General features: G+C 33.9%; 6 protein-coding genes across 10 annotated transcripts in view; 3 read left to right on the top strand and 3 right to left on the bottom strand.

The window, feature by feature from the left end:
• The first annotated feature begins 13457 nt into the window (after positions 1 to 13457).
• Positions 13458 to 21212, top strand: LOC108326134 (casein kinase 1-like protein 6). 2 transcript variants are annotated; one of them, XM_017559423.2, is made up of 15 exons: positions 13458 to 13984; positions 14084 to 14196; positions 14313 to 14353; positions 15026 to 15095; positions 15397 to 15545; positions 15622 to 15717; positions 17574 to 17644; positions 18017 to 18078; positions 18195 to 18258; positions 18361 to 18445; positions 18768 to 18894; positions 18993 to 19066; positions 19138 to 19204; positions 19419 to 19552; positions 20535 to 21212. In XM_017559423.2, exons 2-15 carry the CDS (start codon positions 14121 to 14123, stop codon positions 20787 to 20789), a joined length of 1371 nt encoding a protein of 456 aa, XP_017414912.1. In that variant the 5' UTR covers positions 13458 to 13984; positions 14084 to 14120; the 3' UTR covers positions 20790 to 21212. The 2 variants fall into 2 exon arrangements, with proteins under 2 accessions (XP_017414912.1, XP_017414914.1); XM_017559425.2 differs by having other exon boundaries at positions 13459 to 14196; positions 19141 to 19204.
• A 3016-nt stretch (positions 21213 to 24228) lies between these two features.
• On the top strand, positions 24229 to 38607 carry LOC108326039 (rab GTPase-activating protein 22). Of its 4 annotated transcripts, none has more exons than XM_017559279.2 (12): positions 24231 to 24429; positions 24732 to 24922; positions 25200 to 25295; positions 26898 to 27001; positions 35311 to 35489; positions 36033 to 36155; positions 36246 to 36334; positions 36987 to 37092; positions 37431 to 37528; positions 37684 to 37932; positions 38027 to 38110; positions 38234 to 38607. In XM_017559279.2, exons 2-12 carry the CDS (start codon positions 24797 to 24799, stop codon positions 38243 to 38245), a joined length of 1266 nt encoding a protein of 421 aa, XP_017414768.1. In that variant the 5' UTR covers positions 24231 to 24429; positions 24732 to 24796; the 3' UTR covers positions 38246 to 38607. The 4 variants fall into 4 exon arrangements, with proteins under 4 accessions (XP_052730238.1, XP_052730239.1, XP_017414768.1 ...); XM_017559277.2 differs by having other exon boundaries at positions 38203 to 38607; XM_052874278.1 differs by lacking the exon at positions 36033 to 36155 and having other exon boundaries at positions 24229 to 24429; positions 38203 to 38607.
• A 6920-nt stretch (positions 38608 to 45527) lies between these two features.
• LOC108325557 (piriformospora indica-insensitive protein 2) lies at positions 45528 to 46883 on the top strand. Its single transcript, XM_017558646.2, has one exon. It carries the CDS (start codon positions 45528 to 45530, stop codon positions 46881 to 46883), a length of 1356 nt encoding a protein of 451 aa, XP_017414135.2.
• A 393-nt stretch (positions 46884 to 47276) lies between these two features.
• On the bottom strand, positions 47277 to 48716 carry LOC108324640 (CRIB domain-containing protein RIC7). Its single transcript, XM_017557583.2, has 4 exons — positions 48266 to 48716; positions 48085 to 48185; positions 47908 to 47986; positions 47277 to 47826 (listed from the first exon to the last, which is right to left on the bottom strand). Exons 1-4 carry the CDS (start codon positions 48324 to 48326, stop codon positions 47426 to 47428), a joined length of 642 nt encoding a protein of 213 aa, XP_017413072.1. The 5' UTR covers positions 48327 to 48716; the 3' UTR covers positions 47277 to 47425.
• Positions 48717 to 51599: 2883 nt separating this feature from the next.
• LOC108326572 (succinate--CoA ligase [ADP-forming] subunit beta, mitochondrial) lies at positions 51600 to 56924 on the bottom strand. Its single transcript, XM_017560143.2, has 12 exons — positions 56639 to 56924; positions 56273 to 56383; positions 55950 to 56061; positions 55640 to 55704; positions 54905 to 54982; positions 54706 to 54780; positions 54457 to 54609; positions 54239 to 54373; positions 52944 to 53108; positions 52662 to 52784; positions 52161 to 52232; positions 51600 to 52072 (listed from the first exon to the last, which is right to left on the bottom strand). The coding sequence occupies exons 1-12, from the start codon at positions 56738 to 56740 to the stop codon at positions 51995 to 51997; spliced, it is 1269 nt and encodes a 422-aa protein (XP_017415632.1). The 5' UTR covers positions 56741 to 56924; the 3' UTR covers positions 51600 to 51994.
• A 13765-nt stretch (positions 56925 to 70689) lies between these two features.
• LOC108325355 (uncharacterized) overlaps positions 70690 to 71661 on the bottom strand; it is a 1132-nt gene continuing 160 nt past the window's right edge. Inside the window, exon 1 of the mRNA XM_017558418.2 lies at positions 70690 to 71661. This exon is cut by the window's right edge and continues 160 nt beyond it. Coding sequence (XP_017413907.1) covers positions 70978 to 71433 — 456 coding nt within the window. The 5' untranslated portion in view covers positions 71434 to 71661 and the 3' untranslated portion in view covers positions 70690 to 70977.

Here is a 71661-nt window from a genome sequence, read left to right as displayed (position 1 = left end):
CTTCAAGCCTAACTTAACCCAACAAAACCAACTTATAAGGTGAGATTTGCATCCACTTATATATATATATATATATATATATATATATATATATTATAAATTGGTCTTATTTCTAGTCGATGTGGGACTTCTAACACACACCCCTCACGCCAAGGTATATACATCTCGAGCGCAAGACTAGAGATTAGCGGATGGTTCGATATACGTTGAAGGCCCAACAAATATCTCATTTTCGTTGACGCCTTGAATGATTTCTTTTTATTTTCTTTGAACCTTTTAGTTTATTAATTTATTGTTTTATAAATTTTTTATTGATAGTTTTTAAATGATTTTTTTTATTTATAATTAATGACGTAATTATTTTATTTATTTATTTTATTTATAGTTAATGAATTAATTATTATTAATTTAATTATAATTAATTGAAATTGTTTTTAAATTAATTATTTTATTTATAAATCAACATTTGAGAAACTCAATCTCCTCCACATAATATGAATTTCATCCAAAGGGATCATCCTAGGGTCATAATGTGTTAAATCACAGACACACGGGAGACCAAATGTACGTCTCAATATGCATCCACACTTTTGATGAATCTAATCCTATCTATTGCACTCTTTCCAATTCCTCAACAATGATATCCAATGCATATCAAGATACATGTCCAATAAGTTTTCTATATATGTATCCTTTAAAACAGCCACTCATGAGCAAGAGACTTCTTTCAAATAACGCCTTAATCTTATTGTGTTGTAGGATAACGACGTTATGAATATCATCCCAATAAGAACACAAATCTCCCATACTAGTGTCCAAAATTTTCTTCAAGCTTCAATGAGCAAACTAAATCTTGAAAGAAAAGAAAACCATCAATAATAGCAAAAAATATTTATAAAAAATTATTAATTAAAATAACATTAAAACATACCTATTTGTGGTTGTGTTCCCTAAATGCATTACTTTGTTTGTCCAAGCCTTTACAAAGTAAGTACTGCATGGAATAATCCAAGTATGATTCACATATTTAAAGAATAAAGACCATGAACTAGAGACATAATGAAGACGATTCACATAGTGACCAAACATTGTCTGATCAATACAATTCATCACGTTTTCCATGCCTTCATCAACACATCCTAAGCCTCAATAGAATCAACTAACGTTTTGCAATTAGCTTTAACATTTTTAAGGATGTGGAACCAACATAACATTTGATATGACTCATGGAATACATTTGCAATGACATTCATCAAAGTCAAGTTTCGACTAGAACCACCCTCAAATGTAAAAAATAAACCTTTCAGCCTTTCCAAATCTCAAGTGAAATTATTTTGCTTTTCACTTGACAAGAATGCAAATGCGGCTGAGAAGGTTAATCTTGTAGACGTCATGCCGACAATCTCAAGTAACGTAAGTCTATATTTGTTTGTTTTATACGTCGAATCCATCAAAAATACAATATTAAATGCGTTTAACAATTTCACTGCATCAGGATGTGTCCAAAAGAGGTCATTAACAACATCTGATTCCTCGACACACTTACTCCAATGAATGTACTTATCTCGATCCAACATTATCATTAGTTGTTGTAGTTCAATTCTGGACCCTCTTAATGATCGTTTATACGCATGCCTAAATTTGTTTAATCGTTGTGACATTACTATCTTATTTTGTTTAAGGGTTAATAAAATATTTGTAGGTGTAACTTTACCTTTTGTCATATGAATGAGTAATGATTGTTCACTCGGATTTAACCTGCCAACATAAGAGTGACCAACTAAAGTTTCAGCGAAACCATGATTGTGATGTCCACACGTCACCTTCAACACCCATCCGTCCCCATCAGAACATGGTTTACCATTTAACCTAAAAAGACACTCACATTTTCGAGTACTGTATACACTAGCCTCCGCATCGGGTTTATATTTCCGATATTTTCCACTTCTTTCACATGCAAGTAAGACAAACGTCTTTCTCCCCCATACGCCAGTAGTTATGTCAAATCTAGCTATAACCATGACAAATCCTAAATTATAAGCGATGTCTCTCACCCATTAAATTAAGTGATCGCGAGAACGAAATATTTCATTTATGGTAAAATTATTTGTGGAATCTCCCTCTCTAACTTCTTTTATGAAAGAAAGAAAATCTGATATAAGACTAGAATGAACTTGAGAATCCATATCATGAAGATATTCTTCCATTCTCACAATATTCACCTATAACATAATATTCACTTTCAATAACATAATTCATTATTCATTAAAATAATATAAATAAATTAATAAGTTTATGTATACAATTATTAAATTATTAAACAAATAAAATACAAATTAATATAAAAATATCTACATAATTATTAAACTAATAAACTAACATTTTAAATAATATAATTTACACAAATAAATAACTAACATTATATTAAATTAATCCATTAACATTATAAAAAATTAACATTATTTTAAATTAATAAACTAACCATATAATCTAATAAACTAACATTAAAAAAAACTAATTATTAAATTAACAAACTAACATTTAAAAAATAATACGTAGCCTGAAACAAACTTACATATCCGTTAACCCTTCAACGGATATTAAGATCCGTCAACGGATATCGATATCCGTTGAAGAGTTAACGAATATATAAATTTGTTTCAAGCTTTCAATATATCGTTTGCACCAGCGAAGAGCTGCCGCAACCGCCTGTAACATCCCAAAATATAGTAATTACTATTAATCAGAATTAATTACAATTAACAGTGAATTGAACAGTCTTTATATTCCTAAAAGAAATTTAAGAGCCGAACGGCTCCAGTACAAAAATAACGAGCGCATCATAGTTACAGGAAATACATCAGACGAACGGTTTTTACAAAAGAAAAGAAAACCGAACGTCCTCATAAGTTACTATTTACAATCTAAACATCTACGAGCGCTCTAAACAAAAATGAAAGACGAACGTCCTACTGCTCCGCTCTCACTTCCACTTCAACTAAGTTTCTTCTCCCTCGATCACGTCCTCTGGAGTGGCTTCTCCTTCTGCTCACATCCACACAGATGATCATTGCAAGACAGGACGAACGTACAGATACAATGGACAACACAAGGAAAAACGAAAAGGGTAAGCTTATAATATTTAATTCATACATTCAACATATACGTTCAACATTCCAACTTACACATACAACATACAAGTTAACACAATGTAACATAGGAATATATATATATATAAGACCGACCGTCCGGACTGTATGAACTATGTAGCTACAGGCGTCCTTGCACCCGAGTGGTGTAGTAACTGGGATACACCAAACAGCTGCCACTCGAGGTCAGTCCGTTCTTACGTCGCCCATGTTAACTTATGGACTAAGGACCTCCTGCCATTCCCACACATGAATTACTCTCCTCTACATGAAGATGAGTATCACGGAATATCAGGATGGACCAAGCCAGCATTAGCATGCCCACAGTCATACTTTACCAATTCAATATTCAACATATATGAGACGTTCCTCCCTGGAACGCTCGTCCAAAATCCAATATCATAATATCACTCCATATAGTGTTCACAGCTTAAGTTACCATAATTCATAATCATTTACATCTTTAGATTTAAGAGCATAAAATGACGAACGTTCAGTCCTCTGGAAGAATTTGGACGAACGTCTAGATAAAGGTACGGAATAATCAGGGAAGTATACAACGAACGTTACTATCGAATTCGACCAGTTAAATGAACTGACTCGTTTGGACGTACCGTGGTACTTGAAGAAAATTTCGAGAGAAGATGAATATTATAGTCCTTTGAACGAACGCTATTTATCAATGTGGGTATCTAATAATACGAACGATCACCACTTATGACGAACGCTAGGTAGACGACCGAGCATCAATTATGACGAACGCTTGGTATAAGACCGAACGCTATTTAGGACGAACGCTTGGTATAAAACCGAACGCTATTTAGGACGAACGCTTGGTATAAGACCGAACGTTACGTATTTTAAAGTTAAGATATTTATATACAGCTGAGCTGAACCGAACGCTCAGACATTTAAAATGGGGACGCTCGTTCTCGAACAGAATTCTTTCCAAATGAAAGAATTTCATTCTAAGTTATTTCCAGGGAAACCGAACGGTATAAGACCGTACGGTGACGAGCGTAATTTATCACAGGGGATGATTTACGTTTCAGATTTTCCAACCATACAGATTTCCAGATTTCAACATCTCAATTTATACTTTATGATTCATATGATTTTAAATTTATAAACTTCATAACTTCATAACCAATATACCTTTAAGACTTTATAAAATTCATCACATTAACAACTCATACAGTACAAGAAATCACCCATTTTTCATACGTATCAAGTCAGCATGCAGTTCAACCAAATCAGAAATCATACACAATATCAGAGATCATTCATAACAACTCAAACAACATACTGATCATACATGAAAATCAGATCACACACATGCAAGTATAAATTAGACATATAAGCTTCCCTTACCCGGATCCGTACTGCAACTCCTCTTAAACTTAAGATTTGTGGCTTCGTCCAACTAACGTTTTTCTACCCTCAATGGTTCCTTATCTCTTCCAAATCAAATCAGCTTCAGCTTCTGAAACCGAACGGTTCTTCTTGCAGTCCTTGCCACCAGGAGTCCTTCTATGGTGCCGGAATCGTGATCGGAGGAGATGAGACGGTGGTGATCTTAGAGAGAATGTGGGAAAGTCGTAGAGAGAAAAAGGAGAGAAAGAATTTTCCAGAATTATGAAAGGAGTGTGCGTGTAGAGCGAGAGATGAGTTTTTCTGAGAATGCATGCCTTGTTTCCAGTGCCGAACGAACGTCCGCTCCTCGTCAGCCACGTGCATTCCACTAACGCTTTCCAGACTCTTCTCGCCGTGACACCTGGCGTTCGCTAGTGAACTGTCGCGCTCTCCGAGTGACACGCAAACTGCACTGCGTTTCCCCACTCCAGACTCCATGCAGCGTGACACCTGGCGTCCGCTGTTAGAATGCTCCTTCCTGCTGCTGCCACGTACGCTGTTGAGGTGTCTCGTTCTCCAGCTGCCACGCGTACTCCAACGTACGTTATTTTCCAGGGTCTTACATTCCCTCCAACTACAAAAATTTTCGTCCTCGAAAATCCAGGTATACTAAAGGGTAGACGGAGTACTTTGTCCCTGCTTGCAAATCTTCAACTTCTCTTGTAATGTCGTCATTCTTCTCTTTCCAGACCACTTTCACCCATCTGATGGATTTTCACTTGGACACTAGATGAGGTATCTCCAATACCTACTGGTTGGAGCTATACAATCGTTATCCTTAAATACGAACGTGTTCTAGTCCTAGCACATCAGACGAGTCTCCAATATACTTCCAGAGTGGCGATGCGTGAAAACTAAATGATGATTAGCCAATTGAGAAGACAATGATATCTTCATACGCTACCGTCCCAATGCGTCTACAATCCAAGAACATTCGGCAGCAGCTTCCTAGGACAAGTGACTTCGTCCCACACACACGTCTTTAACAATTGTTCAACGTTGACTGGTTTCAACTATAACGAACTGTTATTTTTAGGTAAGGATTAAATGGTTAAGGGAAAATAGTAAATTACAGGAGAACCCTGAAGTAAGGAACCAGCAGCCCTGGCCTGGTCCAGTCAGTTGTGACTAGTCATATGTGCTGGCGTCGAAGGTGAGTTTGATGCGTTCAGACATCTGGGTCCTCTCCGGTGACCAACTGGAATAAAGAAAAATCCATACTAGGATGAAAATAAAATAAAACAAGTTGATTGTAGATGCATAATATTATCATGGTAAAAATTTCATATATATTTTATTACATTGAGCCCAGACTTTAATATGTATTTCCTAAGATATGTTGATATATTTTGGTTGATCCATGATCTTTGTTTGGTGAAAATATGTTGAGTTATACTCGTTATGGGCAAAATGAGTTTATAATATGAAGCATGATATCTGGCAATATGTTTAATTTATTGATACCAAAACGGGTTATTATGAATTCATGATTAAAGAATGAACATGATTGAGTTAGATGGATAAGAGGGTATGAATTGTTGGTTTTATGAAATGTTGGAGTGGATATGAGAAATCATTACTTATGAAATGATGTTTACTACCGGGAGTAGTATGTTCGAGTTATACCATGAGAGTTTGGTATGAGCAATGTAACACCTGAGGTTTATGAAAGCAGGCAGAAAGTGGTCTGACCATAAGGCTTTGACATAAACATATGATTCGTAAGTTATATAGAAGCAGGCAGAGAGGGGTCTGACCATAAGGCTTCAGAAAGTAAGACATAGTATATAAGTGAGGCTTAAGGAAGCAGACAGAGAGCGGTCTGACCATAAGGCTTCATGAGTAAGCATGGTACACTTGTAAGATTTATGGAAAGGAGAAAGATGATTTTGATAACGATGAATTAATGACATCGGAATAATGATATTTTATCAATTGCAGAAACACATGATTATAATATTTTTATTACAAGTTTAATGATTTTATGATATGGTTGGCTTACCCTTATTTGTTTGTACTATGATCATATAACTCATGTTATATGTGATTAGATAATGTTGCAGATGCGGTTGAAAAAGCTTAGAGATGAGAGAGATGCGGGGAAAAACTTTTAGGGATTTTTTGTAAAAAGAATAAATTTGTATTGGGAAGATTATGTTGTGTAAAACTTATAAGTTGAAATTTCAATGGTGAAGACTATATTGTTTAAAGTTTGTAAGTTTGGTATTGTACTTTGGAGTAATTGAAATAAAGTTTGATTGTTTATATGAGATATCAAATTAATTTAGTCTCTAACTATCAGTAATACCCTTTAAAATATTAGGGTGTTACATTTTGGTATCAGAGCAATGGTTTTCTAAAATATTTTGGGACTCTGGGGAGTGAAATTATTATTCTTAGTAAAATATCAATTGAGTTGATTCTTATTTTATTGGAAACTAGACTCAAAGAGCTTCAATTTGACTACTCATACGCATATTTTGGACTTCGGGAAGGGGTCTAACCGAGCTGGGGAAAACGTGACAGTTTTGCTGTCCAGGGGCTAGCGTCCAACCTTAATTTTAGGTGTATTTTTACAAGTTGCAACTTTTTGGAGTGGGTAGGTTGTGTTCTGCACTAGGAGAACACTTTGGGACCCTTTGGAGACTTTCCTACCATGTTTTAGGGCTGGAAAATGGTTTAGGATGGTCCATTGGTTGTTTATTATTGTTAAGTGGCAAGTGCATGGGTCCTTAGTTGTCTAAGGCTTCTTCTTTTAATTCGAAATCCGATTTGGAGTTTTGGAGGAGAGTAGAGAGGTCCTTGGTGGGGGGTGAACGAAATCCTAAGTGTCCTAAGTTTGGAGGCTGACTTGGTCTAGCAAGGAGGAGAGGAGTTGCTCTCTTTGAAGAAGAGTTTAAGGTGTTTGAGCCTTCATGAGGTAAGGGGAGCTAACTCAACTTAATTTCTAGAATTTTGTAGTTAGAAATATGGTTCCAATTGCTTGACTTTGATGTAGGGGAGCTAATCCTTTCTTGTTATGATCATGAATATGAGTATGAATGTGTTAAAATTTGGTAATGGTAGTTATCTATTGACTTGTGTAAAATTTGGGTTTCACGATTATAATTTCTTATTTTCGAGTTACTGTGGTGAAAAATTTCTATTAATTGTTTTCACCGTTGGATTTAGGTACACTTTTAATATGTAAATCCTACGACATATTACTAAACTTTGACCGTTCGGATTTGAAAATAGAAGTCTGTACTTGGAGAAATAAATCCTGTAAGTTTGAGTAAATTAGTTACCCCTGTAGTTCTGTTACTAAGTTGTCTCGGTAAAAATATAGATTTTGACCTATTTGACCGTTAGATCAACTTCCAAATTTGATATATAATCTCTAAGACATATTACTACAATTTGACCGATCGGATCTGTAATTGAAGGTCTATGTTTAGAGAAAGAAATTTCGAAAGTTTGAAACAATCGGATGAACACTGTATTGCTGTTCTTAAGCTATCATGGTAAAAGTTTTATATATATTTCATCTACCGTTAGATTGAGCCCAAACTTTAGTATGTAGTTCATAAGACATATTAAGTGATCTTGACCGTTCAGATTTGGGATTAGATGTTTGTGCTTAGAGGAATTCATTCCGCATTTGAGTTTGACCGAGAACCACTTAAATTTCTGTCTCTGAGTTACCTCAGTAAAACCTCCATATCTACTTAGTTAGCCGTTGGATTACCCTGAAAGTTTAATATGTTGTTTGTAAAAGATAGTGTCATACTTTGACCGTTTCAGATTTTAAATCGGAGATACAGATTTATAGATATTAGTTTCGTATCTTCTCAGGGATCTCAATACTGCTTAATTTATGTTTTGGATCATTTATACAAAATTGATGATTTCCGCCTCATAAACCGTTGGATTGGACTGAAAAGCTTACCATATAATCTAAACATGTTGTTGATTAGTTTGATTGGTTCAGATTGTCGATAAATAATATGTTGAAAAAGGTAATTTGGTTAATTTGTGCTACTTTGGTAAGTAGGCAAATTAATTATACCGTACTGCTTTGGTAAGTAGACAATAATGTCTTGCGGTGCTACTTTGATAAGTAGAGAGAATAACTTGGTTTGTACTACTTTGGTAAGTAAGTCAGATGAGGTGAAGTTGTAACACTTTGATAAGTGGAATAGTAAAATTGTTGAGCAATGATATTGTGATAATATGTTGAGTGGGTGTGCTTAACTGTATTGAATACTGTGGATGTATTATTAACAAATTGTGAATGGATTGTATGTTTGTTTCAGTTAGCTCACCCTATTGTTTGTGTATGTGAATGCAATGATCGTATAATGTGTGATATTATACGGGAGCAGAAACTATTTCAGATGAATTAGCATATGGTTCTGGACTTGCTTAGAAGATAAGAGATCTGTGGAAAAAAAAAAAACAGACATCGGGGATTTCTAAATAAATATGTTTTGAAATTTCAAAATGTGTGGAATTTTAAATTTCAGAAGTTTATGAACTGTGTGAAATTTTATTTTAGAAGACTTGTGTTGTAATAAAACACTTAATATTTTGTTGGTGTTGAAAATTGTTAAAGAAAAGTTATATATGTATTTTTGTGGAAAAATAAATTGTAACGCCTAAATCGGGGTATTACACTATTGGGTATCAGAGCAATGGTTTTCGAAAATCCATATCTCTTTTGTAAGTAATCTTTTGTTAAATAGTCTTTGTTTAAATAAATAATTTTCGAGGACGAAAATAATTGTTGTTGGGGAGATTGTAAGATCCTTGAAAATATTTGTTAGATACTAGAAAAAAAAATAAATTAGTGAATAGTAAATTGTGAATAGTAAAAAGTGAATAGTAAAAAAAAAATTTATTTTTGGAAAGGATAAGTGTTACACGTAGCTTTGAGATCAGAATTCACCAATTTGCAAATAAAAAATTATTTTTGTAATAGTAAAATGAATAAAAAAATGAATAGTAAAAATGAATAGTAAATTTTTTTACTATAAATAGCCAAGGGGGGGAGGCTGGAAATTTACACCAAAATTCTAGAGAAATTGTGAGAGAAGAGAGTTGGAGTAAATTCTAGTTGAAGAGGGGAAATTCTGGAAGTTTCCAGAGAACGGTTTGAGAAGAGGAAACTAAGTCTGGAATAGAGGTAAGGGGAGCTAACTTTGAGTATTTCCTTTTGTATTATCTTGAGTCTTGAATATGCTATATTTTGCTTTTGTCTGATCTTAAATCTTGAATATAAAGTATTTTGTTTCTGTATGATCTTGAATTTAAATGAGAGTATGCTTTTGTGTTGATATCCAAGTGTGATAGTTGTAAATTGTGATGTTGAATATGTTATGCCATTTGTATGTTATTAATTGTTTATTTTTATATTTTGGAAGGATTAGAAATTGTCTAACCGGCTCTGCCAGATTCAATTTCTTGTTTCCCCAAACATTTTATTGTTTTCCTTATTTATTTTTATTGTAATTTGGAAGGATTGGAAATTGTCTAACCGGCTCTGCCAGATTCAATTTCTTGATTCCCCAAATTTTTTTATTTCTTTCCTTACTTATTTTATTACATTTTTGGAAGGATTAGAAGTTGTCTAACCGGCTCTGCCAGATTCAACTTCTTGTTTCCCCAAACTATTTATTGCTTTACTTATTTATTTTATTGCAATTTTTGGAAGGATTAGAAGTTGTCTAACCGGCTCTGCCAGATTCAACTTCTTATTTCCCCAGACATGTATTGTTCTTGTTATTTAATTATATTGTATTGTTGGATGGATTAGAAGTTGTCTAACCGGCTCTGCCGGATTCAACTTCTTGTTTCCCCATAAAATTTTATATTAAGATTATTTTTATGATTGTCAAATATTGTATTCTTCTATGACCATTTATAGTAATATTTTATTATTGTTAATTGTTTATCATTATCTTGTATGAATTCTATTATGGATGTTTATTATGATGAATTTAATCTGTTCTGAATGAGTTTGTTGGCTGAAATTGATCTTGTTGGAAGATCTGAAGTAAGGGTTCTGAAATAGCTTATATATGGGTATTAAATAGATGTACAGATATTGTTTGAGGTTGCTATGAGAGGAAGTGAACACATTAGAATTTGGCATTTCAAATTTAGAGCATAAGAGAACATGATAGATAATTTAAATAAATCAATTGTTAATTATTGAGGGCCTTTCTTTGTTGGTAGGATAGAGGAACCTTAAAAACCTGAGTTGGCACATCCCTGATCATAGAGCAGCCCTGGCCTGGTCCAGTCAGTTGTGACTAGTCATATGTGCTGGCGTCGAAGGTGAGTTTGATGCGTTCAGACATCTAGGTCCTCTCCGGTGACCAACTGGAATAAAGAAAAATCCATACTAGGATGAAAATAAAATAAAACAAGTTGATTGTAGATGCATAATATTATCATGGTAAAAATTTCATATATATTTTATTACATTGAGCCCAGACTTTAATATGTATTTCCTAAGATATGTTGATATATTTTGGTTGATCCATGATCTTTGTTTGGTGAAAATATGTTGAGTTATACTCGTTATGGGCAAAATGAGTTTATAATATGAAGCATGATATCTGGCAATATGTTTAATTTATTGATACCAAAACGGGTTATTATGAATTCATGATTAAAGAATGAACATGATTGAGTTAGATGGATAAGAGGGTATGAATTGTTGGTTTTATGAAATGTTGGAGTGGATATGAGAAATCATTACTTATGAAATGATGTTTACTACCGGGAGTAGTATGTTCGAGTTATACCATGAGAGTTTGGTATGAGCAATGTAACACCTGAGGTTTATGAAAGCAGGCAGAAAGTGGTCTGACCATAAGGCTTTGACATAAACATATGATTCGTAAGTTATATAGAAGCAGGCAGAGAGGGGTCTGACCATAAGGCTTCAGAAAGTAAGACATAGTATATAAGTGAGGCTTAAGGAAGCAGGCAGAGAGCGGTCTGACCATAAGGCTTCATGAGTAAGCATGGTACACTTGTAAGATTTATGGAAAGGAGAAAGATGATTTTGATAACGATGAATTAATGACATCGGAATAATGATATTTTATCAATTGCAGAAACACATGATTATAATATTTTTATTACAAGTTTAATGATTTTATGATATGGTTGGCTTACCCTTATTTGTTTGTACTATGATCATATAACTCATGTTATATGTGATTAGATAATGTTGCAGATGCGGTTGAAAAAGCTTAGAGATGAGAGAGATGCGGGGAAAAACTTTTAGGGATTTTTTGTAAAAAGAATAAATTTGTATTGGGAAGATTATGTTGTGTAAAACTTATAAGTTGAAATTTCAATGGTGAAGACTATATTGTTTAAAGTTTGTAAGTTTGGTATTGTACTTTGGAGTAATTGAAATAAAGTTTGATTATTTATATGAGATATCAAATTAATTTAGTCTCTAACTATCAGTAATACCCTTTAAAATATTAGGGTGTTACAATCCACCACCAACGTCAACGATCAATGCACTACCTTCTTCCACCACCAACCTCTTCGCATCACCAGAAGCACAACACCATGCAAACCATGCACCAAGCACACACCAAGTAGAGAAGAAGAGAAATTTGAGAATGAGAGCGGGGGGTGTTGGAGTATGTGTGGGGGTTAGATGAAGAAGTTAATTTTTTTAACCACTGTACTTATATTTTTACTAAGGGACAATTGTAGGATGAAGTGGTGGAAGAAGATGGTATTAGGAGAAGCTCTCCTGTTCGGATCAAGCAAGGCCTAATACAAGAAGATTCATTTTGAAAACTTTGAATTTTTTTATTAAAATAAAATAAAAAAATTAATCATTAATTTAAAATAAATAAAATTCAATTTTGATCTTATTTATAATTTTTAATAAGCTATTGATAATTAAGAAATCACCAAATAAATCTTTTTTATATGAATAGTTCATAAATAAATTATAAATGTTTGTATTTATGCATATTCATGCCAGATCATATATTCATGCGAGTATTAATGGATGAAAAGAAAAATTAACATTTGACTTAGTAACATTCTATAATTATAAAGTTTTTACAATTTGATAATAAATCAATGCATATAGTTATCTTATTATGTTTACATGATGGTAACTTTAACATATAATTTTATATTGTTATTCACCTTTATGATATATTTGTTTTATTTTCCCTTCTGCAGTGCATTATTTATGTTTTAATATTTAATTTCTTTATATATGAGTTTAATCGTTAATCTCTGCATTCAATTCAATCTTTTTTTCTTTTTTTATTTTTATTTTATTCACCAAACTTCTGTACCTATAAATTTTTATTTGATTCTTTTAGCTTTTTAGCACTACAACAGAGATTATATTGTATCATAGACAATGATATATAAAGTGGAAACTAAAAGAAACAAACTAATTGTATAAGTTTCTCGAATTATCATAAAGACCAATAGCCACCAAATACTTTGACAAGTAAGAGACTCTCAAAATTGACCTAGTGACAATGTACTTAGACAAAGATAAAAAAAAGGGAAAAAATGAAAGAAAAATAACAGAAAAAGATAAGAGTGAGAAAAAGGAAAAAGATATTTATATATAAAATGTAAAAAAATTAAGGAAAATTTGGTTTTTTTTGGCAGCACAAACATGGACGGCAGCAGAGAAGGAATCGGGTAACCTCTCCTTTTTTTTTTTTGGAGTTTTTTCAACAAAGAAAAAAAGATAACAAACTCAGTAAAAAATTGAGTTTATTTAAAAACAAATTTAAAATAATAATAATAACAATAAGCCTAAAAACCTCTAGGGAAAATTGAATTTATTTAAAAAATAAATAAAAATCCAACCAAAAAAAGGAAACAGGATTTCCTATAATCCTCATGCTTGGTTTTTTCCGTTCACATTCTTCATCTTCATTCTCTCTCTCTCATCTTTCTCTCTCCTCGCACCAAACCACACCAGCTTCCTCCCTTCATCTCCTTGCTTTCTTATTTGTGGAACCATTTTTGTCTCTTCCTCTCTGATCTTATACAGGCTCCTCCCCTTTTGCTTTCCCAACCCGTTTCGCGAAAAAGTTCATTTTTTTGGCCCCTTTTGGGGTTCCTGTACGTCAAGGATTCTGTTTCTATTGGGTCAATGGGGTTCTATTTTTCTAAAATTGCGCCTCAATTCTTGCTTTCTGGGGGTGATTGATTTGGGGCGAAGGAATGTAGCTGGAGGAGGCGGTGTTGTGTTCTTGATAACAATTTCATCCTCATTCAAAGGGGTGGTGTAAATTTCTTCAATTTGATTCGGTTTTTGTGTATCCTTTTGCCCCGGATACCCTTAATTGGTTCTAATTTGACTTGGCTGCGAAATCTCATTGGCTTTGGGTGGGCCTTTGGAGAAAGTTTGAATTTTTTTGACTCAGGTGAATCTGTTGGGGTGGAGTGTTTTTTTCCCTCTCTGTTTGGGATTGTCACAATCACTTTGAATTGGGCCCAAATCTAAGCAGAATAGATCATTGCAGCGGCTGCTGGTTGAGGTGCGGTGAAGGTCGTCCCATCATGGAGCATGTGATTGGTGGCAAGTTTAAATTGGGAAGGAAAATTGGGAGCGGGTCTTTTGGGGAGCTCTATTTAGGTATGTTTATGTTTCTTTTCCCTTTTTGTTTTGTTTTGTTTTGATGTTTCATACTGTATCGTTTTACGTTTCTATTGCTGTAAAAAATGTTGAAGTTATATTCTGTCTCATGTTAGGTGTTAATATACAAACTGGAGAGGAGGTGGCTGTTAAGCTGGTACGTTAATTTTCTTGAAGCTTTTGAACCTTTTTCTGTCTGGATGGGCCACACATTTTTTTATATTGAAATCTGTCATGGATTTCTGGAGATCGCTTGATATATTTGTGTTTTTCTTTCTGGTGATTCAGATTGCATTTATGTATATTGTCTTTAATATGCATGATGATGTTAATCATCACCTTGTTATAATCTGGTTACTTCTGCTTTCGGAATTATATATCGTTCGCTATGTGGTCCTTTGTTACGCAGTAGACATTGTCACTTTGGATGTGAAATGTCCTGAATTTTCTGTTGATGCTACGGGAGTTCCAACAACCAACAACGATAGATGGAATTTGACATGAGTAATGATTAATGATTGAAGTAAATAATAAAAGTAATGTCATGTCTTGCGGTTGAATGTTAACTTTTGAACAATAAGTGGATGATCTGTTCTTATGCTTGAAGTGACATGTGGAGTGTCATATGGTTTTCTTTGAGCTTTGTCTTGCATCTGCTGGATACTCACTTTGCTTCATATTTTTCCAACATAGATTATACTGGACTCCTCATCATATTTTACTGGTTCTGGAGATCATTTTTTTTGTAACTAGTTAATAGTCGTAATTACTCATGATATTCTACATTTCAAATTTCTAACAATGCCATCTTGTTCTCTCAAAATTCCAGGAGCCTGTGAAGACCAGACATCCACAGCTTCACTATGAGTCAAAACTGTATATGCTTCTTCAAGGAGGAAGTAAGTCTAAATCGCTCTTTCTTTTTAATATCCAGGATACTAAAAGAATTATCTAATCAACTGTTGCTTAATATTTATATTTATTTATATGATGATATACATTTTTCTCGCTGTTTCCTTTAATTCTGGTTTTATGATTGGTACACATTTTTCTCGTTGTTTCCTTTAATTCTAGTCTAGAAGTGAAATCAGAACTATTAGTCTCAAACCTTGCATTCTAAACAAAATAATTAAAATAAATGTTAGAAAACAATCAACATTTTATTTTTGAGTAATCGAATATGCCATTTCCTTTATGAAGCGGGGATTCCCCACCTCAAGTGGTTTGGAATTGAGGGAGACTACAATGTCATGGTTATTGACCTTCTTGGACCAAGTTTGGAAGATTTGTTCAATTATTGTAACCGGAAGTTCTCGTTGAAGACAGTGTTAATGCTTGCTGATCAGCTGGTATGTCTGTATGGTGATGTTTTTTTCCAAGAAGGTACTTTAAGAAGTTATACTAATGTGTTATTTTTTTTTTCAGATTAACAGAGTTGAATATATGCATTCCAGAGGTTTCCTTCACCGTGACATCAAGCCTGACAATTTCTTAATGGGTCTAGGACGGAAAGCAAATCAAGTATGACATTGTTGAAGATTATTTCTTTTGATTGTTGTTTGCTTATTTTCTCTCTCTCCTCTCTATTCTCTTATCTAAAGTTGAAGCAGTATGTGTCTTTTGTAAAAGAGTATTGTCTTTTTAAAAAATAATTACTTTAGTTTTAGGTGTTTGTATAAAAATCGGAAGCTGCTTTGATTAGCTTCTTGTAAAATCAACTGCTGCTTTTAAAGAAATTTTATTCTTATAATTGTAAACAAACATAAATTAGATTCTTCTTTTTTAACATGTCTAAATAATAATCACTAGAATATTTTATACAAAAATCACTTCATTACTAATCACTAATCTTAAGCAAAAGGGCCTTAATACAAGTGAAGTGGCTTAAATAGAAGAGTATGTTAAGCAAGAGGTGCATAATCATCTACTTAGAGGTTGGAGATTATATCAAACTGCAAGTTGCACAGTTTAGGTATCTTGTATCTATTGTACAAAGTGAAAAAGAAATAGAGGAAGCTCAAGAGATGTAAATCTCAGGATTCATGTGGGGTGGATTAAATGGAGAAATGTTTCAGTTGTTATTTCTGACTGAAAGGTGTCTCAAGCTCAAAAGGAAAATTTACAGCACAGTCTACATTGGGTACTGAAGTGCCAACAAAAGCATAATCAAAGAAAATAAATAAGATTATTGATGTTACTTTGGAGAAAGTAGGAGGAGCACCTACTGGGGGAAAAAGATAATCAAATCTCGTGGTTTGACCATATGTGGAGTCCAACAGAAACCCAACTAAAAATAGAGAAGCCATTGACAAATGATCTAAAGATCCTTTTGGAAGTCTTGGTTTTTGACTGAATATAATGACATCATCTGACCTAATATGTTTTTATCACTGTTTGGAGTCGGATTCCCATGTTTGTCCTTGGTTGATCAAGGATATTCTTGCTTCTTTGTCCTTTACGATACTAAACAAATTTTGTCTGTGCATTTCTCTTATTTTCTTACCACATGTACAATCCTATGTGGTTTTGTTCGTAATACATCCTAATAATTTAATTTATGAGAAGATGTGTTGTTTCTTTGGTTTGGGTACGTGCACTGTAGATATCATTGGTATTCATATATCTATTGTGTTGGAAAAAAAAAGCAGTATTTGAGGGTAAGCATTAAGTGGATCTATCTTAGTACGTGATTGTACTTGGAACCAAGATGGTTCAAAACTGGTTTGCAATAAGTTTTAGCTTAACCAATCATATCATTTGATACTGCAATATAACACAAATAACTTAGACTTTTTCATATATTTATTTGTCGTACCTTCAACATGGAAGGGTTACCCTGAATGAAGCTGATCCTCTACCCCAAGCTGACCTTCTTGCAGGTCAAAGCAATTCATTTCTGTAAAAAGGACATACTTTCTTTGTATCAGATATGCTCAGTGATGGGCCGGATTGAGTTAATTATCTGTTGGGACAGAAAAAGGAGAGGGGAAAATAGTTAGGGAGAGGCTATTGGTCAGATAAACAGGGCAATGAGGATATGGGAGGATTCATTAAAAGAATTACAGAGTTAGTATGAAATTGGAAATCCTTTGTGAAGAGGATATTCTTAGTCATTCAACAAATTTGTTCTTTTTTTGGTTTCTCTCAATTATCACATTATTTATATGGGTTTGTAACATTCTTTTATTCTTTTAACTTGTGGATGTTATAAATGACTTGTTTTATCCATCTTTTACTTCCAATCTATGGCAGCTGAATCCAATTGTGTTGTCTGTCTAGAAATGAAATGTTTGACTTATTTTGATAAGAAATAACTTAGTTATGCATTCAAATTTCAGTTCTTTTAATTATACGTCTGTCTCTGTGTGTCATTTCAGGTGTATGCCATTGATTATGGCCTTGCAAAAAAATATAGGGATCTTCAGACTCATAGGCACATACCATACAGGTTGGTTCGGTGTCATTATTTAAGGAGGGTGTAATATTTAGTAAAAAATCAACACATAGGCAATCCTAGCCTATATAATATTGCACAGATCTTCCTCTCTTTGTTTCTAAGCATTTGATCACTTTACTAGACCATTATGCATTTATGCTGTCTTCTATTGGAACCTCTGCACTTGTATTACTTGTTTAGCTTAATAATACTAATTATTATTTATTATTATTTTCATCATCGAAATTGCTCCAGAAAATTCCCACTGGTAGAATAATGTGATACCCCCAAACCTAACTCAGCATTGGAGTTTGGTTGTTTGAAATATATTCTTCTCGATCTCAATCAGGTTTTCTGATAATTGTATGCATTTTCCTTGCGTAGGGAAAACAAGAACCTTACAGGTACAGCACGCTATGCAAGTGTCAATACTCATCTTGGAATTGGTGAGTAATATTTTGTGCTGATTGTTTCTGCTGACAAAAAAATTAGATGTAAATCATTACATTATTATTAGACTTGAATGTATTGTATAAGCTAATTATATTTATTTAACTGGTAGAACAAAGCAGAAGGGATGATCTGGAATCTCTTGGTTACGTGCTCATGTATTTCTTAAGAGGAAGGTTAGATAATTGAGAAATGCTTCTACTTTATGACTTTTGGAGGTTTGATGTTATTGCATAATTTCTTACCATCAGATTTCTTTCTTATGTTTTCTTTTTCAGTCTTCCCTGGCAGGGACTGAAGGCTGGCACCAAAAAACAAAAATATGATAAAATCAGTGAGACAAAGGTGTCTACTCCCATAGAGGTATTATGACTAATTGGATCTGTCAGGCTTTTGGGAGAAAGTAACACTGGATCTTGACATTATACTATGTTAGGTTAGATATTCTGATGCCATAGAGGCTAAAAGGAAAGACAGGGCTTGAAGGCCAGCTTCACAATAGTTTAGACATTTTGAACAAAGTATTCTTTTCTAATAAACACTTAAATGATCAAATGCTCTCAGGTTGACGTCCACATTTTGATTCTTAACCCTATATTGACCCTTGCATTCAACAGTAGGCACTTGCATAACCTGTAAATATTCCTCTTCTGTCTCATTATTTTTAACGTGCTTGTATAAACAGGTGCTTTGCAAATCCTATCCCTCTGAATTTGTATCATATTTCCACTATTGCCGTTCTTTGCGATTTGAGGACAAACCAGATTATTCATATTTAAAGAGACTTTTCCGAGACCTGTTTATTAGAGAAGGTATGTTCCCAAAATATCTGGCATAATAAAAGCTGTATATTTTACTGGAAACTTGTGTGTTTAGTGGTTGCAGATTGATTTTGTCATTGTTTATATAGGCTATCAATTTGACTACATTTTCGACTGGACTATGTTAAAGTATCCACAGATCAGTAGTAGCTCAAGAGGACGGGTTAGTACATTTGTGCTTGCAAATTTTGATTAATGTTTTCTGTTGTTGGTCACTTACCGTAGTTGTAATAGCAGCATGGCACTGGCAAGGCAGCTGGGCAAGCAAGTCCACATGTACAAAAGCCAGAAAAAATCTCAGGTTCATTCTCTTTCAGCTGAATAAGATACTGAAGTTCAGTCCTAATGAGCCTGAACTTGGGCAGTCAAAATTTGAAATTTAGTATATGCTGTGGCTGAAAATTTATACGAAAGCAGTCAGATATAGTTATCTTTTTCGTGGCTCACATCAATACTTAAACTGGTGCAATGTTCTCATTCCATTTTGTATATTTTGGTCATTCAATTTCTTTCAGTTGGGAAAGACATTCGAGAGAAATTCTCTGGTGCAGTTGAAGCATTCTCCAGGAGGAATCCTGCAGGTTCGAGTCCTCACGTTGATCACGTCAAACAGAGGAGTTTTGAGGATGTACCGGTGCAAAAGGATATGGTAAATATTGTTTATCCAACACCAATAATATATTGACCACCATTTGGTACTCTTTTCTTATGAGAGTATTAGGGCATGATTTGACAACTTTTTTCACTTCCTATTTCCATTTTAAATTATTATAATTATAAAATGATGTCATTTTCAATTTTCTTCCTGAGATTTGGCAGAAGAATATGATGAGAACACTAAAATATTATTTTTCACTAAGCGAAAATTGTGATTCACTTCTAGAATTATCATTTAAAACAAAACAAGAAATGAAGATGATGAAGTTTTCTCAAACCAAAGAGATACTCTTATTTTGTATATAGCTGGTTTGTAGAGATGTTGCATGTTATGGTCATTTCTATGGAGGGTTTGTAGTTTGGGCTTTGAAGTACTTATGTCATGAAAGAGTTGGGGGAGAAACCAATTAAGAAAGTGAATAAGCTTATTACTCTTTCTCATAATCGATGGGGTGAATTTAAGTGTTAACTTTATGTTTCAATTTTGTACATGGCTTCAATATCCTTGCTCTTAACTGAAGATTTATTTGAAACTAGCAAGTATCCAGTATACATGTGCTAGTAAATACGTGTAAAATATGAATTATAAAAAAAGTCAGATAAGACCGATTAAATTGATAAAGGATTTCTTTCTTGTTAATTAAACTAAATCTAAACACTACAGAGGCGGCTGAAACATTCAGTTTTGATCACTCCCCAAAATTAATATAATATGTTGCAGGTTGTATTATCGGTAAAAAGAAAATCTATTGATTGAATAGATAATTTAAAAGAAGCATTGATTTGATGAGTGACACAACGAAAATCTATTGATTGAATAGATAATCTCTATTGTTATACAAGGATATAGTTTTCCCCGGCTCTATTTTCTCTACTGTTAATTCTTAGTCCAACCAGATTTGCATGTGAAAGACTGAGTCCTGTGTTTAACTATCTTATTTGTATGTATTTGACTCTTTATGTTTTTTTGATAGCACTATGGCCAGCACAATACTGGTCGATATGGCAGCACTTCTAGAAAAGCCATGATCACATCAAACAAGCCAGTTTCCTCAGGTGACCATACTGGCAGGCCAACCATGACTGGGAGCCGTCCATCTGGTTCTAATAGAGTTCAACCGGCATATGACACCAAACAAGCAAATTATGCACGCGGTGCTGGTGTCCGTGGCAGAGGCCACCGCGATGATCCTCTGAGAAGCTTTGAGCTCCTCAACATCAGGAAGTAATTAAGTGAAGGGTGTGTCCTTTTGTTTCCAGTTCTGTATCTGACACACCTGAGATGCAAGAATAGTCCCAAACACTATGGAAAGAAACCAAAGAATGGAGGTCATAATGGCTTGATCTCCTTATACCAGTTTTGGACCAAGGTGGACTTTTTTCTACCCCTAGAATTGCTTCAGAAGGTTTCTCGGCCACTGTAACATGTTCTTAAAAAGTCCAGAAGAGAATTCAACTAAGATTCTTTCTTATATTTAATTACTGTACTAGACGACACCTGAGTTGTAGCAAGTTCTCTACGATACACCATGTTATTGCTTGTTAACAATGAGCTCCAACGCTGCCTGTATGTTACATATTAACACTGCCCTTAAGAATGAAATTTATTCACGAGCTAGTATTTGGTTTCAAACTAGCTAATTCAAGAAATACCTGAATTTCTATTTTTAGCATGAATGACTTTTTGTTCTTACTTTAGAACCGGAACTCATCAATGCAAGTGGTGTCGATCACTTTCGAACTTAAATCTTGAAATTGCAATGTCCTCCAAGTTGGATGTTGAGTAAAGGCTATTGTTTGATCAATCCGGTTATTCTAAGTTAAATTATACAATGATCTACGATTAACATGGTCATAAATAAAATTTATGTATAAACTATGATAAATAAACCCAAGTTTCTTTGAAAAATGTACTAGTTAGACTTTACTTCTGTTCTTGTGAGATATTTTTAGAAGGTCTGAACAACCGATATTGAATGTTTAAACCAATTAAACTCATTTTCATTTTAGATATTGAACATAATCTAAACATGAAGAAGTTAGATATATGTTAAACCCAAAATACATTTCTAAAGTTTTAATGGTGACTAAAATAAAGAGAAAATGTCAAAATCTGAGTTTGAAATTTGAAATTGTAAGAAAAAACAAACAGAAGAGGAAAAAGGTAAAGATTGTAAAGATTATGTGACAAAACATATACACATAAGAGATGTATAGGCAGCCCTTACATCACTAACAAATAAACAAAATGAACAGATTTAACTAACACAAACACTTATTTAACATCCTTTAATGATATGATGGTGGGTTTATTAATCACCAATATGTCACAATTCCTGAAACATGTTTTGTCAAAATGTCAACAACTTGAAAATGGCCAAGAAGGTAGACAAGTTGAACTTGACGTTGTTGCACACGATCACGAACAAAATGAATGTTTAGATAAAAAATGTTTGGAGCGATAGTGCATAACAGGATTGACAGCAAGGAGAATTGCACCAAGGTTGTGAGAATAAATGATAGGATTGGAGTATAAAAGACCATATAAAGTTCCCGAAGAAGAGAAGCTATCCAAATTATTTCAACAAGCCCAAAAGCTATACTTTGGTACTCTACTTCAATGCTGCTGTGAGACACAACTCCTTGTTTGTGAGAGCCCCAGGAAACAAGATTGCGACCAACATAACCCCAATCAGCATCACTAAAACCAACAATGGACGAAGCAGGAGAGCTTTGGAGAAGAAGACAACGATCAACTGTCCCAGCCAAATAATGAAGGATGCGCTTCACAACTTTCCAATGAATGATGTTATTGAGGTTGATGCGTGTATTGACATATGTTGGCTTCTTTCTTTACCTTTAATCAAATGTACTGAGAGTTGTATTACCAAACAAGAGTTATATTCAAAGGGACTTATGCAAAATCTCAAGTAACTTTAATCTGTTGTGACTTGTTATGAAGTTGTTCTAAAACAATTTTCATGGTATTGTTGTAAATGATTTCATTTAAATAAAGTAAGACAAGATTGAAAGTAACCAATATATATTAGGATTGGATTTCACCTATCTCCTCACCTGTACTTTTACTTATTCAATATATATCAATGCAATTATCCGTGTCACTAAAAGTTTTTAGCTAATTCTAATTAATCACTTGAATTTAGAACCTCAGGATCTCAATCATAACGTTGATTCCTCAATTACTAATAAATGAATAATTGCTTTAAATGTAGAACTTTTAACTCAACAAAGTATTTAAATCTATTCCTAATATTTAAACACATTACATAGTTTGGTTGGATCTTAGACATAAGATTAATTTCCCAACTCAATTCACATCAATTATATAAAATGAACGATCAATTCATCAAGTATTAAAGCATAAACCATGTCATTAACACATGAATAACAACAATGATATATATAATACAGAAAACTAACGTATTAATGCATTCAACTTCAATGCAAGAGAGTTAGTCATGTTGATGATTCTTGTTACCAGTTGTTATCCCTCTCTCATGATTATCTAAAATATTACAATGAATATAAAGAGAAATCCTAAGAAAAAGGTCTAAGAGAAGAACTCCTAACACTCTATTTTTCTAGAAAATATAGATTGACACTCAACTCGAATCTTTAGTGCTCAGCAGGGGAAGTTTCCTCCTATGCAAGACTTTCTTGTGACTTAACTTTTTGCTTTAGTGTTTTCCTTCCTAAAACCCCTTTGGGCTTAGCTCTTCCTCACGATGTTTAAGCTCTCCAGATTTAATCAATGTAGGTTTCTTTCACCGGAGGATTTCTTCCATGGCTCAGTTCCTTGCATTGAGGCTCAGCTGTGCAGACAATTTTAAATGTGCAGACAATGAAAAGCTTTGTTCTTTGAGTTGTAGTTGTTGTTTGAAGACGAAGGCCCAGAGGTGAGATAAGCTTGGAGAGGAATATTATCATTGTTGATCTTTTGTTTGTCAAAACATTTTTCTCGTGACAATAGTAAAGATTCAATCTCTTCAACCGTGTGTGAATCAATGAGAGATAGAATAGAAGTTATAAAACTGTCATAATTAACCATCTAGAATGGCTTTAATACGATCATTAGTGGTAATTAATCAGAGAACCAATAGCAGCGAAGGTGTCAACAATCTTTTTGTTATCAAGAAAGATAAACCATTTTTGTGAGAAGGGGCACAGAAGCTAGGAGCTAGGCAACAAGCAATTGATCTTGTTGATCATAGTTTAGAAAATTTGAAGTGATGCTGTTAGAAATCGCATCCTTGGGAGTGAGAAATTGGAAGGGAATATCATGACCTTCCAAGAATTTGGTCAGGTTTAGACCTTTCACGGTGGCAAGAACTTGTTACCAGAGTGCATTTTCAGAGTATGAGGTGGAAAGGAAGAAGAAGAAATAACATTTTCAGAGTGAAGGCTGAAGAAGAAAAGAACGGAAGCCATGGAAGAACTTAGATCAGCTCTTGATACTATCTAAGAGGAAAGAGAGAGAAGAGGAAAAAGAAAAACATTATATTTTATTATATGAACGAGACATTTACACATAAGATATATATAGACAAATATTATATCACTAACAAATATACATAATGAATATACAAACAGTTACCCACCTGAAATTTCTATATATATATATATATATATATATATAGTCTTCTCTTCCCTTTCCTCGTCAACAATCATTGGTCATTGGGCGAATTATCCTATTCAACACTCATTGCTTTCCATCTTTCTCTCTCCTTCGTTTCCTGCGACACATTCCGTTCTCCACTTTTTCTCTCTTTCTTTCAATTCCATCTCTCGCACCTTCCTTCCACAACCTTCACCTCATCGCGTTGATAGATCACTTTCAATCTTGCCAAGGTACTTCCTTTTCCTCGCCCAAGATTTTGTATTTGCGTCACAAACGTTTCCCCAACTGGATTTTCCAGGACCTGCTTTGACGAGCCATACGTTATCGGTATTACCAATAAAAACGATTTGATACGTAATTTTTTTTTAAAATTTAGTTTTTTCCGACAACTTGACAAGTTTAAGGCACCTGACTTGGTATTTTTTGTCGAAAGATTTCGAACCAAGTGGATTTGACCCTTTCTTTTTATTTTCCTTCGATGAAGAAAAAAAATTAAATTTTGTTTGATGGGTTGAGTTTCTTCAATGAACAGAAATTGATGCTGAGATGGGTCTCTAGTAAGGGAATAGTTTGAATTGAAGAGCTTGGCGTTGGTGGATGATTGGTTGTGGGGGACTGTTTGGGGTTCTTATGAAGAGTGCTGGAACTACTGAGTTGAATGCCTTCTACCCCATTCGACCAGAATGCCAAGCTGATGTTCCCGCCCCTCGTTTTAAACCAAGGGTGAGCTTTTGCTTCTCAACCAATGCTTTCTTGGTACACTTCTTAGTGCATGGTCATTTTATTTTGATCACTAATGCACACCAATTCAATTAATTTCATTTGGAATGATTGTGCACTTGGTACCCCTTTGAATGTGATGTGTCACACATTCATACTAGCGCAAGATTGAAATGTGTGCTTCTGTTTCTTCCACGCATACCACATAGATGGTGTTTAGGAATTTTGCAAAAGGAAAAATAGTCTTATGATTTACACACTGCATTTTCTGTTTCCACAGGCTGGCAAAACTCTAAGTCAAAGAAGATGGCTAGCATCATTCTCTGCAGATGGTCACTTGGATATTGCAAAAGTGCTACGACGAATTCAGCGAGGGGTAATTTCTATTGTTTACTTGCACAGTGCTTGTAATTTTGTTGCGGAATCTATCTATAACGATTAATGAGTAATAGCTATCTTTCTTTCAGCTTCCTGCCTCTATTTTTGTGCCTCTGTTTGTTTTCGGATTTGCAATCACTCTGAAAACACTAGTTCAATTACATGATCCTTTCCCTATAGTTTGAGACCGTATCAATAATATAAAAACTTAATTGTTATGTCAAGTGTGCGCTTGAGTTCCATCCTGGGAAAAACTGAACAAGAAGATTAATATATAAAGAGAAAATACCCACAAACTTATTGTCTTGAGATTTTGGGTTTTAACTGGTATCTTACTCTCTTATTTGGGTTTGTTCATAGTTTATTGGTGTCAAATCTCCTCTATGTATCCCCTCAAAGAACCTAACATTTTGGTTAGAAATGTTACAAAAAGCATAAAACCATTAATATGCCTTAAATCTTAACTCAATAGTTTAAACATTGCAAAGAGTTAGTTTATGGCATGATGAGTCTTGTTGTAGTAGGTAGGCTAATATAATTCTCAGCACATTTGATCACGCATGCACAAACTCAATTGGTCAAAAACAAAATGAGCTTGAGACATGTGACTTGGTGAAGTCTTCAATGTTTTATACGTGTCATTCACAAGTCCCCAAGACTTAATATGCTCATCTCAACTATTGTTGAGTCAATGAAATAGTATGAGTTTTTATTTTGGACCTAGGAACTAAGAAGAAGGGAAGAGAGAGAGGGTGAGTTTTTATTTTGAACCTAGGAACTCAGAAGAAGGGAAGAGAGAGAGGGAGATACGTGTGTGTATTTGGAAAATTAGGGTTTTTCTGATAATCAATTATTGAAATTTATAATTTTAGACTGTTTTAGATGAGACTTTTTAAAGTTTTAAAACTACCTTAGGCCACCAAGTTCCATAGTCAAATAAAGTATACCAAAAAAGGCTCATTTTAACTTCAAATTAATTTTTAAAAATTAGTTAATACAAAAGAAAAAGGTTTGCAAAGTCCATCATTATCATGGGAAAAAGGAACAGGGTAGAGAAGCAAATCGACAGATTTACACTGCCCCAAAGCCAACTTCTTGTGATCTCATATGTGCGACTTGCTAATTTGTTTTAAAGCTAAAGACACACACGGTGATTGGCAAGGGCTTGAAAACAGCTAAAATCAAACTACTGGATCATTTATCCTTTTGAAACACTTAGAACCTAAATGCCTAATTGCTATAGTTCTATCCCTGTTGTCATCATTCATTTATCTGGCCAAGGCATTTGTATTCTTCAAGCCCCAGACGCTCTTGCTTGAGAATAAAATGATTAGAAGTGTTGCCAAAGTATAAAATCGTTAATGTGTTTTGTACCTATGAGCATAAGTTGGTTGATGACACCCCCCTCCCTGTTCTTCAAATGCCTTTGAGACACTCTCCATAAAAGATACACCATAAGATGATTATTTGTGATGACCATTTCAAGTGCTTGATATTTTTCATACAATGTACACCAACAAAGTTAAATTCAGTATCATATAATTGATCAAGTTTTATTCCTTCTGATTTGTGCCTGCACTTATTTCTATAAATTATTTAGGGTGTCCATCCTTCAATCAAAGGGGAAGTGTGGGAGTTCTTGCTAGGTTGCTATGATCCTAACAGTACACTTGAAGAACGGAATGAGCTCAAGCAACGCAGGAGGTATATTTTCCTTTAAATGTTTCTCTATAAAATCTGTCATCTTCTTCTGGATTCAGGCTTATGTTCATTAGGAATGCAATTGGTGTTGTTTCTAAGACAATTGATGTTATTGGTGCACTTTTCACTTTGTCTTGTTTTTCCTGTGAAAAGGGATCATGTTATCACTTTTGTTGTGACTAACATATTTGGAAATTAAAACAAATCAAATAAGTTGACTATACTTAGCTGTCATCCATGAATCCTGCAGTGCTTTCTTGCTGACTCCAGCTTTCAAGTATTGTTGATCAGTTTGGCACAAAAGAGAAGAAAGGCTTAGGAGCAGCCAAGGCTATGACTGTTACTGATACAGACCCAAACTTTATTGGGCTGAATGAGCCCTTGATCCAAGAAGAAAAGATCAAGAATAGATGGGGTAGAGTATATGAGAGAAAAAAGACTAGGAAGGGTGACGTGGCACACTAGGGAGGAATAGGTTGGTTAGAAGAGAGAGAAAGGGGTATGGTTGTTTTAAAAAGAATCAGGCAGTGAAGTTTTGGGGGAAGACGGTTATTTTGTTTAGTGGAAAGGGAACCATTCTTGGTTTCTCTGAGGAGCTTGGCTCTGGGCAGTGAGATATTCATATCTTACTGATTTTCTTGTTGTGCAGAAAATAAAAATCATCCATATTCCATTTGAGTCTTCATTTAATTTTTTTTGTTCTTTAAAAAACCTTATCATTGGTCCGACCTGCCGGATAGTCGCACACAATGCCACTGAAGAAGAACAATACTCAAGGGGAACCGGTAGCTGAGGAGAATGATGAGACGAAGGTAGGGTTCGTTGCAGGAGAAGTGACCAAACTCAAGGCAATTGTTGAGGAGCTAGTTGCGAATCGTTGCAGAACCAAACCCATTTGGAGAATGTTCGTAAGGACGCCGCTGAGCAGATCACAATATTACGTAAGGAGGCAGCTGAGAATCAATCAAAGTTGCTCAACCTAATGTCAGGATTTACGAAGGGAAGAGAGAACGAGGACGAAGGACAGGGGTCGGTGGAACAGAAGAAAACAAATTCGGTAAAGGTTATACCGAAGGTGTTTCCAAGTATGAAACAACTTGACGGAGATGATTTGTTGGAATTTCGCCAATCGATGAAGAAAATAGAGTTGCCGTCATTCCACGGTGAAGATCCCGCAGGGTGGATTGCGAGGGCAGAGGTTTATTTTAATGTCCAAGAGACACGAGAAGCCCTTCGTGTAAACCTTGCCCATCTATGTATGGAAGGAAGCACGATACATTTTCTTCAGTCTCTGTTGAATGAATGAGGAGTTAACATGGGAAGATTTGAAAAGAGAGATGCTGGAGAGATATGGAGGAATGGGTGAAGGTAGTGTTTATGATCAATTGGTTTCTCTGAAACAAACAGGAAGTGTGGAGGATTATATTAGAAGTTTTGAATATTTGATTACACAGGTACCGCGAATGCATGACGAACAGTTCTTTTCATACTTTACTCAAGGGTTAAAAGCCAAAATTCGCGCAAGAATGCGAAGTTTACACGTTGCAAACCCTCTCTCTAGGGGGCGCATGATGAATGTGGCTCGTGCAATTGATGTGGAGATGTCAGGGAGAAACAAAATGTGGCAGGGAAGAGGTGAGCCACGTAGTGATGGTAAAACCCAATTGGGAAACCGACCTGTCTTTAGTGTGTTGGGTAAAACTGGCCCAAAACAGAATGGGGGCAATTGGGGAGGAAATGGACCAGGCCCAAGTGAAAAAAAAGATTGGGGTGGACAAAGTAGAACTGGACCTAAAGATAGAGGAGCCAATCATCTCACCTATCAGGATCTCTTGGACAGAAAACAAAAAGGTTTGTGTTATAAGTGTGGTGGGTTATTTGGACCCCTCCATCGATGCCCGGTGAAACAGCTTCGGGTCATCATGATTGACGAGGAAATCCAAGTCGAATGCGACAAGAGAGAAGAGGAAAGCGACAACGATGAAGAGGAATACGAGGTTGTAGCTCCGTGCACGGCATTAAATATCTGTACTATTGAGAGCGACAATGATGATCAACCGAGAACAATGAAGTTGCGTGGAATGATTGGAGAGATTCCTATGTTGTTTTTGATAGATAGTGGCGCTACCCACAATTTTATTTCTAGGAGACTTGTTGAAGCGTTGGGTTGGAAGTGGGAAAGGACAAAACAAATGAAGATTTTAATGGGAGATGGACACAAATTAGAAACTCAAGGTGTTTGTTGAGGTATAAAGGTAAGGTTTGATGAGGGAGAATTTGAAATCGATGCATTTCTCTTTGACTTGGAGGATATGGATATATTATTAGGAATGTCGTGGTTAACGACGTTGGGAGAAACTACGGTGGATTGGAAAAAACAGATTATGAAAGTACAAACTAATCAAGGTGAAAGGTTGCTGAGAGGGGTTCCTCATGGGAATTCCTTGGTAATGTTAGTTTGTGGTTTATTGGAAGATCAAGGAAAAACGGAGAGTGATGGGCTGAGCTCAGAGCAGAGGAGCGTCCTGGACAATATGTTGCAGCAATTTAGTGAGGTGTTTGAGGAACCAAAAGGGCTGCCACCTGTACGTGTGAAGGAGCACAGGATCAATCTTAAACCAGAACAGGAACCTATTAATGTGAGACCCTATCGTTATGCTTACCATCAGAAGAATGAAATTGGGAAACAAGTGCGAGAATTGATAGAGGTGGGCTATGTGCGGCACAGCCAGAGTGCTTATTCCAGTCCCGTAATTTTGGTGAAAAAGAAAAACAACAAGTGGCGTATGTGTGTTGATTATAGAGCATTGAATAAAGCCACTATCCCTGATAAATTTCCCATACCGGTTATCGAGGAATTGTTGGATGAGTTGCATGGTGCCAGGTTTTTCTCTAAACTCGATCTTCGTTCGGGTTATCATCAAGTTAGGATGAAGGAGGAAGATATACCAAAAACTGCATTCAGAACACGAGGGTCATTACGAATACCTGGTGATGCCCTTTGGATTAATGAATGCACCTTCAACCTTTCAAGCACTCATGAATGAAGTCTTTCGTACGTTGTTACGGCAAGGAGTACTGGTGTTTTTTGATGACATTCTCGTATACAGTAGTAGCTGGGAAGAACATTTGCAATTACTGGAAAGGGTGTTGGAAGTGTTGAGAACTAACCAGTTATTTGCAAACAAGGAAAAATGCATGTTTGGGCAGGAAAGTGTTAATATTTGGGGCACATTTCTCAATACAAGGAGTTGCGGTTGACACGGCCAAGATTAACAGCGTCATGGAGTGGCCTGTCCCTAAGAATGTGAAGGGAGTTCGTGGTTTTCTGGGTCTTACAAGCTACTACCGTAAATTCATTAAGGATTATGGTAAGGTAGCCAAACCCCTAACAAAGTTAACTAAAAAAGATGGTTTTGGTTGGAATGAGAAGGCTCAAGAAGCCTTTGAAGAACTTAAACGAAGGATTACCACCGCACCGGTATTATAGCAAGGCTTTGAGTCCTCGTAATTTGACAAAATCGGCCTACGAGAGAGAATTGATGGCGGTAGCATTGGCAATACAGCATTGTAGACCTTATATTTTGGGTAGAAAATTTACTGTTTTCTCAGATCAAAAGAGTTTGAAACAATTAATGCAGCAACGTATAACTACTGGGGCACAACAAAACTGGTTGGCAAAGTTGTTAGGCTATAATTTTGAGATTGTTTACAAGCCTGGTAAAGAGAATCAGGGGGCCGATGCTTTGTCTCGCAACAGAGAAGAAATGGAAATAAATAGTATGGTGTATTTTCCAATCTGGTTAGATTGGCAAGAACTCAATGCCGAAGTGCATGCTAATGATAAATTAAAGAAGATAATTGAAGAGGTGAAGGCAGGACAGGGTGGGCATGCTCATGCGGGTTACGAATACAAGCAGGGAGTATTATACTATAAAAATCGCCTTCTTGTTCCGGAAAAATCAGATTGGATTCCTGTTAGGATATAGAGTAAGGGGAAAGGGGATTAGGGTAGAAGGGAGAGGACTGTATAAATAGATTGACTGTATATTTAGAAGGGACTTTTTGATGAATTGATTTGTTGACAGGTATTGACCTATGAAGAGGGTTAAGCCTTGGTTTCCATTCTGTACAATGATTCTTACTGTGAATAGAATTCAGTTTCCTTCTTTCTGTGTGTTTTTCTGCGAGGAAGAGAGTTCTTGATTAGGTTCCCCATTTAGGAACCTATCAATTGGTCCGACCTGCCGGATTCGCTTGGGAGGGGACTGCTAGATCAAGAAGGGATCAAGAAGTAATCAAGAAAGGGTGGAGGCATGGAAGGAAGAAACGATACCTTGGAGAGGAGGACCAGCGAACTGAGAATGAACATGGCAGCAATATGCCAAGATTACGCAGCAATACGCCAAGATTTGCAAGAAATTATGAAAATGTTGAGTGGGCGAACCAGCAACCAGGAGGGCCAACAGTCGGACAACAGCCAAGCCTCCGTCAACGAGAACAAAAGGAGGCAAGAGGAGGAAGTGGGAGAGCCAAGGGGTGAACGCCATGAAGGGCAACCCAGTTGGAGGACAAGGGTAGAATTACCCACTTTCGAAGGGTTTGATCCTATGGGATGGATTGCTAGGGCGGAGACAGTTTTTGAGACCCAGGGGGTGATAGAGGAAGAAAAAGTGCGTCGGACATACAGTAGCATGGAGGGAAGTGCTGGCTATTGGATCCAAGCCTGGAAGGCTAAAGCCAAGAATCCTTCTTGGGAAGGACTGAAGAAAGCTATGGTGATAAGGTTTGGAACAATTGTTGAGCGTTTGTTGAAACAGACGGGGACGGTAGACGAGTATGTACGAGACTTCAAGAAATTGGCAGGACAAACGAAGAGGGTACCGGACGAGCAGCTGTCAGGATATTTTCTGGCGGGATTGCAAGTGGACATTCAGAACCAAGTCCAACTGTATGACTCGCAGGAAGTGATGGTAGCGAAGCGGATCTCAAGGGATGTGGAGGCTGGGTTGCAAGAACTGATACGCAACAAGGTGCGTCTTCTTGATCCTCAGGAATTGATGGCCGCGATGCCAATCGCACGGGATGGGGAGGAACTTAACGGAGGAGCGAAGACCAGAGGAGGAGGAATGGGAAGAAACCTGACGAATTGGAGTAGACCGAGCGGGGTGGCGTCGCGGGTTGAACCCAGTCGACAAACCCAGAACCGAACGAGGCCAGCGGAGAATAGTGGGTCGGTGCGCAAGGAGGTGACACAGGCGAGCGGGCTTGCGAAGTCAAACTTCGATAACAGAGGGAGAAATTCTGGGAATTTACCCTACTCACCGTTTGCGAAACGTAGGAAGGAGGAAAGTTGTTTCGGGTGTGGAGGGGCTTTCGGCCCAGGTCATCAATGCCCAGAAAGAAGTTTGAGGATGTTGATGATGGTTGAGGACGAGGAGGAAGATGGAACAGAGGCAGAGACAGAGTTGGCTCAGATGCAGATGAAGCTTTCTGCGTTTTCTGCTGGGGGCCTGACGCAACCCAAAAAGATGAAATTGCAAGGAGAAATTGAGGAAAAACGAGCTTTAATTTTGATGGACAGTGGCGCGTCCCATAAATACGGTCTCTTATTTCGACCACCACCCAAACCCCCAGACTTGAAGTTGCAGGTATCGATAGAAGCAATTGAAAATCACAGGCCACAAGTTATGGTAATTGATGAGATTGGTACAAAACATGAAGCAATGGCTGCAAGCACAATTGCACAACGTGGGATTCAGTTTATTGCCATTGCTCATGGAATCCCAATTGAAAAATGATGATGTAAAAAGTAGTGAAACTTTTGGGTGCAGGTAGTAGCAGCGGGTTCCTTCCTATGATCAGACCATATCACAATGCCATCGGCTCAAGCTTCCCGATTCCAACCTTGAGGACAAGGTTGTTCTGCAGGGGGTGTATTGTTAGGATATAGAGTAAGGGGAAAGGGGATTAGGGTAGAAGGGAGAGGACTGTATAAATAGATTGACTGTATAGTTAGAAGGGACTTTTTGATGAATTGATTTGTTGACAGGTATTGACCTGTGAAGAGGGTTAAGCCTCGGTTTCCATTATGTACAGTGATTCTTACTGTGAATAGAATTCAGTTTCCTTCTTTCTGTGTCTTTTTCTGCGAGGAAGAGAGTTCTTGATTAGGTTCCCCATTTAGGAACCTATCAATTCCTAAGTTCTTGGAAGAATTTCATGCTACTCCCCAAGGTGGTCATTCAGGTTTCTATCGTACATATAGGAGATTAGCAGCCAACTTGTATTGGAAAGGGATGAAAAAGGATGTCCAACAGTTTGTCCAAGCTTGTGACACATGTCGGAGGCAAAAATACATCACAACAGCTCTTGGTGGTTTACTACAACCACTACCAATTCCGAAAAGGATTTGGGAGGATCTAAGTATTGACTTCATTACGGGACTGCCAAGATCTAGAGGGTTCGAAGCCATATTGGTGGTTGTTGATCGTTTAACAAAATACTGTCATTTTGTGGCCCTTAAACATCCTTATACTGCAAAGGTTCTGGCTGAAATATTTGTTAAGGAGGTAGTGAGGCTTCATGGGATTCCCAATTCTGTGGTGAGTGATAGGGATCCAGTATTCATGAGTTTGTTTTGGAAAGAGTTCTTTAAGATGCAAGGCACCAAATTACAAATGAGCACAGCTTATCATCCGCAATCGGATGGACAAACTGAGGTAACAAACAGGTGTTTGGAGACTTATCTAAGGTGTTTTATCACTGACCAACCCAAAACGTGGGTGCTCTGGATGCCTTGGGCAGAGTCTTGGTTCAACACCACTTATCATGGATCTACAGGAATGACTCCTTTTGAAGCTGTCTATGGGAGATCACCCCCCAAGATTGTGCAAGTGGTGCAAGGAGAAGTGAGAGTTGAAGCTGTCCAGAAAGATCTTTTAGAGAAGGATGAGGTGTTAAGGCAACTAAAATCCCATTTGCTCCGTGCCCAGGACAGGATGAGGACTCAAGCCAATAAGCATCAAAAGGAAAGACACTTTGTTGTGGGTGATCTTGTGTTTTTAAAATTGAAACTGAATAGGCAGCAGTCTGTCATGAACAGGGTCAACCCAAAATTAAGTGCTAGATATTATGGCCCTTTTGAGATTGTGGAGAAAATTGGGGAAGTGGCATATCGACTGAAATTGCCACCAAATTTAAAGGTTCATCCTGTTTTTCATGTATCATTATTAAAAAGAGCTGTGGGTAAGTATAAGGTTGAGGAGCATATTCCTACTGGGTTGGAGGATGACAGAGCGGAATTATTAGTTCCCGAGGGGATCTTGGCGACTCGGAACATCACACAGAGGGGTGAAAATAAGAAGCAAGTGTTGGTGCATTGGAAGGGACAAAATGTTGACGAAGCTACTTGGGAAGATGAAGTGATAATTCAAAGCCAATTTCCAGAATTTAGCCTTGAGGACAAGGCTCTATTTCAAGAAAGGGGTATTGATACAGACCCAAACTTTATTGGGCTGAATGAGCCCTTGATCCAAGAAGAAAAGATCAAGAATAGATGGGGTAGAGTATATGAGAGAAAAAAGACTAGGAAGGGTGACGTGGCACACTAGGGAGGAATAGGTTGGTTAGAAGAGAGAGAAAGGGGTGTGGTTGTTTTAAAAAGAATCAGGCAGTGAAGTTTTGGGAGAGGACGGTTATTTTGTTTAGTGGAAAGGGAACCATTCTTGGTTTCTCTAAGGAGCTTGGCTCTGGGAAGTGAGATATTCATATCTTACTGATTTTCTTGTTCTGCAGAAAATAAAAATCATCCATATTCCATTTGAGTCTTCATTTAATTTTTTTTGTTCTTTAAAAAACCTTATCAGTTACTCTCAGTTGTGACCCAATAACAGCACCACTAGCAACATACTATTCCTTGCAGCGATGTCTCTGTGTGTGTGCTGTGTCTCCGTGTCTTGTTTTTTTCTCCATTTTCACATGTTTGTGACATGTCCGAAGCTGTGCTATATAGACTACCTGCTTCCTATCATTTGTTTTCATTTATAACCACTGTTACTGTTACCATTGCTGTTGCAGCACTTAGCCAAATCTTCATACTTTATTATTCTAATCAAAATTGTGAGACCAAAATTGTTATCTCTTGGATGCCATGCTTCCTATTAATCCTTGGCCTTGGTGCCTCGTAATATACGAACAATAAGATTAGTTTTGTTTGCTTTATCTGCCAAATAATCTAGACTCGAGAGGGTGACTTCTTTGCATTGATTGAAAATAAACAGAATGACATGTTTTGTAAATTTATTACTCAGGGGGCAGTATGATATGTGGAAAGCTGAATGTCAAAGGATGGTCCCAGTCATTGGTTCTGGAAAATTTATTACTACACCCCTCATTGATGATGATGGTCAGATAATAGATCCTTCTTTGGGAACTGTCCAGACTTCAGACAAGAAAGTTTTGCAGTGGTTGCAGTTATTACATCAGATCGGTACGTAACTGATTCTGCAAATACTTTTCCATTCTATTCGGTTTTAGTTTTGTTCAAAAGTTTTGCTTCTTGGACTTCATTTACCTGAAAAGCTAGTATCATAAATTTGCGGATTCATAAAAGTTGGAACTCTTTATGTACTCAGGTTGTCTCATAGATCAATGAAAGAAGCTTGGGTTGTGTTCTTTTTGTGGGTGTAAGGCCACAATTTTATCAGTACTTTTCACACAATTTGTTAGCAAGTAAATTTTCAATGCTAATAAGACAAATATCCTGAACATATAGTTTATACTTTCATAAATACAGCTAATTAACAAAAATTGGAAGTCATTAAAATGGAAAAGCGACCTGAAAATTTTGGATACCATTTAAGGCAGAATATGTGCCTTGGGCTTGTGATGTCAATGGCATCTGTTCCATGGTGTTCACAGAACAAGGTCATATGCTGTTAATTTTGCTTAAAAATTGTCTGCTTGTGTTTATTTATAATTAATTTGTTCTAACAAGCAGCCATGGTAGCAATTGATTATTTTTGCAATGTAGGCCTGGATGTTGTTCGAACAGATCGGGCCCTTGTCTTTTATGAAAGTGAAGTTAATCAAGCAAAACTTTGGGATGTGCTATCAGTTTATGCTTGGTTGGACAATGATATTGGTTATGTACAAGGTGAATTGTTATAGTTCTCCATTTGTAGATATTGAACTGAAATGGCTTTGAGAAGTCTCAGACGTTCTCAAAGGGTTATTTTCTTTGCAGGAATGAATGATATTTGCTCACCTATAATTATTCTTATTGAGAATGAAGCAGATTGCTACTGGTGCTTTGACCGTGCAATGCGAAGGATGGTAAGACAGACATAATACTTCAAACAAATTGCCTAAAAGTGCTAATTATATGTATTTCTTGGTTGGATAATCGATAATGGGCAACCACAATCTAGTGAATACTGCCTGGAGAAAATGTTAGAACACATGCCTAATTGTCCATCGGACTGATTCTTTTCATGCTTTGATTTTTTGTACATTTTTGTGCATGTACTCAGGGATGCTATTCTCACAACTTATTTGGTACTTTTTGTTAAAGTTTGTGAGTTGAGACTAGAAAAGGATGGAATTTCTCTAACTTCGTTCCTGTTCTATTCAGTTCACATACATGATTTCGATATTTCCTGAAATTTTTGTTGCACAAAGAGGTGTATGTTAAGTCCTGGAACACAGACTCACTACTGTTGGGATTGGAACTGATTTCTTAAGAAAAAGTAGTGGCTTATTCATTATTTTATTAGTGTTTGTACCCAGTCCTTTCTCAAATGTGGAAAATCAATTGACTATACTGCAGTTGAACATATTACTGTAGCTAGTTCAAATAAAGAAGTGTTTCTGATTCACTTGGATAATATTTAGTATAGTCTATCTCTTGCTGTCAATTTTGTTTTCGTGTGCTTTCAATTTGTATTTTTCACTTGCAATTACATTCTTGCTATTGTTTTCATATTAGAGAGAGAACTTCAGGTGCAGTGCAAGTTCAATGGGGGTCCAATCTCAGTTAGCTACACTCTCACAGATAATAAAAACAGTTGACCCTAAGCTTCATCATCACCTTGGTACGTAAAACTTCTCTAGGAAGCTTCTAAGGTGCTGAGTTATAGTTTCATATCTCAGATTCTTTTATCTTCATATTTGAACCAGATTCAGCGTCAAATGCATCCAAGATGGTATACGTTTGTTGAAATATTTTTTTCTTTGACAATGATTCCGAGATTGCATAAGAACAGAAAACTGTAGAGTTACCTGTCTGATTTTTATTAAAATTCATTGTCAATGGAGTTAAGGGGACGACTAATGAAGGGAGACATTGCATGATGAAGCATTCTTCTATATATCGATGTGAAAGAACCAAGAATTTTGTTTTTTCATTTCAACTTCATCTTTTATTTTTCAGAGGATTTAGATGGAGGAGAGTATCTCTTTGCATTTCGGATGCTTATGGTTCTTTTCCGAAGAGAATTTTCTTTTGCAGATACTTTATACCTTTGGGAGGTAAGGATGGTTTCAACAACAATATAACTTTTCTCAAGAAATGCACTTTTAAAAGTTGAGAGCTACCATTTTTCTGGTTCCTCAGCATTTCTTGATGAGATAGAGTACTTCACATTCATAGCTCATTGTTGAGACATAATATAGATTGTTTCCAGTTGATGTGGGGCATGGAATACAACCCAAATATCTTCATAAATTATGAGGATCCAGATTCTAAAACAAGAGGTACCTCACCAGCAAATGACAAAGTTTTGAAGCAATATGGAAAATTTGAGAGAAAAAATGTGAAGACTGGCTATACAGAGGAACATAGTGCACTGGCTGTTTTTCTTGTTGCAAGTGTTCTTGAGATCAAGAATCGGCGGATTTTGAATGAAGCCAAGGGTGTTGATGACGTTGTCAAGGTTCTTCTCTCTGTTTCCATCTCCCTTTATGGATTCATACATAATGTTGTTGCATATGTTTCTGCATCTATCTCACATGAAACTATCTCTTCAGATCTTGGGTGACATCACCTCAAATCTTGATGCTAAAAAGGCATGCACTGAAGCACTGAAAATTCAGAAAAAATACCTGAGCAAGGCAAGTTCCATTCTTTGTCTTTGTTTAGAAAAATCAGCTCTTATGGCCCATAATGTTATTTAAATCATTTTATTGTTTTTCTTCCAACAAAGATGTGTGAAGGTTGGTAGTTTTTCCATGCAGACCAAGAAGTGATGACAGAGATAAGAATATAGATCTCCTGCAACTATATGATGGCTTCTGAGGTTTCACTTGCTCTTCACAGACCATTGTTTTCTTTCTTTCATTTTTTCCTTCTCTTTGAAAAATACTTCTATGACGATGTTGCAAGGTCTAGAGAACAAGAAAACCTCAACTTTAGATACAAAATTCATTTATTTGGTTTATTTGTTGAAATGAAGTTTGAACTTAGGATATGATGTAAATTATTTAAATTCTCTACAACTAGGTCGATTTTAGTGAGTTGTATATTATAATTTTGATTTTGTTAAATATTTCTAAAGTGTAATTTATTAATATATTTAAAAAAATAAAGGGAAGTATATTTATAGTTTTAATGTGTCTGAAATATGGAAATGCTTGTTTTTTCGGAGGACACGAAATCTATTCATTTGGTTGTTGGGAGTCTTTCATGTTTCATTATATGTCAAATCAGAGCTGGCAAATATGTAAAGTATATATTCTTTAAAAATAACTGGAAGTTTATTAATAATTTTGATGTGTATGGAATATTGACAATTTATTTTTGGAGGAGAGGGTATTTTCAAAACTTGACTAAGAAATCTTGAATATTAACACAAAGCTAAGCTAAGCTGAACCGTCGAAAAGATTTGTTTTAGTATTAAATATAAGGAAAATGATACTTGAACAATCATTTTTGACAACATTTAGACACGTGCACACGTGTCAAAATCTGAGTGGTCCATTTTCATTTAATTTTTCCAACTAGATCACTCAGATTTTGACACGTGTGCGCGTGTCTAAATGTTGTCAAAAATGATTGTTCAAGTATCATTTTCCTAAATATAAACATGATTTTTCTTTTGAAAATTAATGATGGTTAAATTGAAAGCTAAAAATCCTCCTGCGGTTCAATTATGTACGCAAAAGTATAGAAGATTCCATAACTTTATAGTTAGGGATGACAAATGATTATATTGTTGAAAAAAGAATTCTTCTATCATTCTGGCTAGGGATGGTAGGGGCCGGGTAGGGATAGCAGATATTCGGTACTTGTTTAAAAGAATTTGGTTATCTGTGAAAAGAATAGATGGACTTTTTATACAACATCCACGGATATTGAAAATATTTTCATTCCTTTAATTTTTTAAATCAAATATTTAAAGAAACTCTTTGAAATATTTACTTGAAAATTTTGTATACGTAACTGTTCTTAAGAAAATACTTTAACATTTTAAGTTAGTGAAATGCATAAAAAGGTAATAAATATGAAAATTAATTAATGTAATTAATGTATTTTGTATACTGTGTTATTATACAATGTGGACTTTTTATCTAGATGGACATAACTCAAGTAACTAATTATCTTGATTAATCTTTGATTAATTTATCGGTTTAATTATACTTTAATGACGATCTTAAGTTAGTCAACTTAGTCAACATTTTCCAATTGTCAATTTTGGTTGGTCGATATGTATTTGACCAAGTCGTCTATATACGAGATCATACGATGAGGGTCAAGTACATCTAGGCACAAGTGGTCAAGATGTATTTGAACGTGTGAAGAATATTGTTTTGGTTGGTCGATATATAGGACTCAGTACATCTAGATGCATGTGGTCTAGATGTCCTCAGACATATATGATACATGTATGGTACAAGAAAAAAATTTCTTGATAGGATTCACATGGAGTGAATCATCATGCATCGAGAAGGTGTTTCTTCTATAACATTATTGGTAGAATTCAAATGGAGTAAATCATCATGCATTGAGAAGATGTTTCTTCGATAACTTTTAAAGTTGTATGTAATTCTAATTTACTTAAGGAAACATTTTATTAAAACCTCTGAAATACTTGAAAAACATTAGGGGGGTTGAATAGTGTTAATGAAAATATTTTTTTCAACCCTTCTAATATAGCATGTTGTCAATCTTTGCGATTTTCTTTTAAACACTTAGACGCTTAACCTAAAAAGTGATTATAACAAGAATTACTTTTTTCGTGCTATTCAAAATGTACATTGTAGATTTTATAAGAACTTTATTTGTTGAAGAGTAATAATTTAGCTTGGAAGGTTTTTGTGTTTAGAAATAAAAACACAACTGCAGGTTTTGTAAGATAAGTGTTTAGGCAAAAGAAGAGATAAATGCATAAATATTTTATACTAGTTCACTCTAACTGAACTACATCTAGTCTCCTCCGCAAAGGGTTCCACTATAATCTTCAACAAGATTACAACTGAATATTCACACCATTCTTGGTCTTCTCAGTCAGTGAATAACCACTTGTTATCCCAGATTATATGAGTATTCTCACAATTCCTGGTTTACAGTCAGCGAATAACCACCTGTTACCCCATATTAGATGAGTATAATTCGCACCACTCCTGGTACTAGGCAACCTTGCCTAGATTTTCTTAACTCAATTGAGTTCAATAAGTGTTTTAATTCTCTTCAGAATTGTAATTAAATATTGCTTAGTAGTCGTTCAAACTATTACTCTCGCAGAAAGGATGTGATTATAATACAATGCAAGCTAAACACTCGCAGGTGTTTCTCTTTTTTCTCTTTCTCTCTTTCTTACAATCACTAAGCAATATAACAATGAAGCTCAAGAGTATTTCTTTTCTTCTTTTCTCTTCTTCTCCTTTTCTACTTAGATATTTTCTTTTTCTTGAGCTCTTTGTTTTACTTCTTTTTTTTAGCACTTCTTAGGATGAATATTTTGTTGTATGCTATCTTCTTACTATCCTCTTGATTTTTTCTTTTAAAGGCTCTTCTATTTAAAGGCTTTTTGTATAAATTTTTGTTAGACTAAGCTCTTGGCCTTGATTCTTGTGCTTTCTCTTTCTTCGTGTACAACACCGTTGGATAAAGTCAACTTGTCAGAGCGAATATGATTTTTCAGTACTTTGCTTGAAGTAGGTTATACTTTCCTTAGGACATCGCTTCAAGTGAAGAACATTTTGCGAATATCTCTTTTGCATCTAATGTCCCACTTCTGAAATTTTGATTTGAAACTTGTGGATGCGTGTAGAATAGTTCATCTACAAAAAATAGAGTAGATTGTGAATGTAACAGATATGTCTTTTCTTATCACTTTTGTTATTTTTGAACGTTGAACATTTAATGACATTTAATGTTTATTCAGAACAACAAAGTAGTTTTTGATTTCCTACTATTGGGGTAGCATTTAACAATTAAGTTTTTCTTCTAACGATACCAAGCGTTGAGTAAAAACTTCATCGTTGGACGAAGTAATGTTTTAGCTCATGATATCGTTTAGACAATGTAAACGCATCTTATGATTTTGTTTGTTTAGATAAACAAAGTTTAGCATTATTTGTGTTATCTTTGGTGTTTTAAGTTTTAGTCTTTTAGGGCTTGTTCTTTTGAGTGGATTTGAGGGAGTGGATTTGAGGGGATTTGAGAGGATTTGAAGATAAATTTTTTTGTCGTTTATTTGAGTGAATTTGGAGGTAAATGAGAGTGAATTTGGAAATAAAATTTGTGAGAATTAGTATAGAATTGTATTGACGTGACAAATTAAAAAAATTTATTTCCAAATTCACTCTCATTTACCTCCAAATTCACTCAAATAAACGACAAAAAAATTTATCTTCAAATCCCCTCAAATCCACTCAAAAGAACAAGGTTGTTTTGTTAATGACATCGTCTTGATATTGTTTTGTTTTCTCGAGAGCTAAACTGAACACCTTTTAGGTATGATAAGCTTTACATATTTAGCTTCAACTCTCTTAGACGTTTTTTACTTGTTAGTCGTATAGCAATGCGTCTAGGTGTCTTGACTTAGTTTTTATTATGTTTCCTAAAATCCTAAGTGTTTTCCTAAGGTTTTTCTATGTTGGGGATTTTGAATCTAAGTCATATGCTATGTTGTTTTCAGATTATTATTTCGTTTAATCTTATTTGATTAAACTTCAAAACATGAGAGTGTTTAGGCACATAGACGATTTTGTCTTAACAACCTCCTTGTTACAACTCTGCGTAGAAAAATAAAATTCAATAATGGTGAGGAGTACATTTGGTTGAAACATATCACTAAATAAAATTAACTTTAATTGGCTCGCTTTCTAGGTCTTTGGTATGTTGATGTTGTTTAGATTTTTAATTTAATACGCTTCTTTGTCGAAGCTATGTCAAACTTGGAATGGTCCTTCCTAGTTTTACGACTTCTTTTTGTGCTTCTTTTGAATGTGTTTTTAGCTCACCCTTGGTTGCAATAGGTTTTAAGTTCTTCCATTTGCATAAACTTTTTTCTCTTTATCTCATTTGCTCTAAGTTGACCATCAATTTCTTCCATAGGTTATCGGAGAAGGGACATGACACCCTCAAATGTGTATAAGCTAACATGCATTACATATATGCTCTATTGGTCCAACATGAGCATCTTCCAACCTAGTTGCAAGGACGTTTCAACAATCTTTTCAACAAATGGGTGACATTGAGATGAAGGTACATATATGTGTTTAGATGTGATGGGTTGGGAATATGCCATATAAAAGTTGTCGACTTCTTGTATTCTCGTAAGTCACTAAAGTTTATAACACTACACTCTACACTCCTTTTAGGTTTTCTTTAGTCATTCTTCCTCTTAAGTTGAACAACTTCTCTTGAAAGCACAAACACCTTATCATATATATAATATATGTGTACCTTCATCTACTAAACTATCTAACTTTCGCATTATCTTGATTCTTTTTTTGCTATATGAATCACCTAGCTTGAGAAATATATTTTTTTATGAAAAAGAATAATTAATTATGATTAAGTATTTCGTTTTGAAGTATAATATTTCCTTTATTAATTATGCATATAAAAAAAATAATTATAATAAAAAATAAAATTAATTACATAAAAGCAATTAAAAGTGATAATAATGTATATACATTAAATAATAATAAAATTAATTATAATAAAAAATAAAAATAACATTATTATTAAAATTAATAATTAAATTATTATTTAATAACTGATTAAAATTAATCTATAATAAAAACAAATTTGATCATTTTATAATTTCCTTTGAAAATAATTATGTATATCAAATTATTTTTATTTTATTTTTTTTCACTTTATCTCGAATAATTCCACAATTTTATTCTCTTTCATCGTATTTTATTTTTCTTTAAATCGTATTCTTAAGATAACCAAACCACAAAAGATTGAAAAAGCCACGACATTAAAGTAAAGAGACCCAAAGAATGACAAAGGGAAGGAATAACCATATAATGAAAATGTTTCGAAAAATGACAAAATATTAGATTTTTGAAATTTTTTCTACCAAAACATTTCGCTATTTATATTTTAAATTTCTATATATTTAAATTATATAAATAAAAGTATAATTATAATTTTGACGAATTATAAATAAAAAATAAATTTATATTTTAAATTGAAAAGTATTGAGTTTAAAATTTATGTTTAATTAAGTTTAAAATTAAGTATAAAACATTATAAAGTTAAAATATGTATACATGAGACATCTACATTACAGAGTAGTTAAACATAAAACATATTAAAAAATAACAATGAAGACATATACGATTGTTAAATTTTTAAATATAATATTCAAGTAATATTTTTTAAAATGATGTTTAAAATGAAAATTGAAATTGAAAACAGAGTTGTCTCTGTATTAGAAAAGAATACAGATTGAATAAATTAATTATTGATGCACGTCAAAGGAGCAAAGGAAGAAAAGGAGAAATAAATATGCAAACTTCTAAATTTAATTTCGTTTTCTGTAAACTTAAGAAAAAAAATTTGATTGATGAATTATACAAAGACGAAATTGAGACTTAAGACTAAATAAACAATTAAACTTATAATATTTTCTTTATTAATTATATATATAAAAAATAATTATAATAAAAAATAAAAATAATTAAACAAAAGCAATTAAAAGTAATAATAGTGTATATACATTAAATACTGTACTATAGGATACCTAATCCTCCAACTGTCGACCAATAACCCGACGACAATTAAACCACTGCAGGACATTCTCATGCCCGTAATGACATTCGACCACATAGCGTGGTCGACCACTAGATAACCGACTGTAATAACATACGACCATGTGGCGTTGTCGACCAGTTGAGGCTCGACAACCGACATGAAGCATATGTGCGACACGTCGTCCACTCAGGTCGACACGAATGATGATCGACATACAGTATGCGACGTCGTGATCTAGCGGTTACAGATAAGCAGTTACACATCTTGGCTACACAGCGCCGTGAATCACGGCCATATATCACGGAAGTAATTGACTCGGTATCAGCACACGATATGACGGTTACAACTTCTAAACAGTCATTTTCAGTAACCGACCGGATTTTCAGGTAAACGGTTTATTATGTTAATTTAAATATACAAAGCACACCAGGAAAAAGGTACGTTTTTCCCCTAAGAGAAAATTAAGAAAGATTTGGTTGTTCTAACAACACCCTTATTGACTTGAGCGTCGGAGTGCCTTTGCAGGTACCCAGCCCACCTTACCCAGAGACTTGGAGAAGAGAGAAAGACAACATAGTGAAAGCAGCACAGAGAAGGAAGAGAGTAAGGTTGTTAGGTTCGTATCTTGGTCTCCACATCCCTACTGAAACAAATACTAATAAAAATAATTATAATAAAAAATAAAAATAACATTATTATTAACATTAATAATTAAATTATAATTTAATAACTGATTAAAATTAATTTATAATAAAAAAAATATCATTTTATAAGTATGTCATTTTAGAATTTTTTTTTTTTCATTTTCTTTCACTTTATCTCGAATAAATCCACAATTTTATTCTCTTTCATCGTATTTTTTTTTTTCTTTAAATCGAGTTATTAAAATAACCAAATCAAGCGATGGCATTAAAGTAAAAAGACCCACAGAATGACAAAGGGAAGGAATAACCATACAATGAAAAGGTTTCGAAAAATGTGTATATCACTTTTGTCTTTTTGTGTTTAATTAAAAAAAAGTTTATAATTTTAGTAAGTTGATACCAATATTAGAATAAAGTGAGCATAAAGAGTGTAATATTATTATATGTTATAGAAGGATAGAAATGGAAAAGGAATGTAGGTAGACTGCGTTACGAGTCGCTTTCTACAACACGACACACCAAGTCGGCGAGTGCGGCGCACCACTGTCGCTTCTTTCCTCAGCAGGTTTCTGTCTCTCTTTCTCTCGTCTTTTTCCTCTGCCTGCGCATTCCACATTCCTCATACTAATACCAAACCAACAACTTCAGAACAAAACATTCCTCCCACCAAATGGCTGTCTTGTCCATACTCCTTTCTCTTCTCTTAACAACCACTCTCTTCTCTCTCTCTCACCAGCAACTTCCTTTGGACTCCTCCGAACAAGAATCACTCTACCAGATTCTTCACTCCCTCAACCCCACCATTCCCTGGCGCACCCTCTTCCCCGACGACCTCTGCCTCTCCGCCCCGCACGGCGTCGTTTGCGACTACCCTACGCAACTCAACCAAACGCCCCACATCGTCCAACTCAGCTTCGGCTACGTTTCCGACGAAACCCCCAACCCTCCTTGCTCCTCCAATGCCACCCTCCACTTTCATCTCTTCAACTCCTTCCCCTACCTCCGCAAACTCTTCTTCTACAACTGCTTCAACCACGCCCCTCTTTCTCTCTCTCCTTCCTTCTCTTTCCCTTCCTCCCTCCAGGAACTTGTTTTCATCAACAACCCTTCTCTCATTTCACCTCTGGCTTCTCTGCTTCAAAACCTCACCTCTCTCCGCAGAGTTATTCTCATCGGAAACGCTTTTCACGGCCAGCTCCCGTCTCAGATTGCTGCCTTCCTCAACTTGGAAGAGCTTACTCTATCCAGAAACAACCTTAGCGGTGAAATTCCTTCCAGTTTGGGGCTCCTCAAACAGCTCAAAGTTCTCGATCTCAGTGGAAACAAGTTTGAAGCTTGTTTACCCGACTCGCTTGGGAATCTCTCTCGGCTTTTGAAGCTTGATTTGAGCTTCAACGCTTTTGGTTGCAGAATCCCGGAGAGTTTAAGAGGGTTGCAGAGTTTGGAGTTTTTGGATTTAAGCTTCAACCGTTTCGACAGTTTCGGCGTGCCTTTGTTCCTGGGGGAGGTCCCAAAGTTGAAGGAAGTGTATCTGAATGGGAATCCTCTCTCCGGGGCGATTCCGGAAATATGGGAAAATATGGGGGGTGTTGAAAGATTGGGGCTTTCGGAGATGGGTCTGGTGGGTAGCATCCCTGTTTCAATGGGTGTATATTTGAAAAATTTGTCTTATCTCGGGCTTGATAACAATAAGCTTGACGGGCCTGTGCCTTTTGGGCTTTTGGAGTATGGTGGTGAGATAAACTTGGAGAACAACAATTTGAGTGGGAGAGTGAGATTGTCAACAAGAGTAGGACAAAAGCTGAAGCTGAAGGTTGGAGGGAACAGAGGGCTATGTTTGGAGAATATAATGGGGTGTGAAAGTGGTGGTGATGGATTGGGTCAACTCAAACCCTGCAAGAAAACTGATGTCCCTGATGCTGTCGTTTTCAGTGGGGCTTCTTTTCTGCTGTGCTTTGATTCCCTTTCCTTGTTGGTTGGTCTTGCTACTTTAGCTGCTGGGGTGCTTGTCTTCACGGGATTTTGAGGATGTTTTCCGTTTGTTCCTAAGTGTAGAGAATGGGTTTTGTCCTTTTTTGTCTCTTTAGGAGAAAGTTAGTTCTTTTTTACCAGTAAACAACAAAACCACATGTTTATTTCTGACGTTGTAAAGTGATGGGAGTGAAGAGAATGTATGGGACTCAAAGTTTAATATATAAATTATTTATTTCATGCCTATTTAAAATTGGAGTATTAGAGTTTTAGTTCCCTTGATTTCTTTCCTATTTAACAAAATTGGTTGTTAACTTTACTTTGCCTTATAAATAGGAAGTTAATAATTTTATGATGCGTTTGAAACGAAAACGTTGTAATTAATCTGAAACAGAAAAAACTAGTGGAAACCAGAATGATTACATATGATATGAAGAATGAGTGATGATACAATAGTCTGTCTCTACAGAGAAGGCCAAAAAGGACACAAATAATAATAGTAATAATAACAAATATAAAAATGGAAGGAAGGGTTAATGTTCTGGTTTCTTCAAGAGTTATCTATGCACAACACTAAACTAATAGGACAACATTACATTAGAGCAAAAGATCGTGTTCAGTTTCATCAAAGGTGGTGTGGGTGTTCCTAGACTTGGGTTGGGGTTGGGCCGGGGATCCAGGATCCGAAGGAGAATGGGCTTTGGTTCTCAATTTGGATGGGACGCCACCAGAATGCTCCTTTGTCTTATGGCGACGAGACTTTTTAGGAATATTATTATCGGGTGAGGGTACGGGTTGAGGAGGTAGTTGAAATGGATCCGGGTATTCGGGTATTCGGGGTGAGTGGGCGACCTCATCTTTGTTCTTGTGGTGCGACGTTTTCCTCGTTCGCGGTTTGCTTGTCTTTTCCCTTGTCGGAGAATCCGTAACACCCGTTGACTGTCTTTTAGATGGCTTGGGTAAATCTGATGACCCTCGAAGATTTTTTCTCGTTGATTCTATGTGCAAACATTTTTAGCTATAGTGAGAATAATGATAATAATAATACCTAAATTAAACTCGATTAATAATAAATGTACCTTCGGCAACTCGTTTGACTCCATTTTCTAGACCTTTATTGTGGAGATCTACAGTAGGAGAAGTTTTAAACTCGTTCATCTGAAAACACACACACAAGAAGCCCTCAACCAAACCCTTTATTTGGTGAAGCCTCATATTCTGCAACATCAAATATTTATAAGAAAATTGAGAATTACCCAGCTGGGAGAATTTACGGAGGGTCCATCCCACCCTATATGAGCCACGTGCTTTACATCTGTGGGAAGTCCGATCTGAATTTCTTGTTCTTTTTCACTCTCTGTCATGTAAATTTTTTTAAGAGAAAAAAAAAAGAATAATAATTTATTATGGTAAGAAAAAGGCATTGGAAATGCTTACCAAATATTTGAGTAAAGTATCTAAAGCCTTTAAGAATGCCCTTCACCTTGCCGCCGGACATGCTCAAGTGAACAAAATTTGATGCGTTTGAATTATCTTTTGGAATTAGTTAACCTCAAGTAAAATCTGGAAGACGAGAAACCGACATTGATTTGCTGTTGAACATTGTCTGTTGAACATTCAGCAATGTGTGTATGATGGAATTGAAGAAACGATCCCAAGAGAACCCCCCATGAAAGGATGGTGGGAGGTATGTGCTTTTGGTTTCTTCTCAGTTTTGTGCAAATATGCCTTTCTGCTTGTTTTCTTTTGCTGTTTCAAGAAAGATAATGGTAATGGTTCAAAAACTTTAGGCAGTTTTTGACAAAAGTTTCATGAAGATGGCAATGGTCAGAAAAGGGCTCTATCTAACTAACATTTCTCATCTTCCTTGCATTTTTGGTTCGTTCGTTTTTCCCTACAATCAAAGCCAGAAGCTGATCGAAATTTCAGCTGTGACAATGACAACTTATACAAAACCAAATTTAAGGGAATCCAATTTCAATATGCTAAAATTAAGAACCCTTTACCACCTCATTTCTACAAAAAATTAAGTCCTCCTCAATGGAAAATAGGTCATTGGATATTCTCATTACTAAATTATGGGAATTGCCTTATTTATATTTTACAATTATCCTCGTATACGGAAAAAAAAGGAGTAATATCTTATACTCTTAGATTATAGTTTTCAACAGATACATATTATGTGCATAATATAAGAAACTATAGAGCCACAAATTATGATTATCTAGTCTCTTGACGCATGATATCTTCATGTATAATCTTACACGACTATAGGAGTAAGAAGTTACAGTCCAGATAGAATAAATATTATTGGCAAAACCAGGTTGTAAATTTAATTAGAAATTAAATAATATTTTATGTTATTCCACGTAGCACATCTTTTTTATATTTCTCAACATCCACTTTCTTGTTAACTAATTTAACAGTTTTAATCTTACAAAAGTACCTGCCTTCTTAGAAGAAACTACTAATTTCCATGTATTAGGATATAGTTTACTCTTAATGAGAAACCTAAGAGCATGTATGAACACCGGAAAAGAAAAGAAAGAAAAGGAGATAACAAGAAAGAAGAGTAGAAAATAAGTAATATTTGCGTTGTTTAAATTTTAAAAATGAGAAGTAATTAAGTTCTTTTTATTTCTTTAATTTAATATGTGTATATGTATTAAAAGAAGAAAAAATAAACATAGTTATTTTAAATTAAACTTAAAATTTTAAAATTCAATATTAATTACAAAATGTATGGATAACTACATTCCAATGATTTTCACACAGGAAATTAAGGAATTAGCTTATCACATTAATTGCAAAGAAATGTCAGGACGAGTAATGGTAAGGTAATTCAATTTTCCAACTAGTCTTCTATATTTCTCAGGATTTGACATAGACTCTCCCTGTTTTAGTAAAAGTTTAGTATTAGGATCCATGGGTGTGTCAACAATTTTTGAATTCATTAATTCAGTTTCCTCCAAAATATCTATGCATATTTCCTTTGAGATATAACAATACCGTCATTGGATTGTGCCACCTCAATACCTAACACATATCTAAGTTTACCAAGATCTTTGGTTTGAAAATGATTGTAAAGATGTTGTTTCCTTTGATAGATGACATGATTGTAACTACCTGTAAGAACAATATCATCAAGATATACTATCAAGTAGACACATCCAACACTCAAGTGACAGTAAAAGACTAAAAGATTTATTCACATCAAGTCATACCAAATTGTTGAACAATGTTACTAAATTTTCCAAACCATACCATAGGAGATTGTTTTAGGCCATATAAGGATTTGCGAAGACGACATAATAACCCAAAAGACGACATACCAACCCAGAAGACTCCTCTTAAGAAATAAATCTTGGAAGTTGCTCCATATAAATCTCTTCTTGCAAATCTTTATTGAGTGGCGAGAGCATCCTCAGGTTCCTTCTACCCCATGCTTGGTCAACCTGCTTCGATCTCCCTAAGCTCGGCGTTGAAGGGAGCGGTCCCGACTCCCACTTGAATCTCATCGAGCTGGCTAGTTATACCTTGTCTGATGATTCCAGGGGTTTTCTTCTCAAAGGTCATGACAAGGCTGATGAGATGACCTCTCATTTTCGAGGTTGGTCAATCTTTGCTAAAGCTCCTACAAGTTGGTTTATTATTGATGCATAAGGCCTCAAGCTCGATGTCATGTTGTCTGTGTTGTTCGTCGTGCTATTGTATGAATATTTGTACTTGTTCGTAAAGGGTCACCACCTGGTTGACTTCCATCTCATAGCTGAGTAGGTCAGACTTTCGGGTGGTAACCATAAGAAGGTGAGATCGAGAAACATTTTACCAGGTGAGTGTCAAATGATCTTACTAGGATCTTGAGCATGTACTTGCAAACAGGTGGCAAGATTCTAGCCGTGATTTTGATAGCTCTCGTTGTCTAGAAGAGACTCCTTGTTGTTGGGAGAAGAACCACTTACAAAAGACTCTTCAACACTCAAGTCAGTAAAAAAGTTAGAATCTTTGTACATATAATGAGTATCAGTGTTTTTGAAGTAAGTATTCCTCAAAAAATATTAGAAGTATTTATAGGATCAATATGGGTCATGAGTCTATGTTCCTATTAGAATAATATTTACCTGAGACATATAATAACAATGTAATAAATAATAATGGAATGATAAATAATAATCATTATACCAAACTACTTATATTTATTTATAATGTGAATATAGTCTAAATAAATATAAGTTTGAACTATTCCATAAGAAGTTTAATGAATGATATTTAATTATAATATTTGAATATAGTCTAAATAAATATAAGTTTAAACTATTCCATAATTAAGAAGCTTAGTGAATCTTATTGAATTGTGTTCTTTAATATATTTAATTGGATTGGATTATAAAGGAATCAAAACTGAGTGAAACTTTGTCTATTTACACCCTTCGCTAACTTGATTTGAATTAACATAGATAACTTGATTTGAATTAACATAGATGTATACAAAACATAGTTGTGTCTACTGTGTGAATAATGACAAAACTTATCACATGATTTAAAAATTTTGATTGAAGTATATTTATTTGCAATTTTCTATGTTTCGATTTTGGTTTGAGTTGACAACAATCCCTATACTATTTGGTTTAAAATTAATATCCTTGAAAGTGTGACTTGCATTATGCCGCATCCTACATTTTTAAGTTAGAATTGGTCATATTTTACGTTACTACAACCGCTTTTCCTTTTGTCCTTATTTCTGGTGATTTAATTTTGAGCCAACAGAACATAAGAAAGACATTTGTCATTAAACATCCAAAATTGAATAACCTCGATTTAGAATCAGGTTTTGGCCTCTCAATGAACGACCATGTCTAACAGATAAACAAGTATTTCCCATGTTATATGCATAATATAGAGTAGTATCTTCAACCAGGAAAAATCAGAAAGGAAGGGACCAGTATCTTGAATTGTGAGAGAAGCCAAAAAGTAATCCACGTGCATCAACCCACACGAACTACAAAAGTTGGAAATCACTAACTTATTGGAAACTCTTTGATAAGCAGTGCAGCCAAAATGAAATCACTAAGGCTTTCTTGCATCAATCCCTTTCTCCTCAATGTTTTAATACGAAGAATAATGTTATAACTAAACCGAATTTTAAATCTAAAGAGAAGCAACTCTTCATTTGTAAGCAGCTTTCACTGCTTTTTGGGCAGCATCATCTAAATCTTCAGCAGTTATTAATGCCATACCACTTTCCTGTTGAACCATTGATAATAAAAAACATACTAAGCAACTCTTCAACAACACTTTTCATTATATTATAATTAATAAATCTAACATTTACCTTCAAAATTCTTTTTCCTTGATCAACATTGGTGCCTTCCAGACGAACAATTACTGGTACTTTCAATGCAACCTTGAGAACAATCGCAGGAAAAGTTAATGCTATTATAATATCAGGATAAAATAGGTATTATGTTCAATCGACAACAATGATAGTAGTTCTTTATGTCAAACATTATTTCAAAAATTGAAATATCCACAATTTACATCAACATCGTAGACAAAAATTGAAATGTTAAAAGACGTCAAATATAAAGAATTTACATTTTCTTGGCTTCACTTTGGTCTCTCAATATCAAAAAGATCCACATAAAACCATAGTCTAAATTGATAATGAAGATAAGATTAAAAAATTAATCTGAACAGATAAATAATCTTCGTTCTCATCAATATGGTAGCACAGAGAAGGAACAAAACTTAGCCATGTTTTTTGTTTTTTCTTTTAATATTTGTTTGTGGAAAGAGAGGGAGAGGGGGTGGATATAGTCATAGCTTCACTAACCTCTTTTGCAGCATTCACTATTCCACTTGCTATAACATCACACTTCATTATACCACCAAAAATATTAACCAAAATCGCCTTCACTTTGTCATCAGCAGTCAATATTTTAAATGCCTCAATCACCTGAATTACATAATTGCATTAAATATGAACAAAAAATCATAAGATGGAGATTATTCATATTAAACGATGTCTTTTAATTGTCTTTTTGGAGTAAGGACACAAGAACAATTATGTTGTTGATCATAATGGTTAATGGTAATACCAACTTCCAGAACTTACCTGACCTTCAGAGGCATTCCCACCAACATCCAGAAAATTGGCAGGAGTACCCCCATGCAGTTTAATTATATCCATTGTGGCCATTGCCAAACCGGCTCCATTCACCATGCAGCCAATTTCTCCATCTAACCCAATATAATTTAAGTCTGCCTTTGCAGCAGTCACCTGTTTTGAGAAAAAAACCATAATGTTACACGCAATAAAGAAAGAAGATTCAGGGATATAAAGGCTTAATAATACGCCATAAATAGATCAGATGAAACTGGCTTTGCCACATAGAATCTTTGTTATGAAGAAAAAAGAACTACCTACTGCAAATATCATGAAGACTACCATTAAAGTATAAGAGTAGAAAGATAATAAAATAAGCATTCATATTTCCCTTCATGATAATAGGTAAGGAGGACATATACCCTAAATGGTGCCAACAATCGAATAATGACCCTACAGGTGTCATCATTTGGCTTTAGTAAATTTAAATAAAAACTATTTAATATTAAAACAACAACCCAATATCCTAATGTATTAACCCCGTCCAATAAATTCCTTTAACCATTTAGGTTTTATGGCATTTCTGGGCCTTCCTAACAATCTCACTGTCTTACCATAAGTATACCATAAACTTAAGCTCCACATACATATCAAAAGCAGCACAGTGCCACGAAAGAAATGTGCGTAGCTACATTAATAAGGCTGACATGTGTAGGTTGGACAGGCTGATCTGGGTTTCTTAACATGAACCCACCCAATATATATGGTCAGGCCAATTTTTTGACCTGAACACAGGCCCAGCCCAATTAATAGGCTGGCCAACCTATATAGACAAACCATAAAAAGCTGAATATTAAGCATGTTGATATTGCATATCTGTCTTAAAATTTAGAAGTAGGAAAGTAAAGCTAAGGAACGTTACAATATATATATATATATATATATATATATATATATATATATATATATATATATATATATATATATATATTCAAAAGAAAGCATATCAATAGATATATTATCATGTTTTGTAAAAGGTACTATTTTAAGTCGAGAACTTTTCTTATTTATCACTAATTACAAAAAACGGTTACCATGGCATCATGCCAAGTCGGGCTTACTTAAAATATGTTTTGGATCTAACCCAAAAACACACTATACCTAATTCTTAGAACCCAAGGCATTTTCAATTAAATCTCAGCTGGTTTGAATCCCCCTGGGCCCAAGTGGCAAAGATGAAGTGGATTTGGGCAATAAATCCTCCATCACCATGTAAGGTAAAACAAACAAAATAAGAAGTAAACCTCTCGAGGGTCCTCTTGTGTTGTATCACGGAGAGCAAATATCTCTTTTTGACGATATGCAGCATTATCGTCAAAATTCAACTTAGCATCAGCAGCCACCAATTGATTATCCGCTGTCTCTGCTATGGGATTGATCTGTTCAAAATAATCATTTTTTTTGCGACATCTTCATAAAATAATTCTGAATAAAGTCACAACTAAAACTTGCTTATGCTTACTTCCAAGAGAGTGCAGTCACAATCAATAAAAAGTTTATACAAATTCTTCACTTGTTCGATTGACTTATTTCTATCAGCTCCTTTGGGAGCCAAACCATCAACAACCTTTGCAGCAGCTTCATCAGTAATTCCTTCAAAAACATCGACAGGTACCTACTAGAAAGAAGGAGTGCATCAGGTGCGTCCTGCAAAGAAGACTGCTCAAGCAAAAAAATCAAACCGTCACAAGAAAAACCATGCATAACAAACCTTTATAATCATGTCTGGAAATTTCTCTGCAAGGTCTTCAATGCTGGTTCCTCCTTTGCTACAAGCAATTATAATCTACAAAAGAAAAAACATAAAAAAAAAAAAATTGCAATAAGTAATATAACAGTTTATTGGTTATATGAATTTAACTTTGTATATAAAGCAAATCAAAGATAACAGATTGAAATAGGAAACGTACTGGACCAGCAGTTGTACGATCCAGAGTTATAGCAAAGTACATCTCATTTACAAGAGAAAGCTTTTCGCATAAGTAAACCTGTGGAACATGGAAAATGTGCAGTTAAAACAAACAACCCCCTTTTTGTGAATATTTCTATATAAATGAATTGAGTGGTACCCAAAATAAAACAAAATAGCCACGGCGTTGCACATCCAGTTTTTAGAATAAAGAAACTATGAGCATTACACAAGGTATTTGAATATCCAATTTGGTATTACTCACAGGAAATTTACTTTCAATATCAATACAACAGGTTAGGAATCAAATGGAATAAGTGGTTAGCACAGTTGATTATTAATTAATAGCTTAAGTAACAATTGATAGAAATATTTTGAAAGAAAGCATGTTCAGTTAACCAATCCAAGGACTAAAAGTCACGCCAGACTACACCAATTTACGTGTTCAAATCAACCTACATAAAACCGAACTATAAATGCGAAGTAACTGAAGTAATGATTGGAAGCACCAAATTATCTCAGAACATACTACAGAAACAAGACCTGTCGGGGGCTCAAATGAGGTTGGAAAATTTTTCCATAAAGAAAAAAAAAACAATAATTACCCAAGCATAATACATCTGTCAAGGTTTATATCATTGCATTGCCAGACCAAATGTTCAATTTCTAGAAATGGAAATTCCTAGCATATACGCAGAAACTGAAAATGCCCGAGAATGGTTGTATAATTTCAAACCTTGCTAACTATTTTGCCCTGAGGACCAGTTTGTTTGGTAACTAGTATCTGTCCAAGCATCTTCCCTGAAATAATAATAATAATAAAAATAATAATGACAATGACAGCAATGAAATAATAACAGTACTAAGAAAAAATATCATTTAAAATCGCATGATAGAGTAGTATATCCACTATTAATTAAATTTAATAAATCAATGCATATGAGCACGTTATGTCACAGGGCATAGTTTAGTATTGAAGGCCAAAAGACCATAAAATGAGAACAAGGAAATTGCAATTAGAGGAATAAAGGGATGACATGCATTACCAGCTAAGTCTTCAACCTGCTCAGTCTTAACAATGTGCACTCCTCCCTGAAGGCCGCTTTTGAAAGTTCCCAAGCCTCTTCCACCGGCTAATATTTGACTCTTAACCACCAACTGCACAATCATCCGATTTACACTTCGTCATCATAGTGACATGCAATCTATCCCAAGCCAAGACATTATATAACGTTTCCAGATGAAAAACTTGCAGAACTAAGGTTTCTATTTTTACAAAGGGAATTAATTGAAACACATAGCACTTTGCAATTCGAAAAAATACACTTGTTAGTATTTTCTGAGAGCATCAAGTTACGACATGGATTACCTCTTTTTCATTAGGAAAAAAGTCCTTAATGGCCTTTCTGACCTCTTCAACAGAGGAAACAGCCACGCCCCTGGGAACGTTCACACCATGTTTGCCCATCAACTCAGCGCCCTAGTTTTATGGAAATTCAATTGTCGTTAAACGCGATGCTCGCTCAATCAATAAATCAAAGTGCTCCGACAAATAAACATCCACAATTTCACAAATTATATATCGAAGGAACTCCAGATTCATTATCCATAGAAACTATAAGGCATCATTTGTTAAGAACAGATTCCGTGAGAGGCATCTCTGGGAACAGATTCCGAATTGATTTGTAAATCGTAATAATATCCATAACGGTCAGGTAGGAAAACAGAGATAGACCTGGTACTCGTGGATGTTGAGGCGGCGGAGTTGGTGGTGCTGCCATTTTCCAGCGACGGAGAGAGAGCGAGAGACGAGCTTGTTGAGCAATCCCCTCACCATTGTTGTTGCGGATTTGGAGATCGAGAGTGGCACGATCAAATGGAATTCGATTCGTTTGAACAGTGAGAAAACCTCTGCGTTTTATGCTCCCTTCAACGTTCAAACACTGCGCAGTCTGTGGCAGACGCCAAGACCCTAACAATTTCTTTGTTTTTAAAAAAAAAAGTGAAAAAACCGAATCTCCAAATACCTATGTATAAACCTGTTGCTTTTCTTTTATGTAATAATAATGTATAGCAATGAAAAAAATACAGTATTATAATATATCTATTCTATATAATTGAAAAAAAGCTAAGATTAATTACTAGTATTATTTATGTATACAATTTCACTCCTTATCAAATTTAAATAGTTTATTGTTTAATAAAATATATAACAATACAGTATAATTGTTCAAGTAAAAAGAAATTATATAATTATTCAAGTTCACTTTTATAAATTATTTATTTTTAAATTTATAAATTATATTATATATACTTTTATATACGGGTGATTTCTCTCCAAATTTTTTTCACTTTTATCTTTCAAATGATCATTTTATTTAAATTTAACTATTTTTTAAAAGTAAGTCAACAAAAATAATCTAATAAATAAATAAAAATAATTACACAATAAATAAAAACTATCTATAATTAAATTATAAAAATTATTTGTACTTATTTTTATAATAATAATTTCATTATTTTTTATTATTCCATATAAATAACACACATGCTCTGTATTTTCAGTAGTTTTAGCCTAATAAAAATATAGACTGAAAGTTACTGGAATACATGCAATTTTATAATGTTCAGAAGAATACTATGGATTTTACCATACGCCACATTATGTTATAAATAAGGAAAAATAGTGGAACAATATACATATACATGATTTAAAATAGTAATAATAATAATAAATAAATTTATAAAAAAAAATAAGAATTGAAAACTAGTTATTTTTTAATCAAGAAATGATGTGAAATAAAGGGATTACATATTTATCAAATAATATAATTATTTTGATTAATAAAAGTAAAATATTTATAAAAACAAAACTAGTGTATGTGTTTTCTTATTAAAACATGATAAATGCATATTGATTATATCAACCATAATCCAACACTCCATACGTAGAAGTATTAATCATAGAATTTCTAATCTTATAACACAAACAATCTATACCACATGATACAATCATTATCAACATAACATCCTTTAGAACATCATCGTCCTCAATACATGTACCATCATCATGATTAACTCCATCATGGACATTACCATGAGCCTCCATAATATCATAAACATCATAGTGGAAAGAGACAGTCTGAATCATGTACCCTACCTCACCTGCATGTAACCGCTCCTACAGACTATCTGTAGTCTCCCTTATAAATTTGTTCGAGTAGTCCCGTAATCCAGCTAAGAAACATGTATTCCTGCCACACAAGGACAAAGAAAACACCATCACCCCCACGCAAGGAAGGTTTAATACCAGAACAACCCTCCATTTGCACACAAGGCTTTAGGCTTTTAATGAAGGATGGTGTAAATTGATAGTATTATAACCCAAATTGCCAATTGTGTAGTGCATGGAAGTTTTCTAGAGGGAATATTATTATAAGTTTATTAAGTAAACTCTCAGCAAAGAAATGAGTCACAAATGGACAAACTTAAGAACCTTGTCTTTCCTAAGTAGAATTTTCCTCATACTCGTTTTAAATACTAATAGTGTCTTTGAATAAATGTTATCTTTCTCTTTTAGAAAAATCAAAATAAAAATAAATGTTAATGTGTATTTTAGCTAGATAGGTCTTACTTTACAAAATAAAAATGGATTTTGTATATTAGCCCCTGGAAGAGGGGTTTCCTTTGCCAAAACTCACAAACCAGGAGGCTCACAGGTAACAACGCCTAACCCAATGAGGACATGAGTCGTTGTTGCTATGACAAGATCGTCTATAAGACTGAACCGTCTAATGTCCTTATCTACAAAGAGTAGAGTAAATTGTGCATGCAACAGATAGGTCTTTTCTTATCACCTTTGTTGTTTTTAAACATTGAGTATTTAATGTCATTTAATGTTTGCTCAGAACAACAAAGTGCTTTTTTATTTCTACCGTTAGGTAGCTTTTAACAATTAATCTCTTTTCTAAAGATACCAAGTGTTGTATAAGGACTTTATTGTTTGGACAAAGTATTGTTCAAGCTCATGGTATCATTTAGTCAAGTAAACGCTTCTTTCGTATTTGTCTCTTCTTAGACAGATAGTTTTAGCTTGTTTCAAGCTTTCTTTTATATTTTAATCTTTGTGTTTTCTAGTTTATTTTGTCAAAGACATCGTCTTGACCTGTTTTGTTTTCGAGAACTAAGCTTAATACCTTTTTTAGGTATGATAAACATCAAGTGTCTAACTCCAACTCTGTTAGACACTTTAGGCACAATATCGTTTAGTCTTGGGTCTAGGTGTTTTGACCTAAATGTTTTTCTATTTCCTAAGAACCTAAGTGTTTTCCTAAGCTTTTCTATATTGGGGATTCAGGTTCTAAGTTTTGTGTAGGTTTTCTATGTTGAGATTCAGATTCTAAGTCTTGTGTTTTCACCCTAAGTTGTTTTCAGATTATTTTCTCGTTTTAATGTTATTTTATTAAACTTCAAAATATGAGAGTGTTTTAGATGCATAGACGATTTTGTCTTTACAATCTCCCTTTTTTTTATGTTTAACAAATACACATTTAAACGATATATAATCTTACCTAGTTCAGCATTTAGTTTTAAGTTTTTTGTGTTTAGGTTCATTGTGTGTTTTACATCTTTTATTGTTTTTATCTTTTGCATGCAGTTAGCAAACACAATTGAAAAACAATATAGTGTAAGAGTTATAAATGAAGACATAAATTAAACAACAAATAAAATAAACATGTAAATGTAAAAATAGATAAACAAATTACATGAATGTAAATATGGATTCCTAAGATGAACTTTAAGAATCTAGAAAAACTCCCCCTAATTCCATACTATCCTCCTAACTTTTGGTGTACTCCCCTTGATTAAACTTCAAAATATGAGAGCGTTTTATACGCATAGACGATTTTGTCTTAACATATGGAAAACAAAATGTTGAATATTTCAATCATACAACTTTGGTACATGTAAGATTTTTCATTGTCTTCCATATTTAAATATTAGAATTGCTACTTTTTAATATATACTTAATTTTCTTGTTATAGGTACATGGACACAGTCATTGTGGGTCAATATTAACACAAAAAAGACTTTTAACATTTGTTATTTTAGGCTTTTGACGTCAGTTAAAGGTCTGACGTAATAGCGAGAGACATCAAAGTGACGTCTGTTATCTCTAAACAAACGTCAGTTAACATTTGTTGTGTCTAAACAAACGTCAATTAACGTTTGTTGCATTATAACAAACGCCAATTGATGTATATTGCAGGAACAACAAACGTCAAATTCTGCGTTTGTTTGTTTTTTTTTGTTAATTTTTTGTTGATATTTTCATCCACTGAAACCATGAAAAATCAATATACAATAAAAGAATACACTACAAAAATTTTCAAAATTTTAGAGGTAGTATGAGTATCTAAAATAAAAGTGTAAAGTTTAGAAAAATGGGAGAAAAATAGTAATAATAAAAAAACATGCCTTAAACTATGAATTTTTAAAAATTCTAGAACATTTTAGAAAAAAAAAATACATTAAACAATGGCTAACGCGCTCATCACCATTTCCAACAACTTTCATTTTTTGAACATCTTCATTCGTGATCCATACCAAAAGTTATGACAACTTGAAATTTACAAAACTCAAGATTAATTTAAAACCATAAAAACATAATCTTTAGGTCACACAATAGTGGCTAATGAATGAAAAAATCAATCTTAATGAGATATGTAATCGGGGAGAATGAAAGTTTCAGTCCAAACGAGTACCACAATTGCAAGATAAAGTGAAATGAGTTGAAGAACTTGTTCTTATGAGTTTAGCGTCGTCACTGCACTTTGGTGAGAGGTTTTGTGCAAATGTTAAAGAAAAACATGAAGAAATTGATGTTATTTATGAAATTTTAAAAGGAAGATTGACGTCTGTTGTGAGTAGATCCGACTTCAATTTGAACAAAATATTTACAAAAATGTCACTGCACACTTTAACGTCGAAATTTAGTACTTGCGACATGGATATGGTAAGGTTATAAAACTCTTTTTGCATTAGTGAAGGTCGAGCTTACATGTGTGGATTTATTGAACCTCAGACCATTTAATATTATAGAAACACACTTGAGAACAAGCAAGCTTATATGCAAACATGGATGTGTAAAGAGATATATTCATTGTCTCATACATTGATGGGTAAGTGTTACTGAATGTGATATTTTGTGAAGTAATGTTAATTAATTGACTAACTATTTGTTATTCATGGTAGAATTCATTAGCAACTAATGGTCAACATTCCAAGATAATGCACAATTATATAATTTTGTTATACAGAAAAATGAAACATGAGTTAAAATTCATGTTATAAATATAAGTGTTACTTTTTTTTATATCATCTACTTAGTTATATTAATATTAACTTTAATAATTTAGTTTTAATATATAATCTATACTGAAATATCTATTTTTTTAGGTTTGAATAAACTGTAAATATAAAAAAAAAAACATTTAATTTGACGTCTCTTAACGAAAGAGACATCAAATGCTGCATTTTCTTTTAATTTGAAATAACGTTAATTAGACTTCAATAGTCATAATGTATGTATTCAATTCCGACATGACATCTTAGACTAAGACGTCAGAATTTTCTCTAACGTTAAAACTAACAAAAAAATCATTTTTATGATAATGAATGATGTTATATATGAAGTGATGTTTTTTATGTCGAGAATAGTTACAATATACAACATAAATAAAATTAAAATCAGAAATATCGATATCATATTCAGAAAACAATATCACACCTTTGAATGAATTTTAGCATCCATTTTGAATCAAAATCCTTTGAATCAATTTTGCCAACCATCACTTTTCAACTATTGAATAAAAATTTAAGTAAAACAAATCATACAAAGCTCGACTAAAATAATAAGTAATTCTCAAATCTCCTTCATCATCATGTGTAAAATAAACATGGAGTGAAATGAAGACAAACATGAACTCAAATGAATGACAAAATATTAAGGTTCCCTTAACATCTTTTTCCCTCACCTCACCATTCACGTTCACTTGTTTTGTTCACAATCTCAAAGAATCTAGTAACTGGCCGTCTCTATTTCCCCTTCTCTGCCATTAGCTCTCTCACCAAAACAATTATGTTTTAACCTTCAATTCACAGACCCATCCACCATCCTCGTTTTGATAATTATAGATAAAACGCCAAATTTATTTACATTTTCTCTAAAAATAATAATAATAATAATAATGCATTAGATAGATGAAACCTCTATGTTACATCACGACAAAACAGCTCTGGATAGACAATGGACGCCGGACGGTGGCGAGCTCGTGTCGGACGGCGACACCTCCAACCGAAATAGCAAGGCCGACGACTACTCTGACCGGTAGCGCATGGTAGTGACACAGTAGAGCGTCGCTAGGTCCTCCATGGGGAACCAGATTTGGGAAGAATGAAGAAGGGAGAGCAAAACCTCTCTCACCGGATGGAAAATCAAAGGAAGAAAGGGAGGGAGCTCACAGCGGTGCCGGCGAGGTCACAAGCAACTACCGCTGTCGACTACGTGGGTTCGAGTTGGCGAGATCTGAGCGGCGGCGGTGAACGACAGAATGACCAGAGATGGTTTACGTGAGAAGAAGGATGAAGGGGGGAGCGCCACTGGTGACGCTGGCGTCGTCGCCAGAAACGGAATCCGGCGAGAACGGAGGCGGCGCCGTTGCATTAGGGAGATGGTGTGGTGGTTGTGTGTGAAGAAGAGCCTTAAGGTCTCAAGGTAAAGATGGACTGGGTTACTTCGTACACCCACCAACTTAATCTCTGTACCTTATTGTGGAGGAGAAGCATGAACGTCTAGGGCCTGCACCAGCCTTTTATACACCTTCCAATTTTAATCCTTTACACCTCCGTAATTACTCACACCTTTCCATTCTTTTGATTTTAATTTTTTTATTTATTTTCACTAAGAGGAAAAGTCTTTTTTTAAATAAGAGGCTAGTTTAATTATATAAGTCTATTTCTTTAAATTAATAAATTAAATTTAATTGTAAGATTATTAGAATTGTGATAATTGCAAGTGATATTAATAATATACATGGTAGTAGAAAGGAAAGTTAAATAAATTCGAAAGTAAGAAATTCTAGTTTAATTATAAATATTGCTTGACTTTTAATTGATAATTGTATAAGTCCTGTTTTATAAATAAGAGATGGTATTTAGCTAAGTGTAAGTGAATAAATAAGGAAAGCTTGTTATTAAAAGTTTCAAATATTAATAAGGTTTATGATTTGTGATTTGACTGGATTGAATTAGTTTTGTTGTTTTGTGTTTGGTTGATAAAATTGTTGTATATGTACTTGTTTATGAGATATTTTTTATTAAATGATATTGATGATGAGAACGTGAACCATAAAATTGAGATATGGTGTGCTGTGTCTTTATCAAATTCTTAAGCGAGAATATCATTATAAATTAATTCTTTTTTTTTTTTCAAACTCTAGTTCAAACAAGTAAATTTTTGTTCGAAGCGAGAAAATTATTGTTCAAGTGACACTATTCTCATTCAATAGAGAATAATATTGCAATTAAACGAAGTTTCTGTCAAATTATCACTTAAGCAACAAAATTTTTTGTCTAGGCAACAAATATTATCGTTCAAGCGAGTAAATTCTCATTTGGGCAACACTCCATTTTCTAGACCGAGTTATTTCAAAAAAATTAAGATTTTCGCTTTGATAACTGTTAAGTTGAAATTTTAACAGTAAATCTTAAATACATAGTTCTTTACTTGAACTGGTCAGATTTTGAATTATAGGTACATAGTGAGAGTAATTTTTCTTTTAAGATTTCCTTAGATTAAGTTGTGAAAAACTTTGACCTTTGTTATTTGTTTGATGCATAATTTTTTCTACCATTATCCAATTAAGTTGATTCTTTTTATATTGTGTTCTTGAATCCATTATCTCTAATTTGAATGTAAGAAAAATATTTTTTGGGTTTTTGTGGAAGTTGTAGTTTTATTTCTAGTCCCTGCCAGTTTATTAAATGTGCAGTTAAGTTGTTGTGTAAAATAATTGACAAAGTTGTAGTATGGAAAGTTAATTGAGTTGTAATAAATATACAATTCTTATAAATTGAGTGTTATGTTAATTTATTCATCTTTCGGAAGTAATTTTGAAAGCATTACGTATCTCAAATATAAAAATTAGAAGAGATATATGTTAGATGTGAAATCTGAGTGATTTCGGAAATATTACGTATATATGCAAATATAATATTACATACTTTAATCATTGTAGTTGGAGGTGACCTTGAAGATTTAAATTGATCATATTAGCTCATTTATTCTGACTAACTACTACAAAATATAATATGTAATTTGATTTATTCTAGTTGGAGGTGTAAACCTTGGAGATTTAAATGAGTCAGATTAGCTCATTTATCTTGACTAGCCATTATAAAATTACATAATTTGATTTATTGTAGTTGGAGGTATAAATCTTAGAGATTTGAATGGATTGTATTAGCTCATTTAATCTGACTAGCCTCTACAAAATTCAATACATACATTAGTTTATTGATGTTAGAGGTGTAAACCTTGAGGATTTAAATTAGTCGTATTAGCTCATTTATCTTGACTAGCCAATATAATATATAATACATAATTTAACTTATTGTACTTGGAAGTATAAACCTTAGAGATTAAAATGACTAGTATTAACTGATTTATCTTGACTAATGAGTACAAAGTACAACTAATCTTTATAGATTATGATAAATAAGAAATTGTGAAATTACCATAAATGAATAAATATTGAGGTTACCTATACAATTAGGTTCATGTGGTTCATTGTACATGAATTTTGTGAAATAACTATAAAAGGTTATTTATGAATGGTTTATGGTATAAAATTTGTATGTGAGATTATCTAAGTATGATTTGTGATGACAACCACTCTAAGGGCTTACAAGAATACCAAGAGTGGTGAAGAATAAGGCACAACCAAGAGTGGGTGAAACTCAACTAGGCGATATCGTGAATACCAGGTTGCCTAGGGATACCAAAAGTGGTGCGAATACTCAAGGAAATCTCGGCAAGTTCAGGAGTGGTGCGAATACTCAACTGGTCTAGGATAACTGGAGATTATTCTCTAACCAGGGATACCAAGTGTGGTGAAAATACTTCATAACCAGGAGTGGGTGATACTCAACTAGACGATGTATCACAATGATACTAGAAGCGTCTAGGGATACCAGGAATGGTGAATAATACTACGCAATCAGGAGTGAGTTGAACTCAACTAGTCAGAAGTAACAATGGCTACTCAATAGGACTAGGAATACCAGGAGTGGTTTAAAACACTCAATTGTACTTCATTGAATATCTAATAGAACCCTATAAGTTAACTTAGATGAGAACTGGACGTAGCCTTAATAGGTGAACCAGTATAAAACATTTTGTGTGTTTTAATCTATTGATAAACAATGTAGTGTAGTTAGAGTTTTCATTCTCTCTCTCTCTCTGATCATACGCCTTACTTTGTTTAAAGTTATTGCCTACACGTATAAACATTGGACACGTTGAATTGGTCATGTACATGATCATTCAGGATAAGCGTTTACAAACCAAAGTCTAACAACTCACAAAGTGTTACGTACATCATGATCAACTTACAAGTTACGAAAAAGTTATGGAAACTCTATTCAACCCCCTCTTCTAGTGTTTCCCCGCACCTTCAATATTAATTTGATCGTGTCAATGACAATGTTATCACTTAATTAATGTAGTTACTTGTTGTTTTCAAGAGTGTGTTTAGTGTGATTTCTTTTAACATGTGGTTTGAAACAAGATTTGTCCTTTTGGTGTGTTTACCAAACTCATCATTTTGTGATGAGAGTTCATCTAGCTCGTGTAAACAATTTAGATTTTTCTAACAAACGCATTTAGCACGATGTTTATGTTCCTTTGTTTTAACTATTTGGAAATTTAAGATTATACTTAAAACTACTTCATTTAATATTGTTTGTTAAATTTCAAAAACCAAAAGTATTATAAATGGAGTGTCTTAACATATTAGGTTTAATTATTATGTTTTCTTTTAAATTAGCTCACCTTTAACATATATTTACTTTTTAAAATAATATTAAAATCATCTAAAAATTCACTCTAACTAGATTTATTATTTATTAAATTTATTTTATCAAAATATTATCGAATCACTTATAAGTTTGTAATCCCATACTTTGACCTAAAAATAATATTAATTTAAAGTTTACTTTTTAAAATTAGTTTTCAAAATGATAACAATTCAATATTTTTGCAAAAACGAACTAAATTTTATTTATATTGTCATTAAACCAGATTTAATTTATAATATTGGTGAGAGCATCTATAGAAATGACACGAACACCAATTTCTCCTAAAAAAATGAACACTGACAAGAACTAAAAAGGTGAAATGGGGGTAGCAAAAAGAAATAAGAAGCATTTAGTGTGATTGAAAATATGGTAACACAATAAATAGTTTTGCATCCATGGACAGTTTTTGCCTTATTGAGAACCATGGATACAGAGTTGAAAAAGAACTGTGTGTGCCTCTCTTTGACAAATAATCAATAAATGAGGGATGTAAATTAATATTTCAAAATTTTAACATAATTCTAAAATTTCTTTACAATTTAAACAATGGTTAAAAGATTTTTACTTTTTCATTCAAATGTCTAGGTAACTAAACGACAAGAAAGTGGTTGAAAATTTGCACTTCCACGCATTGAAAATTCAAGATATTCTTCTAATCACACTTTGCAAATTAAAAATGAAAATCATACACCAACGCTCATTTTGTTAGATGTGGAAAATATATTTTTAATAATTTTTTTTACAACACTCGTGTAGTGGTTTGTGATTGATCCATTATAATTTTTTTAAAAAAATAAATTTAAACAGATTAATAAAATATTGATATGATCTATTGTCAAAATTGTTATAAAAAGTTTTCATTCAACCTACCAGGTTAAATATATAGGTAAAAGAAAGAAAGAGCTAAAAATATCATTTTTGTATTTTTGTATGATAGTTTATCTTCTCTCTTTACAATAAAGTATCGTTTTTTTTTCTTTCTACTAAAGAGCAACTTGTAAACTAGAGTAAGTAAAACATTCTTTTTTTCATTTTAATAACAATATTTTTTTTTATGATTTTTAATCTCAAAACCACCGTAACTTGAAACTCTATTAAAAGATTTTTAATATGACTCATAATTTCACACACTTTCTTATATATAAATTTTGAATCTTAAATTAAAAAAAATAAAATTACTCTATGTGTCTACAAAATAATTAATGAATACAAATTGCCGTCTACTAACATTATGAAATTTTGTATTAATGTAATAATTCAAATTCGGGTTTATTTAAAATCTCATAGAAGGAATCATTATATTTTCTTTGAATTTTTGAAAAAGTAAGAATATAATTAGTAAAATAATAATTCAAATATTTTTCAACACATATAAATAGAAAGACAATTAAAAAAAGGAGAAGATGGAGTATATAATTAAAATTTTACATTTTCTTATTTATCCATTTCATCTTCATTTAAAAAAAAAATCAAATGCAAAGGTGTTTTCTAAAAATGAATTTCTTTACCTCCAAACATGTCCAAAAATAATTATTAGGGTACTTTAAATAATGACCAAGTATTGTTTGTAACAAAGGTAGAAGATAAGAGAAAGCGACATAATTTGAAGCGAGAAACACGTTTAATATGAATTATTTTTAAAAAATGGTGTAAAAAGAAAAAAGAAATAGTTGTTTACTTATTCTTCTACCTTCTTTTGGCTACCTATTATTGCATTAATTTACCTATTTCAATCTATAGCATTTGTTTTTCGTAACAGAATCCAAAGCATTTATTATATTTATAGCATAGTGACGCATATACGACCGTTAAAATTCAATTATTCAAAGCTCTAAAACACTTTATCTTATTTAAGGGTGTGGAGTACGCTAACCCTAGCTTATCAATGTTCCATAAAATATCCTTTGCGAACAATGAACAAACATTTCATCACTAATTAACAATGCAGTTCAAATGTTTGATTTAATGTCTGAATGAATTTTCACATGTTCAAATGCACATTGGATCTCCTTTTAACGGTAACAAAAACTCTATTTTACTTCCTTTTAGCAGTATAAAAGCAATAACCTTTTTTCTGTTTTCTTTTAAATATTTGTCATTTGTAGTTTTAACATGAATAATTTTTTCTGTTATCAAGAATAAATATAAAAAAAATAAAAAAATTCATGGAATAAGATTTATGACAAGATACCGCAACAATCTCCTACTTATGGTTGCTTAATTGAAAAAAAAAACGTGACTTTTACTCTGATACTAATAATTAGATAAATATTTATATTTATTTTTAAATGGATAAATAGTCCTCTCTACTTAAAACGGTAATAATAACTTCTAAAAAATCGAACAACTAAAAATGAACTAATAATGTAAGGGGTATAATGAATTATTTGTTTTAAACTATACTTTTTCTGAATTAAGTGAAATATATTTCGTCTTGTATACTTCATACCGATATTCTTCGTGTATAGTCGTATATGTTTACATGTAAAAGATAAATTGAAATACGTGTTTTGATTTATTTAGTTGATTTATTTAAAGAAAGTTGGAATCTACCAAAATAGTCAACTCTCTTCTTTTTTCAAAGTAAACAAGTAAAATGTTTTATAATATGATAGATGAGAATTTTTTTTATTAAATGCATTAAATGAAAATAGTGTTATGTAATTATTTTCTATTCATGTATACAATTAAGAGTTCAGTGATTAAAAACCTAACAGATGAAAACCAATAAAACTTACTCTACTAGATATATGAAAGTTATACTAGAGTTTCAATTCCTATTTCTATGTAAAAACGTTGAATGCAGACTTAGCTTGATTTAAAGAACAATTGGGTCCAACTAGTAATAATTTGAAAAAAAGAAAAGAATATACATATAATAGAATTATGATAGTGAAACTTGATGATTAAATAAAAACAAGTTGATAATAAAAAAGGGACTTGTTAATTTAGACTATTAATTTTGTTCATTATTATTTTACAAATGGATAGTGAATGTCTTTGTTGATTTTTTTAGTGTTATTTCTCTAATGTTATCTGTCTACTATATCTTTAAAATACACTAATTCCGATATACTAATGTTTTTAATATAGTTTAAAATATTAAAATCAGTATAGGTCAATATATTTTAATAATACAATAGATAAACAACACAAAAAAAATTATCATTTATACAAGGTAATATAAATTAGTCTTACGGAATATTATTACTTTAAATACAAAAATAGGAAAAGAGGTAATAAATATTTATTAAACATTTCAATAAATACTTCAATGACATTAAATTGTATACTTTTTATTATCATTTCTTAATTCTTTAATCATTATCATAAATATAATTATTGGCAAAATTCATACAAAATTTTTACATTAAAAATATTACGACAAATTTTAATATTACAAGAAAACCTCCTCCTCTTTGGTAGAACATAACTGTTTCTAAGTTATCATTAAACCAGAAATCGTGGTTTACAATAAATTTTAACTTTGACAATAATTACCTCATAAGTTATACAATGAAAAATTATTTTTCAAATTATATTTAATTTGAAAATATTACTTTTTCATAAAAAAAATTATGATAATTACATAACACTATTTTAGAACCGTGGAAGTGGAAGACAACATAAATTATGATAAATTTGTTAACTTCTACATTAAAGGGTCATTTTTTATTTTGAAAATTTTAATTAATTTCAGAAAAACTCTTTCATGAAACCTTCGGATAACATCTTCACTGTTTACATATTTTCCAATTACATATAAGATTAATTAGTGGGTTTTAGTAATAACTTTTATAATATTTATTTTAAAAGTCATTTTGTTTGGTAAAACATGTAATTTTTTTATACTAAAAGTGAATACCTATTCAACTCTAACTGTAATAAGACTTAAGACATGGTTATACGAAAATATGTTGGTCACTTCAAGGGCGTGAAAGAGATTTAATCTAATTTAATTTATTCAAACCATAACAAAAATTAAAGTGTAGTTATTATAAAATTTGAAGAATTACTTTCAAAGTTAAATCTATTTACAAAACAATCTTTTTTCACAAAAACCATTTAAAAATAGAATTTGTCTAAAATGTAATCTAACTCGGAAAAAAAATACAAAAACTGATTCGGTTTCCCAATTGAATGCATTGAATTGGTTTAAAATTAGATTTAGACATTATCCGAAACATACAGAAACTCTACAGAACAGATTGAATTGCATTAAAAAAAAGGGATAAGTACAGTGTGAGAACTACCATAATCAGTTCTAAAAATCTTGCATCAGCAGGTAAGAAAATTCGCAAAGCATAAGCACTTGTAATTTCCATGCACCAAACCCATCACTGATTTCACCGTCATACTAATAATGAACACTTTCTTTAAGTGCGTGAAACAATTCAAGAAAAAAAGCATCAGATTCCGTGTAAGCCAGAATAATCAACACACTTTCAATTAATACCATCTTTCTTCACACATTTAAATCAGGCATAACCATCTTCTTCTTCTTCCTTATTACAAGTGTTTTATTACGTGCGTTACTTCAATCAACTATCTATCATCAATGCTTAAACAGTCTAATTAATTATACTCATACCAATAATCTAATCAAAACAAAGAGCAGAAATGAGATAATTAGATAAACCATGAAGATTTGTTTACCAGAGAGGAAAACAAATGAAATGGTTGAAACTAAAAGCATGTACTTTGCATGAGAATGCATACATCAAGAGGATGACATACATACAACTTGCATGCATCAGAAAATTTTCCTTTTCCATCTCTCAGATTAAAAAAACAAGAAAAAAAAAAAAGAGAGCGAGGGAGGAGAAATTTCTCTACCCGGTTTCGTTTTGTCTCGGGAGGAGCAAAACGAGGGAGAGCAAATGCGATCGTTCCACGTGTCCGATAGGACTCTCCCAGTGGTTTTCTAGCGTTAGATCACAAGTGCAAGAAACGGGCGAGTTGGGTGGGGTTCACCACGCCGGGGAGCTGGGTCCCACCACCCTTTAATAAACTCGCCACCTCGGCGTACCTTTCCCGCTCCTCCTCCGTCCGCTGGTACGGCGGCGGAGCCGCCGTGGGTTCTGCTTCGTCGCCGCCGTCCTCCGTCGACTTTCCTTTTGGTGGGGCCCAAGGCTGGCCCAGTAGGGTGCCCTTGGTGAGGAATTCGTGGGCCAGGTAGCCCGCTAAGAGTTGGTTAGAGGGCTTGGGCTGCGACAAGACGGCTTTGTTGGTGGCGATGATCGGGTCGACGGGCTTATCGGGCTTGAGTATTTTGGTGGTGGGTGGTGCGGGTATGGGCTTGGGCTTGTCAAACGGGTCATCTCTCTCTTTGCGCTTATTGGTAGGTGTCAATACACGACGAGGGGGAAGACGCATCGTTTTGGTATTCATGGCTCTCTATCCGCATGCCACGTCACTACCAAACCACCCTCAAAACAAAACTGACAAATAGTTTTGTTTTTCAAACAATAAAAAAAAACAACGGTAATTATTTATCTATGTTCGGGTGAAAAATGAGGGGTAAAAAGGTAAATTTGGAAAAGAGGGGTAAAAGGGTAAATTGATACAAAACGGATGGGGCACGCTATGGTGAAGACGATGTGATGGGAGAGAGAGACA

The sequence above is a fragment of the Vigna angularis genome, chromosome 3 (assembly GCF_016808095.1).
Source record: "Vigna angularis cultivar LongXiaoDou No.4 chromosome 3, ASM1680809v1, whole genome shotgun sequence".
Lineage (NCBI taxonomy): Eukaryota > Viridiplantae > Streptophyta > Magnoliopsida > Fabales > Fabaceae > Vigna > Vigna angularis.
The sequence above is the reverse complement of the archived record's forward strand: the minus strand, read 5'-3'. Positions and strand labels throughout refer to the sequence as shown.

Bases quoted from the DNA above. Each gene is read 5' to 3' on its own strand.
- LOC108326134 (XM_017559423.2), top strand. From the start codon at position 14,121: ATGGAGCATGTGATTGGTGGCAAGTTTAAATTGGGAAGGAAAATTGGG. The intron at 15,096-15,396 runs GTAAGTCTAAAT...TCCTTTATGAAG, and splicing joins TATGCTTCTTCAAGGAGGAA to CGGGGATTCCCCACCTCAAG. The intron at 17,645-18,016 runs GTTGGTTCGGTG...TTCCTTGCGTAG, and splicing joins CATAGGCACATACCATACAG to GGAAAACAAGAACCTTACAG.
- LOC108326039 (XM_017559277.2), top strand. From the start codon at position 24,797: ATGATTGGTTGTGGGGGACTGTTTGGGGTTCTTATGAAGAGTGCTGGA. The intron at 25,296-26,897 runs GTAATTTCTATT...TAAATTATTTAG, and splicing joins TACGACGAATTCAGCGAGGG to GGTGTCCATCCTTCAATCAA. The intron at 36,335-36,986 runs GTAAGACAGACA...TTTTCATATTAG, and splicing joins ACCGTGCAATGCGAAGGATG to AGAGAGAACTTCAGGTGCAG.
- LOC108325557 (XM_017558646.2), top strand. From the start codon at position 45,528: ATGGCTGTCTTGTCCATACTCCTTTCTCTTCTCTTAACAACCACTCTC.
- LOC108324640 (XM_017557583.2), bottom strand. From the start codon at position 48,326: ATGTCCGGCGGCAAGGTGAAGGGCATTCTTAAAGGCTTTAGATACTTT. The intron at 48,186-48,265 runs GTAAGCATTTCC...TTTACATGACAG, and splicing joins ATACTTTACTCAAATATTTG to AGAGTGAAAAAGAACAAGAA. The intron at 47,987-48,084 runs GTAATTCTCAAT...GTGTGTTTTCAG, and splicing joins CCGTAAATTCTCCCAGCTGG to ATGAACGAGTTTAAAACTTC.
- LOC108326572 (XM_017560143.2), bottom strand. From the start codon at position 56,740: ATGGTGAGGGGATTGCTCAACAAGCTCGTCTCTCGCTCTCTCTCCGTC. The intron at 55,705-55,949 runs GTAATGCATGTC...TTATTATTTCAG, and splicing joins GCAGGTTGAAGACTTAGCTG to GGAAGATGCTTGGACAGATA. The intron at 52,233-52,661 runs GTTAGTGAAGCT...ATTGTTCTCAAG, and splicing joins TAGTGAATGCTGCAAAAGAG to GTTGCATTGAAAGTACCAGT.